General features: G+C 45.8%; 1 protein-coding gene across 1 annotated transcript; it reads right to left on the bottom strand.

Annotated features, from left to right (window-relative positions):
- Window positions 1–33,320: 33,320 nt before the first annotated feature.
- Window positions 33,321–45,841, bottom strand: LOC141074947 (uncharacterized). The gene is made up of 5 exons (XM_073562279.1): window positions 45,684–45,841; window positions 45,195–45,395; window positions 39,284–39,582; window positions 38,754–39,205; window positions 33,321–33,443 (listed from the first exon to the last, which is right to left on the bottom strand). Exons 1-5 carry the CDS (start codon window positions 45,839–45,841, stop codon window positions 33,321–33,323), a joined length of 1,233 nt encoding a protein of 410 aa, XP_073418380.1.
- Window positions 45,842–72,089: the final 26,248 nt, after the last annotated feature.

Here is a 72,089-nt window from a genome sequence, read left to right as displayed (position 1 = left end):
CGACGCCAGCAGCGTGATCAGGTCATGTGATCACGCTGCTGACGTAACTCGCCGGTGCCCAGGACACTTGTGGTAAGTGTGCTCCACTCTGGAGCTGAAGAAACCACCGAAGATTAAGGGGGGATACATAAAGTGTGGGGGAATTTGGAGTGGGGATAGGGGGTACTTAATGTGTGGGGGAATTTGGAGTGGGGATGGGGGTACTTAATGTGTGTGGGGATTTAGAGTAAGGATGGGGGTTATTTAACGTGTGGTGGCATTTGGAGTGGGGATGGGGGGTACTTAATGTGTGGGGGCATTTGGAATGGGGATGGGGAGTACTTAATGTGTGGGGGAATTTGGAGTGGGGTGGGGGGTACTTAATGTGTGTCGGCATTTGGAGTGGGGATGGGGGTACTTAATGTGTGGGGGGATTTAGAGTAAGGATGGGGGGTTATTTAATGTGTGGTGGCATTTGGAGTGGGGATGTGGGGTACTTAATGTGTGGGGGCATTTGGAGTGGGGATGGGGGTACTTAATGTGTGGGGGGATTTAGAGTAAGGATGGGGGGTTATTTAATGTGTGGTGGCATTTGGAGTGGGGATGGGGGGTACTTAATGTGTGGGGGCATTTGGAATGGGGATGGGGTTATTTAAATTGTGGGGTGGATTTAGAGTGGGGATGGGGTTATTTAATGTGTGGGGGGAATTGGCATGGGGATGGGGGTACTTAATGTGTGGGGGGATTTGGAGTGGGAATGGGGGGTTATTTAATGTGTTGGGGGATTTGGCATGAGGTTGGGGGATTTAAGATGTGTAGGGGGATTTGGAGTGGGGATGGGAGGATTTAATGTGTGTGGGGGATTTGGAGTAGGGATGGGGGGATTTAATGTGTGTGGGGTGATTTGGAGTGGGGATGGGGTGATTTGGAGTGGGAATGGGGGGATTAATGTGTGTGGGGAGATTTGAAGACACAAAATGAAGAGTATGTATGTATGTGGAAACAGTATAGGGATGGGTGCAGACACAGTATGGTGAGTGGGGGGATTGGTGCAGACAGTATGGGGAACGAAAGGGTAAATGTATGTGGACACAGTATGAGTAGCGATGGGAAAAATGTATGTGGACACAGTATGAGGAGTGAGGGTGATGGGATGTGTGCAGACACAGTATGGGGAGTCATGGGTATGTGTGAGCAGATAGTATAGAGAGTGAGGAGGTAAATATATGAGGAGACAGTAAGGTGAACAGCGGGATGTTAGAGGAGACAGTATGAGGAGGGAGGGGAATAATGTGAGGCAACAGTATATTGCAGATATTTTTATTTAGGAGCTGTTATGGGTTGGCTGAACGTACCAAATAATATAATGACAGTAGGGGTGTTCGCAGCCTGTAGTCCACCGTGCAGATGTGGTAAACTGCTACTTAGTAATGGCGGATGTATATAGCGGTATACAAAGGTCATACGCGGGTTAACGTCATACGAGGGTTAACATCACCCGGTGTGAACAGGAGCAGTCTCTGTTATGTCACAGAGCCGCAGTACCACGAAACTTAAATGCCGGAGTTTGTTAGCACTCACAGAGCTCGGCAAGGGGGCGCTCAGAATGTGGTCACGGAACTCTGCCCCAAGGACACGGGGTCATAGACCCTCTAGACCTTCTGAGCATGTGGCGTCATACCTGCGGACACCACTATAGATTCTGACCTTGTAGAAGTGTCGAGCATGTGCACCGTGGCGTGTAGAGCCAGTGGTGGACACTGATTCAAGTCTCTGACTTAGCCTCTACCTACACCTAGACCTGGGCGCTTGACAGGCTAGGCTGCACAACACATGCAACACATGCATACCAAGGGTAGGGGTTTCCAATGAGTCATTCACCAGAGGCATTCATACATGCATACAACACTCACTCCACATGGTCTATTCTCTGTCTATACTAGCGCATGGTCCTTCTGGGACCTTCCTGACCTTCCTGATGGTCCAATCCGAGCAGGAGAAGGACCTGAGCATGTGACCTCTGATATCCAATGAGAGATCGTCCCACGGGCATGCTCAGTGGACCGAAAGGAGGACAGTCCCTGGAGTAGCTCGCTGCTGACCAGCCTGCATTCCTTGTGACTGCAGACTTCTGAATTCTCACAGTGCTCACTAAACGCTGTTAGGTTTCTCTTGTGCTGGTAATTTACATACATGCAGTCACATGCTGACTAGACATGTGTGGCCTCACTATATGAAAATGAATGGAGCGAGGCCGGGCATGTCTAGTCAGAATGTGGCCAGAAGTATATAAATCACATGCTTGTGCTGACATGACCGTGTACTCTTGCCACCGGTATGGGAGAATCCTAAAAGTGTGCAGTGCATTCGTTGTGAGAATTCAGAAGCCTGCAATGTCAGGATTCAGCGCTGCAGGTTCCAGTAGTCATCACACGGACACTTCACTCATATGCGATTTTCATACTTATGGTCCTCTGACAACAAGCTTCTCTTCCTGCTTCTTTCAGTTTGCAAATTGCATGTGTGCTTTGGGGGGGGGGTTGCCGAACCAAATTCTTGCCCCGGGTGCAAGAAAGCCTAGATACATCTCTCTCTACTCTCAAGATCACATCTCACCACCTGTGCACTTGACCTGATCCCATCCCACGTCATCCCAAACCTCACTACAGTCTGTTTTCATCCCAACCCTAACCCATCTCTGCAACCTATCAGTAACAACTGGTGTTTTCTCCTCATGGTTAAAACATCCCTCAATCACACTCATCCTCAAAAATCCCTCACACCCATTCCCTATTACTACAGACCCTCTCACCCTCTCATCTCTTGGCATCACAGACTTAGCTCTATCTTGAATCTCACCATACCTAACAGATTGGACATTCAGCGTCTCCCACTCCACACCACCAAACTCACCTCTCCCCTTATCTGTTGGAGTCCTGCAAGGTTCAGTCTTAGGGCCCATGCTCTTCTCCATTTACACCTTCAGCCTAGGACAGCTCATAGAAGTCTTTCAGTATCATCTCCATGCTGATAACACACAGATCTACCTCACGGAACCAGATATCACTTCCCTACTAACCAGAATCCCACAATGTATGTCCGCTATTTCTTCCTTCTTCTCAGTTAGATTTCTAAAACTTAATTTGGTCAAAACAGAATTCATCATCTTTCCCCATCTCACACGACAACCCCCAATGGACCTATTCATTAAAGTAAATGGCTGCTCACTCCCCCCAGTCCCACAAGCTTGCTGCCTTGGGGTAATCCTTGACTCTCTCCTTCAACCCACATATGCAAGCCCTTTCCACTTTCTGCTGACTTCAACTGAAAAATATTTCATGGATCCGTGCATTCCTCAACCAAGAATCTACAAAAACCCTAATCCATGTACTCATCATCTCCCGCCTTAACTACTGCAATATCCTGCTCTGTGGCCTACCCTCTAACACTCTCGCACCCCTCCAATCTATTCTAAATTCTGCTGCCCGACAAATACACCTGTCCCCCCGTTATTTCCCAACCTCTCCCCTCTGTCAATCCCTGCACTGGCACCCCATTTCCCAGAGACTCAAGTTGAAAACCCTAACCATGACATATAAAGCCATCCACAACCTGTGTCCTCCATACATCTGTGATCTAGTCTCCCGGAACTTACAGCACACAACCTTCGATCCTCACACGAGCTCTTTCTCTGCTCCCTTCTTATCTCCTCTTCTCACAAGCATCCCCCCTACTCTGAAACTCTCTGCCCCAACATATTAGACTCTTGCCTACCATAAAAACCTTCAAAAGGAACCTGAAGACCTACCTCTTCCGACCATCCTAGAACCTGCAGTAACCACTAGACCACTGCACAACCAGCTCTACCCTTACCTACTATAGCCTCACCCATCCCTTGCAGGTTGTGAGCCCTCACGGGCAGGGTATTCTCTCCTTCTGTTCCAGTCATGACTTGTATTGTTTTAGGTTACTGTACTTGTTTTTTATTGCTTATACCCTTCCTCGCATGTAAAGTGCCATGGAATAAATGGCACTATAAAATTAAATAATAATAAATAATACTTAATGTGCTCCGTTCTGCTGCTGCTGACTCAGTCGTCAATATCATTGACCCATCTTAATTTCCAAAATGACCACTGTAGACGATTGCAGAGTGCTGTGGAAAGTCTCCTCTTTCCACTGGCATGGGATTGATCAGTTCTGATGATAATGGTGCTGTATTCATTTCACTGCAGATAACAAAAAGTGGAGGCATGGTTTATACTTTGCTTCTGCAGTGGGCATTTTGGAGATAAAGACAGGGCACAGATTGAGATATGTTTAAGTCCCTGCTGCTGCATGTCTCACGGTTTTTCGACAGCCACAAGACATGCAGGGATTGCCTATTTGTTAGGCATGTGTTGCACCACTGCAATGCTGAAATAAAACAAATTTGAGTGGTGCATTAATATTACGCTCATTGCCTAATACGGATTTGTTAGATATATATTTAGATTTAGCATGCAACTTTATTTGTTAATTATAGTTATACAGTGGGGAAAAAAAGTATTTAGTCTGCCACCAATTGTGCAAGTTCTCCCACTTAAAAAGATGAGAGAGGCCTGTAATTGACATCATAGGTAGACCACAAGTATGAGAGTCAAAATGAGAAAGCAAATTCAGAAAATCACCTTGTCTGATTTGGCAACATTTATTTTTCAAATTATGGTGGAAAATAAGTACTTGGTCATTAACAAAAGTTCATCTCAATATTTTGTTATATATCCTTTGTTGGCAATGATAGAGGTCAAACGTTTTCTGTAAGGGTATGTTCCCACGGTCAGTAAACGTTGTGGGTTTGATGCTGCATACATGCGCAGCGTCAAACGCGCAGTGGCCAGATGTTACATCATAGTGGATGGGATTTCATGAAATCCCATCTCCACTATGTGTTCAGAGATGACTCTGGCTTCCCTGCATAAACGGACATGGGGGGCATCTTTCCAGACCGCAGCATGTCTATTTAAAGTATGTTGCGGAGACGCTCAGTCTCCACAGCGTAAATTACCCATAGAGTATCATTAAATGCGGTAATACAGCATTATTTTCATAGTCACATGCGTATTAAGTGCGGGAATGCAGCTTACTATGCATGTGAACTTATTTTTTATAATGACTTACCTTGTGACACAGCTAGAAGTTCGTGTCCACTGCATTTCTCACGATGAGCTGAGCTGACCGTGAGAACTGCAGTGCAGGTGACCGCCGGAGACCGAGTTATCTCTGGTAGTCATTTGCAAGCTCTGCTGTGTCTGAATGTCAGGCTGGATGGTGGCATAATGCCACCTTTCAGCCAAAGGCGTCCAGGTGTAGCAGAGCTGGACTCGTTGTGGGACAGGATGTATATCTTCTCAGCGGACAGGTATAGTATGCTGTTGCTTTTTTAATTTATTTCTCTTAGAGGAGATCGAGGGCTTCAGTGGAATTAGGCAATGCACTAAGTATGGTTTATTTGAGAATATTAAAGGAGTCTGTGTGATTATTTCAATTAAAGGACTATTATTTTGGCTGTGTCTGTATTTACCATATACTGTAACTATAGAATTAGTAATGGATAGGTGTCTTATAGACGCTTCTCCATTACTAATCTGTGGGCTTGATGTCACCGGACAACACAAAGGTGACAACAACTCCACAAATATTACCCCACTTGCCACCGCTACAGGGCAAGTGGGAAGAGCTGAGTAAAGTGCCACAATAGGTGCATCTTTGGATGTGCCAATTGTGGGGAGGCTGCGGGCTGCTATTTTTAGGCTGGTGAGGGCCAAAATCCATGGACCTCGCCAGCCTGAGAATACCAGGCCACAGCTGTCTGCTTTTTCCTTGGCTGGTTAGCAAAAATAGGGGAACCCCACGCAATTTTTTTTTTTTTGCAGAGATCCCACTATTTTTGCCAACCATCCAAGGCAAGCAGACTGCAGTGGCATGGTATGATTAGGCTGGTAAGGTTCATGGATATTGGATCCTTACCAGCCTGAAATACCAGTCCCAGTAACATAGTAACATAGTAACATAGTTATTAAGGTTGAAGGGAGACTTTAAGTCCATCTAGTTCAACCCATATCCTATCCTAACTTGCCCTAACATGTTGATCCAGAGGAAGGCAAAAAAAACCCATGTGGCAAGCAGTAAGCTTCACATTGGGGAAAAAAATTCCTTCCCAACTCCACATACGGCAATCAGACTAGCTCCCTGGATCAACGCAATGTTAAGGAAACTAGTGTATATACCCTGTAATATTATACTTTTCAAGAAAGGCATCCAGTCCCTTCTTAAATTTTAGTAGGGAATCACTCATTACAACATCATATGGCAGGGAGTTCCATAGTCTCACTGCTCTTACAGTAAAGAATCCGTGTCTGTGAGTATGCTTAAACCTTCTTTCCTCCAGACGTAGAGGATGCCCCCTAGTCCCCGTCACAGGTCTAAGAGTAAAAAGATCATTAGAAAGCTCTTGGTATTGTCCCCGCATATATTTATACATTGTAATAAGTCTGCTTTACTCTGGCTGGTTAACAAATATGGGGGGGGGCACACGCCATTTTTTAAAACTATTATTTATTTATTAAAAAGGAGGGGACCTCCACTTTCTGTGTCATGTACTTCCGGCTGTGTCACAAGATTCACCATTATGTAAATTAGTACACATGCATAGTAAGCTGCGTTCCTGCACTTAATACACATGTGGATAGGAAGGTAATGCAGTTTTACCGCATCTAATGAAAGTGTATTGGTAATTTATGCAGCGGAGACTGAGCATCTCCGCTAAATAAACTGACATGCTGCGGTCTGGAAAGACGCGCCGCATGTCCGTCTAAGCGGGTGAGCCCTGGGCATCGGTGCACGCATAGTAGGAATGGAAATTCTTGAAATTCCATCCACTATTCTGTAAAAGCAGGATGCTGCAGGTTGGACATTGCGGATGTAGGCAGCATCAAACCCGCAGCATTGACTGACCGTGGGAACATACCCCAATATATCTGCAAACAGGAAATCACTTTTTTCTTCCCAGAAGCAAACTTTCAGTTTTATTTCAAGTGACAAAAACAATGCATGCAATAAAAAAAGCATCAAAAAAACATGCGGAAAAAATGCATAAAAAATGTAGGTGACCTGCCAGTGACCTCAGATGCAGATTTGGTGCAGATTTCACCTGCGTCAAATCCTAAACATATACTGAGCCATTCCTGACCGTGGGAACATACCCTTAGTCTTCGCAAGGTTTTCACACACTGTTGGTGGTTTGTTGGCCCACTCCTCCATGCATATCTCCCCTAGAGCAGTGATGTTTTGGGCCTGTCTCTGGGCAACACAGATTTTCAAATCCCTCCAAAGGTTTTCTATGGGTTTGAGATCTGGAGACTGGCTAGGCCACTCCAGGACATTTATATGCTTCTTACGAGGCCACTCCTTTGTTGCCCTGGTGTTGTGCTTGGAATAATTACCATCCTGAAAGACCCATCCATGTTTCATCTTCAATGCCCTTGCTGATGGAAGGAGGTTTGCACTCAAAATCTCATGATTCATTCTTTCAGGTACACAAATCAATCATCCTGGTTCCTTTGCAGAGAAAGAGCCCCAAAGCATGATGTTGCCACCCCCATGCTTCACAGTAGGTATGGTGTTTTTTGGATGCAACTCAGCATTCTGTTTCCTCCAAACATGACGAGTTTTGTTTCTACCAAACATTTCTACTTTGGTTTAATCAGACCATGTGACATTCTCCCAATACTCTTCTGGATAATCCAAATGCTCTCTAGCAAACTTCAGGTGGGCCCGGACATGTACTGGCTTAAGAGGGGGGACAGTGTGTTACTGATAGTAGCCTTTGTTATGGTGGTCCTAGCTCTATGCAGGTCATTTACTAGGTCCCCCTGTGGTTCTGGGATTTTTGCTCACAGTTCTTATGATCATTTTGACCCCATTGGGTATTATTGCTCCCACAGTTGATTTAATCACACCAAGCTGCTTGACTATTGCAGATTCAGTCTTCCCAGCCTGGTGCAGGGCTACAATTTTGTGTCTGTTGTCCTTTGACAGCTCTTTGGTCTTCATCAAAGTGGAGTTTGGAGTTGGCTGTTTGAGGTTGTGGACAGGTGTCTTTTATACTGATAACAGGTTCAAACAGGTGCCATTACTACAGATAATGAGTGGGGGACAGAGGAGCCTCTTAAAGAAGACGTTACAGGTCTGTGAGAGCCAGAAATATTGCATGTTTTTAGGTGACCAAATACTTCTTTTCCACCATAATTTAAAACATAAATCTTCAAAAACAGACAAGGTGATTTTCTGAATTTGTTTTCTTATTTTGACTCTCATAGTTGTTGTCTACCTATAATGCACCTTTGGCTTCTGACCTTCCAAACTGGTTTAGGATTGCAGAAATCTTCCTCTCTCTGGATTTGGATTTCCAAATAATATGTTACATTTTCAAGGTCCTTAGTCTCAAAGTGCTGGTTGAGAATTTCACCTCGCTTTGCAATTTCCTTTTCGTTATGGTAGCTCAGTAAGCTCCCATGTCTGAAGTTGGGACTCAATCTCTTCATTAGAAGCATTTATCCACTTCTGGTTCTCGTGAACAGGCAGTTTTTGCATCTCTTGCCATACCTGTGGCTCTGGTTCAGGAAGTATTCTGACCATATAAAAAAGGGGTCTAGCTGGCATACTTTTGTTTGGCCTTTCCGATCTCTCTACTGGAGGTTGACTTGGTTCTTCTGTGTCTTCCTTGGTGGCTTCAGAGTTTATCCACACTTCAGTGTTTTCCTTTTCGGCATCTGGGTTTGGTGATTGAGATTCTTGTTCTTGCTTCTTATGTTGAATAACGGGTGTGACTTCATGGAATTTGAGCGATACAGAGCTTTCATCAATCACTACATCTCTGCTGATTGTTACTGTGTTGGTCTCTGCGTGCAGGATTCTGTATCCCTTTTGAGTTTCGCTATAGTCCACCAGGACTCCTTGCTTTGCATGTGATTCCCACTTGGAACATTTTTCTTTGGGAACATATGCAAACATTTTGCTTCCAAATATCCTGAGGTGAATCAGGTTAGGTTTCTTGCAGTTCCATAGCTCATATGGAGTTTTATTTGTGGCTTTACCTGGCACTCTGTTTTGAAAATAGCAAGCTATCATGATGGCTTCTCCCCAATACGTTGTAGGTAGATTCGCATCAAACAACATACTTCTTCCACTTTCACAGAGAGTACGATTCTTTCTCTCTGCAATGCCATTTTGTTCTGGGTTGTATGGAATGGTAGTCTGGAACACGATTCCATCCTTTTTCAAAATGGTTTTCACCTTACCACTTGTATATTTGGTTCCATTATCTGCATGAAGTGCTTTTGCATTCTTCCAAATTTGTTAAACACTACAGCAATAGAGTTGAGCGACTTTTGGTTTTTTTAGGGTCGCGTTTCGTTTCGTGAAACCCGACTTTTCCAAAAGTCGGGTCGAGCAAGATCGTCCGATTATAGGGAAAAGTCGGGGTCGTCCCGAAACACGAAACCCAATGTAAGTCAATGGGGAATAAAAGTCGGCAGTGAGAGGAGGACAGGAAACACACCTACAGTGCCCATTTGAATGCCAAAAGCATCAATTCTTCTTACTTAAGCTTGTCAACCTTAATTAACTTCATAATACAAGTTACGCACTGAAAAATGGGGGTTATTTGGCTAAAATTGTGGGGGGGGAGGGCTGGCTCCAGGTTTTCATGTGCCCTGGGCGAAAGAGCGCCCCTTTAACACATACCACAACTCATCTTGCTCCGAAACGGCAGATAAATAGCGGTATAGTACAATGAAAAATACCTCACTTTTTACAACTCATGACGAGGCCCATCTATTTCTCCATACAGAATCATTGGTCCCATATAATGTTTGAAACAGTATATGATGAGCTCCACATAATGCTACAGTATATGTTGGTCCCCATGGATGAAGCTCCACTGTCTTATGGGCCCAAATAATGCTCCAAACATAATGGGCCCCATTTCTAATGCTCTAGTGTATAATGGGCCCTGTAAATGCTGCTCCAGTGTCTGATGTCCACCTTTGGAATGTTCCAGTGTATGGTGGGCCCCATCTATCATTCTCCAGAGTATAGTGCTCCCCAAAAATTGCTGTCCCAACATTGAAAACAATCAAATAAGTCTCCTCGCTAGGGAATCCCTGTACTTGTCTGGACAGGTGCTGTAGCTTGCTTAACAGCTCGCCAGCTGTTCTCACGCCCAGTATGGATTGCACGTGATTGCACAAAGGTTAGAATGGGTACCATATCCCTGGATAACATGTATGGATAGCGTACACATTCAAAATATATGTCTCAGGAGGCAGGCTCAGACGGTGTCAGGCCCAGTATGGATTGCACGTGATTGCACAAAGGTTAGAAAGGGTACCGTATCCCTGGATAACATGTATGGATAGCATACACATTCAAAATATATGTCTCAGGAGGCAGGCTCAGACGGTGTCAGGCCCAGTATGGATTGCACGTGATTGCACAAAGGTTAGAAAGGGTACCGTATCCCCGGATAACATGTATGGATAGCGTACACATTCAAAATATATGTCTCAGGAGGCAGGCTCAGACGGTGTCAGGCCCAGTATGGATTGCACGTGATTGCACAAAGGTTAGAAAGGGTACCGTATCCCCGGATAACATGTATGGATAGCGTACACATTCAAAATATATGTCTCAGGAGGCAGGCTCAGACGGTGTTAGGCCCAGTATGGATTGCACGTGATTGCACAAAGGTTAGAAAGGGTACCGTATCCCCGGATAACATGTATGGATAGCGTACACATTCAAAATATATGTCTCAGGAGGCAGGCTCAGACGGTGTTAGGCCCAGTATGGATTGCACGTGATTGCACAAAGGTTAGAAAGGGTACCGTATCCCTGGATAACATGTATGGATAGCGTACACATTCAAAATATATGTCTCAGGAGGCAGGCTCAGACGGTGTCAGGCCCAGTATGGATTGCACGTGATTGCACAAAGGTTAGAAAGGGTACCGTATCCCCGGATAACATGTATGGATAGCGTACACATTCAAAATATATGTCTCAGGAGGCAGGCTCAGACGGTGTTAGGCCCAGTATGGATTGCACGTGATTGCACAAAGGTTAGAAAGGGTACCGTATCCCCGGATAACATGTATGGATAGCGTACACATTCAAAATATATGTCTCAGGAGGCAGGCTCAGACGGTGTCAGGCCCAGTATGGATTGCACGTGATTGCACAAAGGTTAGAAAGGGTACCGTATCCCTGGATAACATGTATGGATAGCGTACACATTCAAAATATATGTCTCAGGAGGCAGGCTCAGACGGTGTCAGGCACAGTATGGATTGCACGTGATTGCACAAAGGTTAGAAAGGGTACCGTATCCCCGGATAACATGTATGGATAGCGTACACATTCAAAATATATGTCTCAGGAGGCAGGCTCAGACGGTGTTAGGCCCAGTATGGATTGCACGTGATTGCACAAAGGTTAGAAAGGGTACCGTATCCCCGGATAACATGTATGGATAGTGTACACCAGGGGTCCTCAAACTTTTTAAACAGGGGGCCAGATTACGGTCCCTCGGACCGTTGGAGGGCCAGAATATAGTTTAAAAAAATTATGAATAAATTCCTGTGCACACTGCACATATCTTATTTAGAAGTAATAAAACAAAAATAGGAACAAATACAATATTAAAAATGAAATTAAATCATCAAACTTACCGATTTTTTGGGTTCTTCGAATATCCTACACTTCAAGTCAATTTTTTCTCTTTCTTGATATCATTGTTTCCTAGGGATTCAAAATTGCTATTAGTAAAATACCAACATATATACAGCGCTACAAAAACAATATACCAGCAATAAAACTGCCCACACAGAGACATACAGACTGCACTGCCCATCAATGCAGCCTGATCAGTGCCCATAAATGCAGCCTGATCAGTACCCAACAATGCAGCCTGATTAGTGCCCATCAATGCAGCCTGATCAGTGCCCATCAATGCAGCCTGATCAGTGCCTATCAATGCAGCCTCACCAGTGCCCATATTGGTGGAACTCCACTTTTACCTCAGGCTCAGACTGGTGTGGTGCAAGAATCCCCAATAGGCAGCATTGGTCCCTAAAAGGCAGGTAAATGTCCCCAATAGGCAGCATAAGTCCCCAATAGGCAGGTAGATGTCCCCAATAGGCAGCACAGGTCCCCAAAAGGCAGGTAAATGTCCCCAATAGGCAGCACAGGTCTCCATTAGGCAGGCAAATGTCCCCATTAGGCAGCACAGGTCCCCAATAGGCAGGTAAATGTCCCCAATAGGCAGGCAAATGTCCCCATTAGGCAGGTAAATGTCCCCAATAGGCAGCACAGGTCCCCAAAAGGCAGGTAAATGTCCCCACTAGGCAGCACAGGTCCCCAAAGGGCAGGTAAATGTCCCCAATAGGCAGCACAGGTCTCCATTAGGCAGGCAAATGTCCCCATTAGGCAGCACAGGTCCCCAATAGGCAGGTAAATGTCCCCAATAGGCAGGCAAATGTCCCCATTAGGCAGGTAAATGTCCCCATTAGGCAGGTAAATGTCCCCAATAGGCAGCTAAATGTCCCCATTAGGCTGCTAAATGTCCCCATTAGGCAGCACAGGTCCCCATTAGGCAGGTAGATGTCCCCGTTAGGCAGATAAATGTCACCAATAGGCAGGTAAATGTCCCCATTAGGCAGCACAGGTCCCCATTAGGCAGCACAGGTCCCCAATAGGCAGGTAAATGTCCCCAAAAGGCAGCACAGGTCCCCAATAGGCAGGTAAATGTCCCCAATAGGTAGCACAGGTCCCCAATAGGCAGGTAAATGTCCCCAATAGGTAGCACAGGTCCCCACTAGGCAGAAAAATGTCCCCAATAGGTAGCACAGGTCCCCACTAGGCAGAACAATGTCCCCACTAGGCAGAAAAATGTCCCCAATAGGTAGCACAGGTCCCCACTAGGCAGAACAATGTCCCCACCAGGCAGAAAAATGTCCCCAATAGGTAGCACAGGTCCCCACTAGGCAGAACAATGTCCCCACCAGGCAGAAAAATGTCCCCAATAGGTAGCACAGGTCCCCACTAGGCAGAACAATGTCCCCACCAGGCAGAAAAATGTCCCCAATAGGTAGCACAGGTCCCCACTAGGCAGAACAATGTCCCCACCAGGCAGAAAAATGTCCCCAATAGGTAGCACAGGTCCCCACTAGGCAGAACAATGTCCCCACCAGGCAGAAAAATGTCCCCAATAGGTAGCACAGGTCCCCACTAGGCAGAACAATGTCCCCACTAGGCAGGAAAATATCCCCAATAGGACCCGGCATTAAAAAAAAAAAAAAAAAGTACTCACCTATGTCCCCGCGCTGCTCTGAAGAGGCACCCGCTCGTCTCCGTCTTCTTCCGGCACAGGCCCAGGCGGCGTGACGTCATCAGACCGCGCAGGCGGCGTGATGACAATCACGTCGTCTCTGTGCACTGTGCTGCGGGAGGGCTGAGCAACGCCTTTCCTCGGCGCCTCGTCCCACCCGCAATTACACGGCCCGCCGGCACTGAACTGCAGTGTAGTTCAAGAGCTCAAAGTCGGCCTGGCGGGGGGCCGGATAAAAGTCTTTGGAGGGCCGCATGCGGCCCGCGGGCCGTAGTTTGAGGACCCCTGGTGTACACATTCAAAATATATGTCTCAGGAGGCAGGCTCAGACGGTGTTAGGCCCAGTATGGATTGCACGTGATTGCACAAAGGTTAGAAAGGGTACCGTATCCCCGGATAACATGTATGGATAGCGTACACATTCAAAATATATGTCTCAGGAGGCAGGCTCAGACGGTGTCAGGCACAGTATGGATTTGACGGCCCAGATTACACAGCGGAGGAGCAGGGAGAGGTAAAGATTGCAAATGCTGGGGCCCTGCCCAAGCAAGGGGGGCCCACTCGTGGGCGTCGGTACTGGCACTGGGTCCCTCATAGTACAGCGGTGTGTCTGACGGCGGGTGTGCACCACCGCCGTCAGAGACACTTGATTGCACTATGAGGGACCCTGTGCCAGTGCCCGCGCCCAAGAGTCGGCCTACCCACCTGTCCAGGGCAACGGCACTCGCACGGTGTCGTGGGGTAGGTGGTGACCCCGGCCATGGGGGGGGAGGCAGCACAGTTAGGGAGTTTTAGAAAGTGGCATATGTTGATGTTGGACATTCAGCTGATGCAAAAGGCGAAATAGGTGAAGTACCAGGAAGAGGTGGACCAAAGCAAGCCATTTTTCTGTCACCCTATGTGTCATCAGGGGAAGGTGGGACAAAATCCTTGGAAACCCATGCGTGGTTCATTTTAATAAAGGTTAGATCATCCACATTTTGGGTTGACAGACGGGTCCTTTTTTCTGTCAGGATTGATCCAGCTGCACTGAAGACTCTTTCCGATAGCACACTTGCAGCTGGGCAAGCGAGCTCCTGTAAGGCATATTGGGCCAATTCAGGCCAGGTGTCCAGTTTAGCGGCCCAATAGTCAAAGGGGAATGACCTGTGTGGGAGAACATCGATATGGGAGGAAAAGTAGTTTGTAACCATAGTTGACAACTGCTGTCTCCTGTCACTTTCCATCGATGCAGTATTACCAGTTGTGTGAGCGGTATTTGAAAAATCAGTCCACAACATTGTCATGAAACCCCTGTCTGCAACGCCACTTCTGCTGTGTGCACCACGAACACCTCTGCCAAGCTGCCCCCGGCCCGTACGGCTCGTGTGAGAACCATCACCGCTGCTGTGTGCTGGGAATGCCTCAAGCAACCGATTTACCAGAGTTGCTTGTTTATTAGCCAATATTAGGTCAAGGTTCTCCTGTGGCATGATGTTTTGTAATTTGCCTTTATAGCGTGGATCCAGGATGCTGGCCAACCAGTAGTCGTCATCGTTCATCATTTTGGCAATGCGGGGGTCCCTTTTTAGGATCCGCAAGGCATAATCTGACATGTGGGCCAAAGTTCCCGGTGTCAATGATGCACTGCGAGTGCTGGGTGGAGGAGCACTTTCTGGCAAATCCACATCCCTCCAGTCACGCACAAACCCTGTACCAGACCTTGCCACGCCAACATTTTCACTTGCCCCACGAGATGCATCCTCCTCCCCTAAGTAATCATCCCCATCATCCTCCTCCTCCTCCTCTTCTTCCACCACCTCGTCCAGGAGAGGTCCCTGAGCAGACAATGGCTGAATGTCATCAAGGATTCCCTCCTCCTCTTCCTCCTCATCAACATTGGCTGCAGACGCCTGCTCCTTAAGGTGCGTCAAAGTTTGCATGAGCAGACGCATAAGTGGGATGCTCATGCTTAGGATGGCGTCGTCTGCGCTTACCAGCCGTGTGCATTCCTCAAAACACTGAAGGACTTTACAAAGGTCTTTCAGCTTCGACCACTGCACGCCTGTCAACTCCATGTCTGCTCTCAAAGTGCCTGGCCGTGTATCCTCCCACAAATGCATTATGGCCTGCCTCTGCTCGCACAGCCGCTCCACCATGTGCAGGGTGGAGTTCCACCTTGTTGCAATGTCGATAATGAGGCGGTGGTTGGGAAGGTGGAGCAATCGCTGCAGCTTCTGCATACGAATGGAGTGTACAGGCGACCGGCGGATGTGCGCGCACAGTCTTCGCACCTTCTGGAGCAGGGCTGTTAACTCCGGATAATTTTTGAGGAAGCACTGCACCACCAGGTTCAAGGTGTGAGCCAAGCAAGGTATGTGGCTGAGTTTTGAAAGGGCTATGGCTGCCACAAAATTACGGCCGTTATCACTAACTACCTTGCCTGCCTCAAGATGTACACTGCCCAGCCATGACTCAGTTTGTCGCTTCAAGTACTCGGCCAGCACCTCGGCGGTGTGTCTGTCGCCCAAACACATCATCTGCAACACAGCCTGCTGACGCTTTCCACTAGCTGCTCGATAGGGGGACACATCGTGTGCAACAGTGGCAGCTGCAGATGGAGTGCTCGTACGACTGCGCTCTGTGGACGAGCTTTCGCTTCTGGAGGAGGAGGAGGGTCGAACGCCTACAGCCAACTGTTTCCTATACCGTGGGCTAGGCAGCACTGTCCCACCACCGCTGTCAGTTGCACATGTGGCACTTGAGGTTTGGTGTTGTGTCCACGCTTGCAAGTGCATGCTGGTTAAATGTCTAAGCATGCAACTGGTATTCAAATTTTTCAGATTTTTCCCTCGGCTAACGGTCTTTGCGCACTTCTTACAGATAACCTTGGCCTGATCATGAGGATTTTGTTCAAAAAAGTGCCACACTGCACTCTTCCTACTTTGGCAGACATTTTGCGGCCTAGCACGCTGTGATCTTTTGACCCTCTGGACAAGCTGTCCAGCAACTCTTTTGATGTTTGGAACCTGTCTTTGGAGTGCTCCGGGCCTGCCAGATAACAGCTGTTGCGATGTCGATGTCTGCTGTGGATGCTCCTCATCTGAGCTATTGGAAGCAGCACCCTCTTCCCCCAATGGATGCCAATCTGGGTCAACAACTGGGTCATCCATCACCTCCTCTTCTATGTCATGTGCACCTTTCTCTGTGTCACCATGTATGGTGGTATAGTGTGCGGAAAGGGGCACCTGAGTCTCATCAGGGTCAAAATCTGGCTCTGTACACTGCGAGGACAATGTAGTGCTCTGAGTGAATGTACCAGCAGAATCATCCATCAGCGGCTGTGCATCAGTGTACTCCATGTCAGATTCATCTTGGCCTGGGTAATTCACCATTTCACTTGATAATCCAGGCATGGTATGTGAAAACAGCTCCATGGAGTAATCAGTAGTATGGCCTGCGTCATCCTTCAATCTTGGTTGGGGTGAAGGACACAAGGAAAGGTGTGGTTCATGAACATGAGCCTCCAATGACGACTCAGTGCTTTTACTTTTTACAACTGAAGAAGAGGAGGCGATAGAGCTGGAGGCTGAGTCAGCAATGTAAGAGAAAACTTTTTCCTGATGCTCTGCCTTTAAAAGCGGTTTGCCAACTCCTAGAAAACTAAGCGTTCGAGGCCTTATGTAGCCAGACGATGACGCAGGGTCAGCACCTCCTGCATTCGGTCCTATTTTGCTCTTGCCACTACCATCAGATCCACCACCAACACCATCATTACCAGCTGCCAACCCCCGCCCAATTCCACGGCCTCTTCCACCAGCCTTCCTCATTTTTGGTAGAAATGTAGACAAAATCCAAAAAACTATATAGTAATGTAAAACAAGGTACAAGGTGTCTATAGGACAGGGGAGATTTAGAATTTCTGCACACACTTGTGGACAGTGGACACTTTTGGATTGTGTGAGGCCCACTGATATCTGAGCGCTATGTGACACGCTCGATGGCACAGCTGCCTGTGACCAAAGTGACGAGAGGATAATGGAGATTTTGAATCTCTGCGCACACTTTTGGACACTGGACACTTGTGGATTGTGTGAGGCCCACTGATATCTGAGCGCTATGTGACACGCTCGATGGCACAGCTGCCTGTGACCAAAGTGACGAGAGGATAATGGAGATTTTGAATCTCTGCGCACACTTTTGGACACTGGACACTTGTGGATTGTGTGAGGCCCACTGATATCTGAGCGCTATGTGACACGCTCGATGGCACAGCTGCCTGTGACCAAAGTGACGAGAGGATAATGGAGATTTTGAATCTCTGCGCACACTTTTGGACACTGGACACTTGTGGATTGTGTGAGGCCCACTGATATCTGAGCGCTATGTGACAGGCTCGATGGCACAGCTGTGACAAAAGTGACTAGAGGATAAGGGAGATTGGATTGCTTTTAAAAAAGCAGTTTGCGGAGCAGTGGGTAAACAGCAATGCCAGCGTGTCAGGAAGCCTTAAAAGGCAGCCCAACAACCAACACCACTGATACACCACAATATAGCCTCCCCTTGCACTGCACACACAGTGACTTGTGTGTTGTGCAGGCCAAATCGCTAGCAGCAGAAGCAGTTTTTTTGTCTTCTTCCCTGCCTAAGGCTCTCCCTACAGAATCAGCAGCAACCTCTCCCTATACTAAGATCGGCAGAAGTAAGATGGCGGTCGGCGTGCACGCCCTTTTATACCCCCTGTGACGCCCACCAAAGCAAGCCAATCACTTGCATGCCCTTCTGAAAGATGGTGGTGACCCGTGCCTAGGTCATCACGTTGCCCACAGTGTCCGTGGATCCTGATTGGCTGAAAAAGAGCGCAAAACAAACTTTTGAAACGCGACTTTGGCGCGTAAGTCGCCGACCTCGTGGCCGACCTCATCCTAGGGTCGGGTTTCGTTTCATGAAACCCGACTTTGCCAAAAGTCGGCGACTTTTGAATTTTTTCGACCCGTTTCGCTCAACTCTATACAGCAAGATATTGTTCAAGCTTCTGTGTAACTTCATCCTTACTGTGAAGTAGGTAAGCAACTGTATATGTGGAGTAGTCATCAATAAATGTGAGCAAATATCTCTTCTTGCTAGGAGTTTGAACACTCATTGGACCGCATACATCTGTATGTATCAGATCCAGTGGCTGTGCAGATCTAGTGGTGCTTATTTTAGGAAAGGATTTTCTGGACATTTTCCCTTTAGGACAGCTAGTGCACTTCATGATTTGACTACACTGGTTGATTTCAATACCATTTGCAAGTTGAGCTAGCTTCCTACTTCTTCTGGGTCTCTGTGCCCAACATGTATGTGCCATACAGTTCTTATGCAGATCTTGTGTAGCACTGTACACTCTTTCTTTCCGTTTTAGCTGATAAAGTTCATCTTGGATTTTTCCTTCTGCGAGTGTGACCCTTCTTTGAGATGATGCAGCTGTTATCTTTAAAAGTAACTACTTTCCCCTTTTGTGTGAGCTTTACTGACAGACAATTGTTTTCAAGGCTGGGAACACAGAGAACATCCTTTACTGGGATCTTTGTTTTGTGCTGAGGAAACTGGACAGTGGAGGTAGCTGTCTCCTACTCCTTCTGAAGTCATATAGTGACCATTAGCTAAGATGACCTTTTCTGACTTACTTTAATTAAGGTCAGTGAAGAAATCCTTGTTATTTGCCATGTGACTGCTTGCACCAGAATCTATACACCATATATACTTTGCAGACGGGTCTGTACTGGCATTAAATGCAGCTTCAACACATGTAGAATCTTCCTTTACAGCTGTTTTAACCCTTTCATGACTGTTCTGCTTTTTAAGCTGACTAAATTCTTGCTTTCCAAATTCTTCAGTCTGCTTTAAGGTGGACAGTAGGGATGAGCGAGTAGTGAAGTATTCGGACTCGCTATACTTGTACCGAGTATACCATAATACTCGGGTTTTCGGTATGATTAGCGAGTCCAATGAGAGTTAATCGAAAATGAGAGTAATTGTCTGCTGGACCCTACAAAGCAGTCTGAGGGCTGAGGAAAAGGCTAAAAAATGTGTAAGGCTATGTGCCCAGGTATGCAGAAAATTCCTGACTAAAAACCGGACTCCTTCCCAGGAAAAGCATATTTTTTTCTTGCGTTTTTGCGTGTTTTTTATGCATTTTTTTCCGGAGCATCCACATTCTTATAGTATATAGTTGGAAATGCATTTTTTTCCGCAAAATTAATGAACATGCTGCGTTTTTTACTGCAATGCATTTTTTTTTTTTGAGGAAAAAAATGCATCATGTGCACAAAAATTGCAGAATGCATTGTATGAATGGGATGTTTAATGTATGCGTTTTTAAAGTGTTTTCGCATGGAAAAAAGCTTAAAAAACGCAAATAAAATGCTTATGTGAGCACACAGCCTAAATGTTAAAAAAATGTATGATGTAAACAAATGTATATAACATGGGGGCACCTGGTCAGGGGCTGCACGTGTGGTTTTCCACCCCTGCTTCACTAGAATGTACAAACACTATTTGAAGTCCTGTGGTTTTTTGCTGGCAGAGCAGGACTTGTACGCCACTTACGCAGTGCCAGTGATATATCAGAAGTGCCGTAAGAGCGAGTGATAATGGAGGCGATCTTCTGACAGCTAAGTGTGTAAGTGGGGTAAGTAGAGCGATTTGCCATAGGGGCTGTGTGATGGTTAATGCAGGAAGAAGTATCATCATCATCATAAGGGATTCACAATAATAAAGCTTGGACTACTGTCCTTGTTGTTCCACTGCCACTGCCCAATGTGTAGGCATAGACATAGTGTCTTCAAAACATTAGCCCTAGGGGCTGTATCATGGTTGATGAAGGGAGCAATGCAGGTCTGAAGGGCCAAACAATTATGATGAAGCAGCTAGGACTACTAGCATATTAGTTGCAGTGTCCAGGCATAGCCATAGTGTCTCCAAAAATTAGCCCAAGGGGCTGTATCATAGTTGATGAAGGAAGCAAGGCAGGTCTGAAGGGCCAAGCAATTATGATGAAGCTAGGACTACTAACATAGAGGTTGCAGTGCCCAGTGTCCAGGCATAGCCATAGTGTCTCCAAAAATTAGCCCAAGGGGCATAATACCATCACAAGTGTCTCCGATGGGAAACATTGATTAACGTAACATTGAGGTACATTGAGGTACATGTGGCAGAAGCAGGATTTGAAAACATGTGTAAGAAGGAGAAAAGGGGCCTGTATGGGAAGGGATGGACGTGATCACCAATTTAAAAAAAAATAACGTTTTGGGTGACTTTAGGTTGGGATACTGTCATCTGGAGGCCTTAAATACTGTTGCAAAATCCAGTCCTTGTTAAATTTTATCAGAGTCAGCCTGTCTGCATTCTCTGTAGTCACACTAGCAGCAGGGCAGGCCAGCACCTCCAAGGCATATAAGGAGAGGTCTGGCCAACTATGCAGCTTGGATACCCAGTAATTAAAGGGTACAGAAGCGTCAGGAAGGACGCAGGTATGGTCACTTAGATAATCGTTGACCATCTTGTTCAACTTCTCCCTCCTTGACATTGCTACTGTTCCAGCTAGTCCTTGGTGATGAGCTGGTTTATTGAAGATGGCCCAGTTTGTGGACATTTTACCACCACCTCTTTTGGACCTGCTTGGCATGTCTCTCCTTATTAATGCATGCTGTTGCACAGAGCTGGTACTTCTGCTAGCAGTGGTGTCTGAGGGTGCTGTTGCCATCAAATGATCGACAACGGCATTCTTGAAGGATTCCATTGTGAAACCCCTTGGTGACTGTAACTGTAGTGAAGGAAATTTGTCCTTGTACCGTGGGTCTAGAAAGGTGGCCAACCAGTATAGGTTGCTATTGAAAATGTGGCACAGACAGTCAGATATGAAGTGTGCCATGTGTGCCAAGCTGCAAAGAGGCAAATCTTCTGTGACCTCAGAAAAAGGAACAATACCCATCCTCTCCTCACACTGACTCTCCTCCTCCACCTCCTCCTCTCCAGTCCACCCATGCTGGACAGACATGAAGCTGGGGTTGGGATTCCCCTCTGTAGCATGAGGTGTCCCCTCGGTACCACTGAAAAAGAATTCCTCTCCCTTCTCATTTTCATCATCATCTTAACCCCCAATGTTTCCTGATGATATTGGCTGGTCTGGGTAGGATCACCCATTGTGAAATCTTGCTCCATTCTCAGCTGCTGGGCACACAAAGATTCCTTTTTTTGATTCTGCAGTGATTTTTTTCAGCAGACATAGCATAGGGATGGTAAGGGCTCATCCCCATTTGCGAGAAAAAAACGGTCCGTTTTCTGGATGGAAAAAAGGACCGATTCTATGCGATTGTCATGCGAGTGTCCCTCGAGTGTAATCCGATTTCAGTGTGATTTTTCCATATGATATGCGTAAGACATCCGTATGCAATGCGATTTTAACATGAGGTTTTACATAGAGAAGTTCTCTCCATGTAAAAACTCATGTTAAAATAGCATTGTAAAAAAAAACCTGTACACATCGTTTTAAAACAAAAGAATCTTCAAAACATATATATATGTATATATATATGTGTGTGTATATGTATGTGTATATATATATATATATATATATATATATACCAGCTGAAGAGCCCGGTGTTGCCTGGGCATAGATAGTACACAACTGTGGTTAGTTATAGCAAATTATAATGATTATATTGCACATAAAAACTATGCATCTAATCCTATCCTGTGTGATACTGACTGCTGAGCCGTGTATCTAATCCTATTTGGTGCGGATCAGGCACGTGTGTCCCTGCAGCATAAGTATCACGGCAGCAAAAGTATCGTGAAAATGCAGTTATTACTACGGCAGTTAGTCTCGGCAGGAGTCAGGACCCCACACTATCTACCTGTCTCTTTAGGGTATGTCTGCTGAGTAAGCCCTTCTTATTACTTGGACTTAGCTTTTCTTAACCTATCTTATTTCTTCACCATGTTTACATATGCCCTCACAGTGTTTGCTCCTTTAACCCTCACTCTCCTTCGCTATCCCCAAACCCCAGCACCTTCTAACCAAATAATCATCTCCCCTTCCCTCTTTCCTCCCCATCTGACCTCCTCTGCTGAACTGCTCCTCAACCTCAAATCTGTCCTAATGAAACCTAAAACAAGCTGCCCACTCTCCTTCTCCCATCTGCTCTCCCTTTCTCTGCTTCTCCTCACTGCTGGCGACATATCTCCCAATCCTGGACCCCCACAGCTCATACCCCCCATTACTTCCCCTTCTTACCGCTTCCTATCTAATAAGAACTACCGCAATCTTTCCAACTTAAAACCTGTGCCATTGACACCCAACCCCCTGCTCCCTCTCTCGGGAGCACTTTGGAATGCCCGCTCCATCTGCAATAAGCTCCATGTGATTCATGACCTCTTTCTCTCTCGCAATCTTGCCTTCCTCGGCCTCACAGAAACATGGCTGACATCCTCTGACACCGCATCCCCTGCTGCGCTGTGTTACGGCGGCCTCCACTTCATCCACACTCCTCGCCCTGGCAACAGACACAGAGGAGGAGTGGGTCTTCTTCTTTCTTCCAACTTCACCTTCAACCCAATCCCACCTCTTCCCTCCCTAATCCTCCCCTCTTTTGAAGTCCACTCTGTCCACATCTACTCTCTCTCCAACCTCCAAGTGGCCGTCATATACCGACCTCCAGGCCCGACCACTGCCTTCATTGACCAATTCTCCACCTGGCGTCTTCATTTTCTTTCAACTGACACCCCCACTATCATCATAGGTGACTTCAACATCCCCATTGATACCCTTCAGTCAGCAGCCTCCAAACTCCTGTCCCTTACTTCATCCTTTAGACTTACTCAGTGGTCCTCCTCAGCCACCCACACAGACGGACACACATTAGACCTGGTCTTCATTCGTCTCTGCTCTCTTTCTAACTTCACCACCTCCCCTCTCCCTCTATCTGACCACCATCTACTCACTTTCTCATCCCTGTCCTCCTCACCTGGCACCCATGTCCAGCAACACGCGCATCCCCACAGAAACCTTGCACACCTAGTCACCCACACACTCTCTGACTCTATTCTACCACTGGCATCCATATCCTCACTCCATTACACAGACGGTGCCACTGCTTTCTACAATGCCACACTCGCATCAGCTATTGACGTGGGTGCCCTTCTCGTTCATGGCAGAATGCGACGTATCAACAGACAACCCTGGCACATCAACACCACTAAAAAGCTTCGGCAAGTGTCCAGGATTACAGAGCTGGAAGAAAACAAATTCGCAAGATGACTTCACCACATTCAAACAGGCAACACTCGATTTCAAATCTGCCCTCACCTCTGCTAAACAGGCCTACTTCACAACCCTCGTATCTTCCCTATCTTACAACCCCAAACAGTTATTCAAAACTTTTAACTCCCTCCTCCGCCCACCACTGCCTCCTCCAACCTCCCTCATCTCTGCCGAGGACTTTGCCACACACTTCAAAAACAAGATTGACCAAATAAAGTCAAGTCTTCATCACTCAACCACCACAACCCATTTGTATACCAGACCAATGCCCAAACCCCATAACCTCACTCTCCAACATCACTGAAGGGGAGCTTAATCGTCTCTTCTCCAAATCGCACCTCACAGCATGTGCACTCGACCCCATCCCATCCCACCTCCTCTCCAACCTCACCACCACACTTATCCCATCCCTAACCCACCTCTTCAACCTATCACTAACGTCCGGTACCTTCCCTTCTGCTTTCAAACATGCCACAATCACGCCTATCCTTAAAAAGCCAACCCTCGACCCAACCGCTATGTCCAGCTATCGCCCAATATCGTTGCTCCCATACGCTTCCAAACTCCTGGAACAGCACGTCCGCGCTGAACTTTCCTCCCACCTATCATCTAACTTGCTCTTTGACAATCTACCATCTGGTTTCCGCCCCCATCACGCCACTGAGACAGCCCTGACCAAAATTACTAACGACCTACTTACAGCCAAATCAAATGGACAATACTCTATACTCCTGCTTCTAGACCTGTCCTCTGCATTCGACACAGTTGACCACTGCCTCCTACTACAGATCCTCTCCTCCTTCGGCATCAAAGGCCTTGCCCTATCCTGAATCTCCTCATACCTTTCCAATCGCACATTCAGCGTCTCTCACTCCCACACCACCTCCTCACCCCATCCTTTCTCTGATGGAGTCCCCCAAGGCTCTGTTTTAGGACCCCTACTCTTCTCAATCTATACACTTGGTCTGGGGCAACTCATAAAGTCCCACGGATTCCACTACCACCTTTATGCTGATGACACTCAGATCTACCTCTCTGGTCCAGACGTCACCTCTCTGCTGTCCAGAAACCCAGAGTGTCTATCAGCCATATTCTCCTTCTTCTCCTCTCGCTTCCTCAAGCTCAATGTGGACAAATCTGAACTAATCTTCTTTCCTCCATCTCTCAGATCTTCCTTACCCGACCTAGCTATAACAATTAATGACATCACACTTTCCCCAGTACCAGAAGTCCGCTGCCTCGGAGTAACCTTTGACTCTGCCCTGTCCTTCAAAGCGCACATCCAAGCTCTTTCTACCTCCTGTCGCCTCCAGCTAAAAAATATTTCCAGAATCCGTCCTTTCCTCAACCCTCAATCTACTAAAATGCTTGTGCATGCCCTCATCATCTCCCGCCTCGACTACTGCAACATCCTTTTCTGTGGTCTCCTTGCTAACACCCTCATACCTCTCCAGTCCATCCTTAACTCTGCTGCCCAACTAATTCATCTCTCTCCTCGCTACTCCTCCGCTTCTCCCCTCTGCAAATCTCTTCACTGGCTCCCATTCCCTCAGCGTATCCAGTTCAAATTACTAATACTGACCTACAAGGCCAGCTATAACCTGTCTCCCCCTTATGTCTCTGAACTAATCTCCTGATACCTTCCCTCACGTAATCTCCGGTCCTCCCAAGACCTCCTTCTCTCCTCCACACTTATTTGCTCCTCACCCAACTGCCTCCAAGACTTCTCCCGAATAGCCCCTTTTCTCTGGAATTCTTTGCCCAACAAGTCCGACTATCAACCACATTTGGATCCTTCAGACGGAACCTGAAAACCCACCGCTTCAAGAAAGCCTACAGCCTGCAATGACCCCGCTACCTCCTTCTCTCTCACCACTACCGGTGATATCACCTCAACCAACACCGGAACTGCTGCAACCCACCAACCTACTGTCTCCTTCCCCACCATCCAGTAGCATGTAATCCTGAAAGGGCAGGGTCCTCTCTCCCCTCTGTGTCAGTCTGTCATTGTTAGTTTGTTTACTGTAAGTGATATCTGTAATTTGTATGTAACCCCTTCTCATGTACAGCACCATGGAATCAATGGTGCTATATAAATAAATAATAATAATAATATTCTGTGTGATACTGTCTGCTGAGCCGTGTATCTAATACGATATTGTCTGCTGAGCCGTGTATCTATTCCTATCCTGTGTGATACTGCCTTCTGAGCCATGTGTCTAATCCTATCCTGTGTGATACTGACTGCTGAGCTGTGTATCTAATCCTATCCTGTGTGATACTGGGCTCCCCCTGCAGTCTGTGTCAGAGGGTGGTCTGTGTTGGCACGGTAATAAATTGTGTTATTTCCAGCTTTACAGAAGAACGATAACACCATAGTAATGATAAGAATAATAGGCCTCAGTTACCACAACTGTCTACAAAGAAAACTGTTGCTGATAGCAACCAATCACAGCTCATTTTTCATCTTTTAAACAGCTCTTGGACAGTGTGGCGAGTTTTGAGTGGCGACTTTTGTGTTTCGACTTTTATGTGGCGAGTAGTGTTGAGCATTCCGATACCGCAAGTATCGGGTATCGGCCGATACTTGCTGTATCGGAATTCCGATACCGACTTCCGATATTTTTTCAATATCGGAAGTCGGCATCGGAATCGGAAGTTCAAAGTTGATTGACAGCCTGACGTCATCATGATGCGCGGTGTGTGCGCATCATGATGCGCCGTCATTTCGGGCCTTCCGGGGGTCTCTGCCGGCCTGCCGGGGGGCTGTGTGGACTGCCCGGGGTCTGTACCGGCCTGCCGGGGGGCTGTGCCAGCCTGCCGGTGGTCTGTGCACCCTGTGGGGGTCTGTACCGGCCTGCCGGGGGGCTGTGCCGGCCTGCCGGTGGTCTGTGCACCCTGTGGGGGTCTGTACCGGCCTGCCGGGGGGCTGTGCCGGCCTGCCGGGGGGCTGTGCTGATGTCCGGGGGTCTGTGCAAGCATCGTCCGATGGGACTACAAGTCCCATCTGGCGATGCCTGCTACCATGACAGTGATTGACACATTAGCCAATGATGGGACAGTAGTAGTCCCATCATCCGGCTAATGTGTTAAATGTTAAAAAAAAAAAAAAAAAAATTACTACATACATACTACATACATACTACATGCATGCTACATACATACTACATGCTACATACATACTACATGCTACATACATACTACATATATACTACATGCATGCTACATACATACTACATGCTACATACATACTACATATATACTACATGCATGCTACATACATACTACATGCTACATACATACTACATGCTACATACATACTACATATATACTACATACATACTACATACATGCTACATACATACTGCATGCTACATACATACTACATACATACTACATACATACTACATGCATGCTACATACATACTACATACATACTACATGCATGCTACATACATACTACATGCATGCTACATACATACTACATGCATGCTACATGCATGCTACATGCATGCTACATACATACTACATGCTACATACATACCACATACATACTACATACATACTACATACATACTACATGCTACATACATACTACATATATACTACATGCATGCTACATACATACTACATGCTACATACATACCACATACATACTACATACATGCTACATACATACTACATATATACTACATGCATGCTACATACATACTACATATATACTACATGCATGCTACATACATACTGCATGCTACATGCATGCTACATACATACTACATACATACTACATGCTACATACATACCACATATATACTACATACATACAATACATACATAGACATACAGTACATATAACATAGAGTAACATACTTACCAATACTTGTCACATTGTTCCCCGAAGCCATTGTCTTTTCCGGAATAAATATTAACATAACAAACCACAAAAATACTCACCCACGATCCGAAGCAGTCCACGAGTGTGTCCCACGACGATCTTGGGTAGAGAACTGCAGCATCAGATGATGCTGCCGTTCTCTACGGGCTGCAGGAGTCCAATGACGGAAGGTAGGTATCCTTCCGCACTGTATTCCTCCGCCACTTAAAAAAAAAAAAGTCCCTAGTCTCACTTTATGCCATTGCTGCGTGGGAAATTCCCACACAGCAATGGCATAAAGTGAGACTAGGGACTTTTTTTTTTTTAAGTGGCGGAGGAATACAGTGCGGAAGGATACCTACCTTCCGTCATTGGATTCCTGCAGCCCGTAGAGAATGGCAGCATCAGCTGATGCTGCCGTTCTCTACCCAAGATCGTCGTGGGACACACTCGTGGACTGCTTCGGATCGTGGGTGAGTATTTTTGTGGTTTGTTATGTTAATATTTATTCCGGAAAAGACAATGGCTTCGGGGAACAATGTGACAAGTATTGGTAAGTATGTTACTCTATGTTATATGTACTGTATGTCTATGTATGTATTGTATGAATGTATTGTATGTATGTAGTATATATGTGGTATGTATGTAGCATGTAGTATGTATGTAGTATGTATGTAGCATGCATGTAGCATGCAGTATGTATGTAGCATGCATGTAGTATATATGTAGTATGTATGTAGCATGCATGTAGTATATATGTAGTATGTATGTAGCATGTAGTATGTATGTAGCATGCATGTAGTATATATGTGTTATGTATGTAGCATGTAGCATGCATGTAGTATGTATGTAGTATGTATGTAGTATGTATGTGGTATGTATGTAGCATGCATGTAGTATGTATGTAGTATATATGTGGTATGTATGTAGCATGTAGTATGTATGTAGCATGCAGTATGTAAGTAGCATGCATGTAGTATATATGTAGTATGTATGTAGTATATATGTAGTATGTATGTTGCATGTAGTATATATGTAGTATGAATGTAGCATGTATGTAGTATGTAGTATGAATGTAGCATGCATGTAGTATGCATGTTGTATGTATGTAGCATGTATGTAGCATGTAATTTTTTTTTTTTTTTACATTCAACACATTAGCCGGATGATGGGACTACTACTGTCCCATCATTGGCTAATGTGTCAATCACTGTCATGGTAGCAGGCATCGCCCGATGGGACTTGTAGTCCCATCGGACGATGCCTGCACAGACCCCCGAAGCCTGCACAGACCACCGGCAGGCCGGCACAGCCCCCCGGAGCCTGCACAGACCACCGGCAGGCCGGCACAGCCCCCCGGCAGGCCGGCGCAGCCCCCCGGAGCCTGCACAGACCACCGGCAGGCCGGCACAGCCCCCCGGCAGGCCGGCACAGCCCACCGGAGCCTGCACAGACCACCGGCAGGCCGGCACAGCCCCCCGGCAGGCCGGCACAGACCACCGGAGCCTGCACAGACCCCCTGGCAGGCCGGCACAGCCCCCCGAAAGGCCCGTACAGACACCAGAGAGGCTGTACAAGGCAAAAACAGGGTTTTTCTTATTCCGATACCGGAAGTCCCATAGACTTGAATGGGACTTCCGGTATCGGAATCGGCGATACCGATACTTTTTTTAAAGATCGGCCGATCCATTCCGATCCAATACTTTGAAGTATCGGACGGTATCGCTCAACTCTAGTGGCGAGGTTGGTGTATGTGTGGTGAAATGTGTACTGAGGGTGGTATATGTGTTGAAGCACGTGGTAGTGTGTGGCGCATTTTGTGTGTGTGTTCATATCCCCGTGTGTGGTGAGTATCCCATGTCAGGGCCCCACCATAGCAACTGTACGGTATATGCTCTTTGGCGCCATCGCTCTCATTCTTTAAGTCCCCCTTGTTTACATCTGGCAGCTGTCAATTTGCCTCCAACACTTTTCCTTTCACTTCTTCCCCATTATGTAGATAGGGGCAAAATTGTTTGGTGAACTGGAACATGTGGGGTTAAAATTTTGCCTCACAACATAGCCTATGACACTCTCAGGGTCCAGACATGTGACTGTGCAAAATTTTGTGGCTGTAGCTACGACGGTGCAGATGCCGATACATACACTTTTTCCCCATTATATAGATCAGGGAAAAATTGTTTGGTGAATTGGAACATGCATGGTTAAAATTTTGCCTCACAACATAGCCTATGATGCTCTCGGGGTCCAGACGTGTGACTGTGCAAAATTTTGTGGCTGTAGCTACGACGGTGCAGATGCCAATACATAAACTTTTTCCTCATTATGTAGCTAGGGGCAAAATTGTTTGGTGAATTGGAACGCGCGGGGTTTAAATTTTGCCTCACAACATAGCCTATGATGCTCTTGGCGTCCAGACATGTGACTGTGCCAAATTTTGTGGATGTAGCTGCGACGGTGCGGATGCCAATCCCGGACATACATACATACACACCCACATTGAGCTTTAAGTATATATACTAGCTGTTTCCAACCAGCTAACGCTCGGCACGCTCATTGCTATCTAATTAACGCTGCTGGTGATTAAAGTAAATAATGACAACATTCAATAGCGCTTACGCAGGTGGTAAATTAAATTAAAATGAAGTTAATAACAATAATAATCATTAAAAATCTGAATAATACTAATGATACATTTTATTCACAGTGTAAAATCAAAACAAACTGGATTCAGTAAGATGTGTGTTTTTTATTCATTCCAGCATCTAAACAAATTTCATAACGAAACCTAAATTAAGTTAAAATGTCTCTGTAAACACAATTAAATGTATAGTCATTTTCGTCATTTTCAAAGATCTTTCCTTGATTTCTACCTGGTACAATTTGAACTGAAAGACCTTTACAACTTGTTACTCTAGAGAATGCAGTGTTTAATTGACTATGTGTGAATACAGGATCAGGTAGGAGAACGCCAATCTTATCGATTATTTCTCCTTGCGATTTTGTAATTGTCATGGAATGAGCCAGACGAAGTGGCAATTGTTTTCTTGTTAACTTAAACAGGATATCGCAATTGCTAGTGTCCAATGGTATTCTTGGAATGAGAACCTTTTGACCACGACGCTCCCCAGAAAAAATTCTGCAGTCGATGAGATTTGTGCCAAGAGTTTCTACAATTAATCGAGTACCATTGCACAGTCCTTTCTTTGGATTTAGATTGCGGAGTAGCGTGACACAGCAGCCTTTCTTAAGGTTCAGCATATGAGGAGGGAGGCCCATAGGAGTTAGGGAATGTACAAATTCGATGGGGTACTGAGCTCTTTCTTCTTCTGTCTCACAGGATGAAATATTGTCAACACTGAAGTATGATTTAGTCTGACCTCTAAGCATGTTCAACACTTGTTCATTGACTGTCAGCTTGTCACAGTTTTTAGGGCATAGTACTGCTCTGGAAGCAAGATCAGCAGGAGTGAGAGAGTTCAGGTCATTCCCAAATATGCTCGTCACGACGTCATGAGTCAGAATGTCTTTGCTCAGCTTCACAAAATCCACCAGATTCCCATCTTCAACTCCTGATCCAACAGTTAGCAGCCACTCACAAAATTCTACCTCATCAGGATTGACTCGCATGTTCCTGATTAATTTCAGTTCCTTGAAGGATTTCCATACTGGACTGCTCTTGACACACACCTCTACAATACTAAAGTGATTTCCATTAAGTACAACTGGAGCTTGCTGACAAAAATCTCCTCCAACAACAATCGGGATCCCACCAAAAGGTTCTTCATTGTGAAGGAGAATACGTAAGCTTCTATCAACGGCATTGAAAAGATGAACGTGAGACATTGAAATTTCATCCCATATAATGTTTAGTATCCCGAAGCTCTCGGCAGACTGAGGTTCCTTCTTTAATACTTGATACAGTTCTCTCATTCAAATGAATTGAAATTCCAAATCCGGAGTGGACTGTTTTACCGTCTGTGTAAAACAAAAAAAAATCTTCAATACAGACATCTTAAATTTACGTTTTTCAGCATTCTGTAATCGTAATTAAAATTACCAACTTGATGATGAATCCGACCATAAGTGTATCCAACCTTGGAACTGTTACTGGGATATTGGCTGGCACATGTCCCCTAATCCTGGTTTAAATATAATTATTAATACAAAATTGAATATCAGATAAAAAGCCAAAAGGTACCAAGGAGTAATGATTGATGGTTCGGGTGGAGGCTGAGGCTTACCTTGCCGAATGCTTGTGGCTGAATATCCTTAGATAAATCAAGAGCACCTAGTACTAGACTGTTATATGCAGAGGCAGACCTGTGACATAGATGAGGGTTAGAGAAGGCTTGTGCTCGCTGGTAAAGTGCAGGGAGGGGTGGCACTTACTTGGAAGCTGGTGATCGGTGGTGCAGTCAAGCATGCTAGATGGGGCAGGTGATGGCCGCTGCTGCTGGGCAGTGAAGCAGTGCGGATTGTTGCTACTTCGCTTGCTCCGGCCGTGAGCGACGCTGTGGAGGTCGGCGTACGGTGGAGGCAGGGTGTAGCATGACGTCACACTGGGAAAGGACGGTGGCTTGCTAGTGGCACAAAACCAACGCGTTTCGAGAGATGACTTCTCTCTTCATCAGGGTAGTGCCTGCCTTTGCATAGAGTGTCCTTATAAAGTATCCTGAAACCCTGCAGAGTGATCACCTGACCCACAACTGCCTGATAAGAAAACCTCATTAGGAAGGAGAGATTGTGGATTCAGGAGAATCAGAAAGGGAGGAGGGGAGGATGGCACGTTTCTGCATTTAACCCTAAAACAAGTAGTGGTTCCATGAAGCTGAATCCAAATAAATGGACATAAAGAATATGTGTATATAAAAAAGGGAATGAATGATGAGATTAAGAAATACATAAATAAAATATGCATGTGGTGTAACCTTTATTTATTAAGATAATTAAAATAAATTAAAAAATGAGAATGCAAATATATATAAAATATATATATATACTGTATATATATCAAGAATAATACTAAAAATAGGAAAAAATATAAAAATAAAAATGAAAATAAAAAGTAAAAAGTATGTGCATATTTCAAAAAGCCCCATTTTATCGGGCCCTATTTTTTGTTTATGGGCTGATCAAAAAGTCCGACATTCATATGAAATCATGTCCATACTTCTAATGTAGTTTCACTTTTAAGCCCTTTTGTTTGGCGTATATAAGGTGATTACATATCGGGGAAATGTATTGTTTTCCAAATAACCGTATCATAGAATCATTAAATACGTGATTAAGAATACTGGTGTATATAAATAGTATCCAGTATGTATAATAAAACATTCATAAAATACACGTCCAGGTGGCTAGTAAGGTCGTGTAGGGTATAGGAAGCTATGGGGTCATGAAGGATATTGATGCTGGATGACCTAAAAAACTAGTACCACGAAGTAGAGGTACTAGTTTTTAGGTCATCTTCTTTTTCTTGTCTTCCAAAACTTATTTGTCCAGACATAATGGTAGGGTATTTCACAGCATAAATACTGACGTGCTGATGGATCAGTTTGGTTTAGAACGAACCATTTAGTAAGTTTTGTGCCATCATGCTGAGCTTTTTCCACAGAAAGCTGCTCCGTTCCATCCTCAAAGTAAACTGATTGTTGGAAAGGTAGGTGTACCGGAAGTCTTTCTACAGCATGGGAACGTGCAGACATCTCAAATTTTCACAGCCACCACATTGCTTCAGGCGATGCCAAATATCATGTGTCGATGTAAGTCTTAATCTCGTCCCAGTGGTAGGTGCCGCTGTTGCTGACTTCGTTCACTTGAACAATGGCTGCATCATGTCCTTTGTACAAGTACTTGAAAATATATTTGACGGTCTGGATGGAATAGCAGATTTCCACATTTATGTGTGCGCTGTATTTCTGAGAGAGGTGGGGGTTTTATGGTACAACCCAGCGGCTGTCAACTTCCACATCCCTAATCTTGAGCTTAATGCCATCTTTTCGTCTGCGGTATACTGGATAACCATCCACATTAATATTTGTTTATTCGCTGAAGTCTTTGGGAAACTTTTTGGAGCATGTCCAGATTCCTTTTACATCTTCCATACACGGTGAATTTCTATTGTGTTCTCCACAGGGCCCATGAATCATGCAGCTGGTGACAACATCGTAAAGCTCCTTGTTAATATCCGGGTCAGGAATTTCTGCACAAACAGCATTGTCACAATTGATAGCTTCTCGAAACTTGTCTTCGTCGTCCAGAATTAAGAGCATATGGCAATGAGGAAGAGCTGAGACAATAAAAGGATGCATTAAATGTGCATTATTAATCATTCCATTCTTAACATTACTGTTACGAACATTCAGATAAATGTACGTAATACCTCTTTTTTGAAATTCAGTGACGTAGGTGTATGCCTTTACTTGTCCCATCACTCCACCTTTTTTTGCAGTCAAGTCGTTTAGTAACTCTTGTAGCTTTAACCCCTTTCTGACATCAGACGTACTATCCCGTCCATGGGACCCGGGCCCCTATGCCCATGGATGGGATAGTACGTCTAGCGCGATGAGCGGCGCCCACGTGGTGAGTGCCGCTGATCGCGGCTGGGTGTCAGCTGATTATCACAGCTGACACCCGGCACAATGTGTCAGGGGCAGTCACGGACTGCCCCCGACACGTTAACCCCTTGCACACTGCGATTAAACATGATCGCGGTGTACCGGGAGTTAAAAGGGAAGCATCGGCAGGGAGGGGGCTCCCTCCGTGCATGCCTGAGCCCCCCACAGCAGCGCAATGTGCAGCGCTGCTGCGGGGGGCTCTTTCCCTGCAGGCCCCCGAATCCAAGATGGCGACGGGGGCCTTCGGGGGCCTGCAGGGAGCTGACTTTCTCAGTGCCTGCAAAGCGCAGGCATGAGGAAGTCTGCAGCAGTGCCTGTGACAGATCGCTGATCTGTCACAGTGATCTGTGATGTGACTGATCAGCGATCTGTCACAGGACAGTGATGTCCCACCTGGGACTATGTAATAAAGTTAAAAAAAAAAGTGTTAAAATAATTTTAAAAAAATCGCCAAATAAATTAGAAAAAAAAAAAAATTCCCCCAATAAATCCATTTTTTGGAAATAAAAAAAAAAACAATAAAAGTACACATATTAGGTATCACCGCGTCCGTAACAACCTGCCCTATGAAACTGTCCCATTAATTAACCCCTTTAGCGAACCCCTTAAAAAATAAAAAACGAAGCAAAAAATAATGATTTATTATCATGTCGCCAAACAAAAAGTGCAATAACGCGCGATCAAAAAGACGCATATAAATATCCATGGTACCGCTGAAAACGTCATCTTGTCCCGCAAAAAACAAGCCACCATAAAGCATCATCAGAGAAAAAATAAAAAAGTTATAGCTCGCAGAATAAAGCGATGCAAAAATAATTATTTTTTATATAAAATAGTTTTCATTGCATAAAACCGACAAAACATAAAAAAAGACCTAAATAGGTATCGCTGTAACCGTACTGACCCGGAGAATAAAACCGCTTTATCAATTTTACCGCACGCGGAACGGTGTAAACGCACCCCCCAAAAGAAATTCATGAAACGCTGGTTTTTGTTCATTCTGCATCCCAAAAATCGGAATAAAAAGCGATAAAAAAATGTCACGTGCCCGAAAATGGTACCAATAAAAACGTCAACTCGTCCCTCAAAAAATAAGACCTCACATGACTCAGTGGGTCAAAATACGGAAAAATTATAGCTCTCAGTATGTGGTGATGCCTTTACAATAAAAGGGTCTTTTAGCGTATGACAGCTGCCAAAAATAAAAACCGCCATAAATAGTAAATCAAACCCCCCGTTATCACCCCCTTAGTTAGGGAAAAATAATAAAATTAAAAGAAAATGTATTTATTTCCATTTTCCCATTAGGGTTAGGGTTAGGGCTAGGGTTAGGGCCAGGGCTAGGGTTAGGGCTAGGGTTAGTGCTAGGGTTAGGGCTGAGATTAGGGTTAGGGGTGTGTTGGTGTTCGGGTTGGAGTTAGAATTGGTGGTTTCCACTGTTTGGGCACATCAGGTGCTCTCCAAATGCAACATGGCGTCTGATCTCAATTCCAGCCAATTCTGAGTTGAAAAAGTCAAATGGTGGTCTTTCCCTTCCAAAACAGTGTTTTACCCCCACATGTAGGGTATCAGCCTACTCAGGACAAATTGCAAAGCAACTTTTGGGGTCCTATTTCTCATGTTACCCTTAGGAAAATAAAAAATTGGGGGGAAAAATATCATTTTTGTGGAAAAAAATTATTTTTTTATTTTCACGCCCGGGCGTTAATAACTTCTGTGAAGCACTTGGGGGTTCAAAGTGCTCACCACACATCTAGATAAATTCCTTAGGGGGTCTAGTTTCCAAAATGGGGTCATTTGTGGGGGGTTTCCACTGTTTAGGTACATCAGGGGCTCTCCAAATGCACATGACACCCGCAGACCATTCCATCAAAGTCTGCATTCCAAAACGTCACTACTTACCTTCCAAGCCCCGACGTGTGCCCATACAATAGTTTTCTCCCATATATGAGGTATCGGCATACTCAGGACAAATTGGACACCAACTTTTAGGGTCCAATTTCTCCTGTTACCCTTGGGAAATTAAAAAAATTGGGGACTAATTGATCATGTTTGTGGAAAAAATACGATTTTTTTATTTTCATGCCCGGGCATTATAAACTTCTGTGAAGCCCTTGGGGGTTCAAAGTGCTCACCACACATCTAGATAAATTCCTTAGGGGGTCTAGTTTCCAAAATGGGGTCATTTGTGGGGGGTTTCCACTGTTTAGGTACATTACGGGCTCTCCAAAGGCAACATGACACCCGCAGACCATTCCATCAATGTCTGCATTCCAAAACATCACTACTTCCCTTCTGAGCCCCGACGTGTGCCCATACAGTAGTTTTCTCCCACATATGGGGTGTCAGCATACTCAGGACAAATTGGACAACAACTTTTGGGGTTCAATTTCTCCTGTTACCCTTGGGAAAATAAAGAAATTGGGGACTAATTGATCATGTTTGTGGAAAAAATGCGATTTTTTTATTTTCATGCCCGGGCATTATAAACTTCTGTGAAGCCCTTGGGGGTTCAAAGTGCTCACCACACATCTAGATAAGTTTCTTAGGAGGCCTAGTTTCCAAAACGGGGTCATTTGTGGGGGGTTTCCTCTGTTTAGGTACATTAGGGGCTCTCCAAAGGCAACATGACACCCGCAGACCATTCCATCAAAGTCTGCATTCCAAAACATCACTACTTCCCTTCCGAGACCCGATGTGTGCCAATACAGTAGTTTTCTCCCACATATGGGGTATCAGCATACTCAGAACAAATTGGACAATAACTTTTGGGGTCCAATTTCTCCTGTTACCCTTGGGAAAATAAAAAAATTTGGTGACCAAAAGATCATGTTTGTGGAGAAAATACGTATTTTCACGCCCGGGCATTATAAACTTCTGTGAAGCACTGGGAGGTTCAAAGTGCTCACCACACATCTAGATAAGTTCCTTGGGGGGTCTAGTTTCCAAAATGGTGTCATTTGTGGGGGGTTTCCACTGTTTTGGTACATCAGGGGTTTTCCAATCGCAACATGGTGTCCGATCTCAATTCCAGCCAAAAACGTTAAATGGCGCTGCTTCCCTTCTGAGCTCTGCCATGCGCCCAAATAGTGGTTTACCCCCACATTTGGGGTATCAGCGTACTCAGGACAAATTTCACAATAACTTTTAGGGTCCTGTTACCCTTGGAAAAATAAGAATTGAGGGTGAAAAGATCATTTTTGTGGAAAAAATATGATTTTTTAATTGTACGGCTGTATGTTATAAACTTCTGTGAAGCCCTTGGGGGTTCAAAGTTCTCACCACACATCTAGATAAGTTCCTTGGGGGGTCTAGTTTCCAAAATGGTGTCATTTGTGGGGAGTTTCCACTGTTTTGGTACATCAGGGGCTTTCCAATCGCGATATGGTGTCCGATCTCCATTCCAGCCAAAAACATCAAATGGCGCTGCTTCCCTTCCGAGCTCTGCCATGCGCCCAAATAGTGGTTTACCCCCACATGTGGGGTATCAGCGTACTCAGGACAAATTGCACAATAACTTTTATGGTCCTGTTACCCTTGGGAAAATAAAAATTGGGGGTGAAAACATCATTTTTGTGGAAAAAATATGATTTTTTAATTGTACCGCTGTACGTTATAAACTGTGAAGCCCTTGTGGGTTCAAAGTTCTCACCACATATCTAGATAAGTTCCTTGGGGGGTCTAGTTTCCAAAATGGGGTCACTTATGGGGGGTTTCCACTGTTTAGGTACATCAGGTGCTCTCCAAACGTGACATGGCGTCCGATCTGAATTCCAGTCAATTTTGCATTGAAAAAGTCAAACGGCGCTCCTTCCATTCTGAGCTCTGCCATGTGCTGAAACAGTGGTTCCCCCCACATATCAGGTAGCAGCATACTCAGGACAAACTGCACAATAGCTTTTCCAGTCCAGTTTCTCCTTTTACCCTTGGTAAAATAAAAAAAATTGAACCTGAAGTATTTTTTTTGTGAAAAAAAGTTAGATGTTCATTTTTTTTTTAAACATTTAAAATATTCCTGTGACGCACCTAAAGGGTTAATAAACTTTTTGAATGTGATTTTGAGCATCTTAAGGGGTGCAGTTTTTAGAATGGTGTCACTTTTGGGTATTTTCTATCATATAGACCCCTCAAAGTGGCTTCAAATGTGATGTGGTCCGTAAAAATAAAATGGTGTTGCAAAAATGAGAAATCACTGGTCAAATTTTAACCCTTATAACTTCCTAACAAAAAAAAATTTTGGTTCCAAAATTGTGCTGATGTGAAGTAAACATGTGGGAAATGTTACTTATCAAGTTTTTTGTGTGCTGTATCTCTGTCATTTAAGGGCATAAAAATTCAAAGTTGGAAAATTGCGAAATTTTCAAAATTTTCACCAAATTTCTGTTTTTTTTCCACAAATAAACGCAAGTTATTTGAATGAAATTTTATCACTATTATGAAGTACAATATGTCACGAGAAAACAATGTCAGAATCACTGGGATCCATGGAAGCGTTCCAGGGTTATGACCTCATAAAGGGACAGTGGTCAGAATTGTAAAAATTGGCCTGGTCATGAGTGTGCAAACCACCCTTGGGGGTGAAGGGGTTAAGTGGAATATGGTAGATACCAAATCTGGGCGGTCTGTTGCTGTTTCATGTTGTAAAAGGCCGGACTGAATTTCTTCCCACTTTGGGTTGCAAGTGAACGTAATAAATAAATCCGGCTTTCCAAATTTTGCTACCAAAGTCATCGCATCTTGGTAATTCTGTGTCATGGCACGTTTTCCAACGGTAAAAGAAGAGGGAAGTATGACGATGCGACCCGGTCTCAGATTTTGTTGTTCAGCCCTACTATTGATATAATCCATAAGCCTGACATATAATTCTACTCTGAGTTTCTTTTGGTTTTGTCTGTTCCAGTCCAGTCGCTGCGCTTCAACCTTTAGGTAGGCATCATTTATGTATTGTTGTGTCAGCTTGCCAGAATGTAACAGCGGGTTGAAGGATTGTCGATCCTGAAGGCGGTACGCATAAAATTCTTAAATCGACACATTTCTGTTTTTTTTTTCTTGTTCCCCTGCATCGTGAATGATGTCATCCTGTTCTTCATTGTCACCTTCCTCCATTTCATGACTTTTCCTTTTTGCAGTTCTCCCTTGCTTCCGTATTCCAGGTTGCCATCCGTGTTCACCATACGGAAAGATGAATGGATACACCATTGGATCACAGTTTGAGCCATGGTTCACAATATTCTGTAGTCCTCGCTGCCCAATGGGATGAACAGGAATGTCTCTTTTGATCGGCGGCTCTCCATCATCGGAGACAAACACAGCTGCAACTTCATTGGCTGTCGGCAAGTTGTATCGGCGAGGGTCATGTTGTCTATCCTTGGTTATCTGGGTCGCCCTCCCAGGGCTGTGGGGTACTTGGTACCGGGCCGGTGTCAGGGGGATGTGTCACAGCAGCGGTGACCCGGACCGTGGCCCTGGGCGCCCAAGTCAATGGCGGAATGTATGTGTAGTTAATGGAATGGAATAGTTCGTGATGCCACCTGTGGTGCTCGGCAAGGGAGGTGTTAAGCTGACTCTGCAGACAGATCCTCTGGGACAGATGGTAGGATGCAGCAGTGATGGTATAGCCCTCCACAGGCAGGGCTGATGTCCCAGGGCAGTGTAGTTGTAATGGTTGTGGAACGGCACAGGCAGTGTAAAAGATGGTACCCAGATGTAGCGGTGCTGAATGGGTTGGTGCAAGAATGAATGGAGGACACCGAGGCCTGCAGTTCCAAAACTTTACTCACAGTCTGCGGTACACAAGGGTGCCTGCATCCGGGCCGTGTCCTCAGCGTCAGAGACTCAGCCAACCTCCAGGCCAGATGGAAAGCTCCCCTCCAACACTCCGCCAACATGTACCTTTCCTGAACGACTCCTATATTGTGCCTTAAAGTGTGAAGATCTCCAGTACCGTGGTACTCTGGAATTCCTCCTGTCAGATGTTCCTAACAACTCTACTCGTATGGCAGACAGCTGTAGCCTCTCTCGGGGACTCCTTTCTCCGGAGTCCTGGCTCTCTATTCAATTACTGTTGTGCCCCAAGTCTTAGTTGGCAGTAGTGCATTTACAGCCAACTACTCCACCGGTGTCTGCTGCAGAACCATAAGTGTCCACACAACCTCGGGGACCGGGCCCCGGCCTTGCGCTGAGAACCTATAGGCAGGGTTCCTCTTCCAACGCACGTCTCCTCTCTGTTCTCCTACTCCTTCGTTCCGTACTGATCCTTCTCTCTCTTATGGAAACTTAGTTTGCAGTTCTACGTCTTTCTCCTTCTGTTCCTTTCCCGTGTCAGCTGGCTCAGATCACTGAGGCAGCTGCAGCACTCCTTCCTCCATCCCTTCTTCCAGGGATCCCCACTCCTCCCGAGTGGCTTCCTTCCTCACTGACCTTCTGTCAGACTGAACCCCTAATCCTACACTTTCCCACTCTTTTATATATCTCAACTCCGCCCACCTCCCAGCACATCCAGTGTTCCATGCAGGGAACCACCAGAGGTGCTCTGCTACTCTCTAAGCACTGAGCCGCAATGTGGTTGTGCAGAACTACCCTATTGTGTGGGGTGCAAGTGTTGGAGCGTGGAAAGGAGTTCCCACCTTACCTGGATGGGGCACTACATCTTAGGAGAAGGTGCAGTACCTCTGTGGCGACTGAGCCTCAGAGGCGCCACATACCCCCCGTTAAACACAGCACATCCACGGGCTGCAATACAACAAAGTTGACAGTACAGGAACATGCAAAATTTTATAATGCTGCATAAACAATTCTTATACTAATCTTCCTAGTATAGAAGGTACTTATTCTTGAACGTTACAAACAATTCTTATTTAACTATCTAAATTTCAAGTCAAAAAGTGCAATTTTTCATTCTAAGTGCCATTATCTGTGACTCACTATCACTTCAGTATTATTCAGCTTTCCTTCTCTAGTACATGTTTCTTTATCATTTTTCTCTCTTCAAGACGCAAGACGCTGACCGCAAGTACTTGGTCCGTCATCTGTCATGTTCAATTCTTTATTCTTAATTCTCTATCGAAACATTTCTCACTCTATCTAAAAGCCATTTCCTAGGTACTAACATTCTCATAAGATACATCATTATCAAAAATACTTTGCATTAAAACTTTAAACAATTATTCTTGTAAGTACTGGACACCGCTGCCAGCCGGGATTTCTTGCAGTGTCGTTTGAGGTAGACATAATCTTTGCAAAGTGTCCTTTTGTAAAATCTTGACATCATCTTTGCAAAGTGTCTTTTATGTAAAACCAAGAGAGGGCACCTAAAGAGGTGCAACTATTTACAGGTAAGAGCAACTTTGGGAAAAACAAAACCATGATATGCAAACAAAAAGGCACAACTGGTGCAAATAAACCCTCCTGGGTCTCGAGGGTTACTGTAAATTCTTAATGCTAGTCCCCTCCTGGTGTTCTGGAAGCCAATGGGGATCCACTACCAGATGTGGTATCTTCATCCTGATTTTGGTTTCTGGCTATAGGGCACTGAAGCTGTGGTAAAGGGAACCCATGATGCATCTCAATGCCCATCAACTGCTCCTCTTCAATAGGTGGTTCCACTGCTCTGGTACGAGGCCTAGCACCGAGGGATTCCACAGCTTGTCGGCGCTGATAAGCAACTATATGGGGTTTGGCTGCCAAGGGATCCCGAGGTCACTATCCCAAAGCGACTGAGACTCATCTATTCTCCGAAGATGTCGAATCGTGCGCGCCTGTTCCAGCCATACCCTTCTCAGTAGGGACCTCTTCCACCTCCCCATCTCTGACTGACTAGCGCCCCCAGCGGACTCTTCCAACTGCCCCATTTTGAGTTGCCGCAAACCCGCCTCAGACAACGTGAATTCGGAGGTCAACCCATTAGGAGGGCCGGGGTATATACCTGGTGCCTCCTGGCGGTGTGGCCTCTGCTCCAGTGCAGGCATGGTGGCAATGAGCGCTACCCGGTGAGACACAGGGACGTTGGTGGAGTCAATGGCAGCTCCGGCTCCACGGGGGTCGCTGGCGGGACCTGCGCAGCCGCGTCAGTTCCGGGCAGGGGCTTCTCTTCCTCCGCTTCAGCTCCCTGGGCTGTGTGTCATGAACTCATTTTCTACTCCACCAGTTGAGAGTTCCCCTTCCGTTCTCCCTCTGGTGGTGACAGGAGGTAGTGCGGTTGGTTTAAGTGGAAGTGATCTGCCACCTGATGAAGAAGATAACGATTGGATCATTGGAGTATCAGACTGGATATAAGACAGCCGACGCCCTATCCGGGTGCTGGTGATTCAGTCTGCTTCTCAGGTCCTGGACTTCAGCTCTCTTCCAGTCTTCTCAAGTTAAGTTTGTTTTTTGCTAATGTTCACACTTGCGCTTGTTGGTCAATTCAGTTTTTTGTGTAATCAGTCTGCCCCTGCTGGGGCTATGCTGAAATTCCACTTCTATTAATCAGTATTTTCCAATCTGCTTTTTGTCCCTTATTGGATTGGCCTCTTTTTTGCTCTGTCTCAGAATATTTCAGAGTACTGATATAGGTTTAGAAGTCTAGTGACTTCAGGGTTAATTTTGCTATCAGAAGTGTTGGACAATATTTTTGTAGTTTTTTTTGGCAGAATGCAGACCGTGTCTTTCCTTTTCTGTCCTTTTTAGTTAGCCGGGCGCCATCGTTTGCTCAGCCTATTTTCCTGCCTTTGTTTGTATTTTCATCTTGTTTCACCGTCAATACATGTGGGGGGCTGTCTTTCCTTTGTGGTCTGCTCTGGGGCAGTTAGTTTTCCTCTTTTCCTGCTTTAGGCTTATGTAGTTCTCCGGTTGTGACCAGGCATCTAGGACCAACGTAGGAACGCTCCACGACTGCTGCTAGTTGTGCGGTTAAGATCAGGGATCTGCAATCTGCATAGTTACCAACTTCTCTGGTTTTCTGAGACTTAGCTTGTCTTTTTTTCCTCCTCGGTTTCCCATTCATTACAGCTGTGTACAACTCCTCTGGTGGTAGCGGCAGAGAGGGAACAAGGCGTGCTGCTGGTGACATGGCAGCGGTCGCGGGCTCCACAGGGTATGCCGGGAAAAGGTCCGCTGCAGCAGCGTCTGGTACCGGTATCTCGGGTACCACAGGTGTAGGCCCCTCCTGGGCACGCTGCAGATTCAATGTCCAAAGTGCCTCGTGCCTCAGTCGCAGGCAGCGCGCCAGCTGGGTAATCTCATCCTACAGTTGCTGGCGGTTCATCTCCACTACGGGGTCGGAGCCTTCAGCCATGGTGCCGGGGAGATCAAACTCAACCTCTGCGCGCTCTCCAGGCCTCCTTCCCTCACTCTCCAAAATGGCGTTCTGGCGTTCTTCTTCCTTCCTCGACCCCTTTCCCGCCACTGGCTTCTTCTGCCCCTCCTTCCGGGGGCGGCATCTTCTTCCAGCGCCTCCATACCAAACCAGTATACGAACCCCTCGGGGGTGGACCATGTCACTGTCACGTAGTAATTCAGGCAGAGGAGGCCTAAGACTCTTCGCGGTCTTTTCCTAGGACCTCCTATCTCTTCACGGCCTTCTTCTCTGCGCCAGCAGCCATTTCCAATGTCCATTTTACAGTCCATCAAATCAGGTCTTCTGCACATTTTCAAAAGTATAAAGTCCAACAAATCTCAGGCACACAGAACCCGATGGCATCGGGTCTCGTCATCCTGTTCGTGACGCCAAAATTGGGTCTCCCTCCCAGGGCTGTGGGGTACTCGGTACCGGGCCGGTGTCAGGGGGATGTGTCACAGCAGCGGTGACCCGGACCGTGGCCCTGGGCGCCCAAGTCAATGGCGGAATGTATGTGTAGTTAATGGAATGGAATAGTTTGTGATGCCACCTGTGGTGCTCGGCAAGGGAGGTGTTAAGCCGACTCTGCAGACAGATCCTCTGGGACAGATGGTAGGATGCAGCAGTGACGGTATAGCCCTCCACAGGCAGGGCTGATGTCCCAGGGCAGTGTAGTTGTAATGGTTGTGGAAAGGCACAGGCAGTGTAAAAGATGGTACCCAGATGAAGCGGTGCTGAATGGGTTGGCGCCAGAATGAATGGAGGACACCGAGGCCTGCAGTTCCAAAACTTTACTCACAGTCTGCGGTACACAAGGGTGCCTGCCTCCGGGCCGTGTCCTCAGCGTCAGAGACTCAGCCAACCTCCAGGCCAGATGGAAAGCTCCCCTCCAACACTCCGCCAACATGTACCTTTCCTGAACAACTCCTATATTGCGCCTTAAAGTGTGAAGATCTCCAGTACCGTGGTACTCTGGAATTCCTCCTGTCAGATGTTCCTAACAATTCTACTCGTATGGCAGACAGCTGTAGCCTCTCTTGGGGACTCCTTTCTCCGGAGTCCTGGCTCTCTATTCAATTTCTGTTGTGCCCCAAGTCTTAGTTGGGAGTAGTGCATTTACAGCCAACTACTCCACCGGTGTCTGCTGCAGAACCATAAGTGTCCATACAACCTTGGGGACCGGGCCCCGGCCTTGCGCTGAGAACCTATAGGCAGGGTTCCTCTTCCAACCCACGTCTCCTCTCTGTTCTCCTACTCCTTCGTTCCGTACTGATCCTTCTCTCTCTTATGGAAGCTTAGGTTGCAGTTCTACGTCTTTCACCTTCAGTTCCTTTCCCATGCCAGCTGGCTCAGATCACTGAGGCAACTGCAGCACTCCTTCCTCCATCCCTTCTTCCAGGGATCCCCACTCCTCCCGAGTGGCTTCCTTCCTCACTGACCTTCTGTCAGACTGAACCCCTAATCCTACACTTTCCCACTCTTTTATATATCTCAACACCACCCACCTCCCAGCACATCCAGTGTTCCATGTAGGGAACCACCAGAGGTGCTCTGCTACTCTCTAAGCACTGAGCAGCAATGTGGTTGTGCAGAACTACCCTGTTGTGTGGGGTGCGAATGTTGGAGCGTGGAAAGGAGTTCCCACCTTACCTGGATGGTGGGGCACCACACCTTAGGAGAAGGTGCAGTACCTCTGGTCGTAGCCACGCTGATCAATTAAATCCTTCATCATCTTGAAAGCCTGAGCAAATGGGTTGATATCTCTGAGTAAACAGTCAATAGTATTCATTATGTCCCTCTTGCATCCTTCATTTTGCTCGTTATTTAATCGTTGAATGTTTGCATACTCAGGATCCAATATGTAGAGTTGTGAATATGAAGGAGTATCAGATCTAAAGAAAGCACAAATATATTTTTAATTATTAAAAAAGAGTAGTAATGAATTAAAAGCGTACATTTAATTGTATTCAGGTCTTTTACCTTAGAGAAGTTGATGTACAGTGGTACACTTGTCCATGAATGACTAAAACGGGTGGGCCACCGGAAAATTTCATTGACTGAAATCCAAAAGATGCAAAGGCAAAAGCACTGTTGTACTTTCTGATGTTCTTTCTAAAATGTTTTGCCTCGTTCGTATCTTCAGTTAACCATGCTTGAAACTGCTGAGGATATTCATTTACTTCACGTAATTGTATAGTACCACTTCCGCAGCACAACGCAAACTTTGCACTGTGTAATTTTTCTTTCCAAAAGTGAGATGCACTGCAATCACTACACGTAACATCTCGCTTTCCCACGTGGTGTTCACTGGGTATATTCTCTGGATTTCTTGCTGCATACCTCGAAGGTGGTGGCAGTTTACGTCGACGGGCATTGTTGTTTTCAACTTCCGCAGGTGTCAAATTCCTTCTTCATTGATGCTGGTTATATATATCAGCTTCTCTTCTTTCTGTCACTCGGTTGATATAAACCTTGTGATATCTCTCTCTGTCCTTATCAGTCTGCTCAGGTGTTCATTGTTGATAACTAGTGTTGAGCATTCCGATACCGCAAGTATCGGGTATCGGCCGATACTTGCTGTATCGGAATTCCGATACCGGCTTCCGATATTTTTTTAATATCGGAAGTCGGCATCTGAATCGGAAGTTCAAAGTTGATTGACAGCCGAAATGACGTCATCATGATGCGCGTTGTGTGCGCATCATGATGCGCTGTCATTTCGGGCCTTCCGGGGGTCTCTGCCGACCTGCCGGGGGGCTGTGTGGACTGCCCGGGGTCTGTACCGGCCTGCCGGGGGGCTGTGCCGGCCTGCCGGTGGTCTGTGCACCCTGTGGGGGTCTGTACCGGCCTGCCGGGGGGCTGTGCCGGCCTGCCGGTGGTCTGTGCACCCTGTGGGGGTCTGTACCGGCCTGCCGGGGGGCTGTGCTGCTGTCCGGGGGTCTGTGCAAGCATCGTCCGATGGGACTACAAGTCCCATCGGGCGATGCCTGCTACCATGACAGTGATTGACACATTAGCCAATGATGGGACAGTAGTAGTCCCATCGGACGATGCCTGCACAGCCCCCCGGCAGGCCGGCACAGCCCCCCGGAGCCTGCACAGACCACCGGCAGGCCGGCACAGCCCCCCGGCAGGCCGGCACAGCCCACCGGAGCCTGCACAGACCACCGGCAGGCCGTCACAGCCCCCCGGCAGGCCGGCACAGACCACCGGAGCCTGCACAGACCCCCTGGCAGGCCGGCACAGCCCCCCGAAAGGCCCGTACAGACCCCAGAGAGGCTGTACAAGGCAAAAATAGGGTTTTTCTTATTCCGATACCGGAAGTCCCATAGACTTGAATGGGACTTCCGGTATCGGAATCGGCGATACCGATATTTTTTTTTAAGATCGGCCGATCCATTCCGATCCGATACTTTGAAGTATCGGACGGTATCGCTCAACTCTATTGATAACCAATCCTACAATTTTGTTGCTGTCGATCAGCTACTGCATCGTTGTCCGGATTTTCCTGCGGCCTGTGAGATAGACCTGGCGACTCTTCTTGGCTCATTTTGTTTGGGATTGCCACTTGTAGCTTAATTCTCTATAGACAATTTTTCTTTTATCATTGTAATAACCACATGGTCTAATAATTATAATCCACAAAATATTTTAAATTGGCACTATAATATTCACACGTAGCTATAACACACTCCAAGCTGCACTATTCAATGAGTGTGTATCCTGCATTGAAAACACAGGAATCTAACTAAGGCAATTCCCAATGTTGCCATTGGGAACATGTCCCCCTGGAGGAAGCATTGACAGCGAAACGCACGTCGGGGTTTAGGATCTTTTTAGCGGGCCAGTTGACATCTATTTAACAAGAGCTGGGAACAGGTAATATGTATACATGAGACATCTAAAGCGTCACTTGCATATTTGATTGGTAGCCGTTTTAGGTAGCCAAGTGTGTACCGTGATGCTACACCGGGATGGGATATCGGGACGGTTGGACTCAAAGAGTCAGGTGACTCTGGTAGGAACTCCTCTCACTCTCTGTCTGACCGAGAAAATGGTCCAGGTTCGCTGTGCACATGGGGTCACAGTGAACTATGCAGTAGACAGAGTAATGTTTAAGGAGTTTGGAGGCAGTAAGTGCCAAGGTGGCAGTATACCACCAAACTTAGTTTATGCCTTGGAGTGCGGCCGGGATTTGGTCAGGTTTGATGACCTATGTCAGGTAGATAGAGACGTGTCTACTGTAGGGCTAGCAGACACTGAGACGCTGATGCCTCCTAACGTGGTCAGGCCAGACGTAGGGGCGACCAGAGAAAGAATGACGTCGGACGAACTTACAGACCGGATGTCACCTGAAGGGTACAACGGTGTGAGTGAGAAGGGTGCGAGAAACAAAAAGAGTGGAGCTGACACACGGATAGAGAGTGTCTTGGGGGTTTACCGTATGGTGTGGTGTGACTGTGATGTGTCATTGCCAGTAGTCACCCCTAGGACAGAATCTAGTGCTGTGCTGACTAAAACTCGTGACAGGACGGATGCTAACCTGGTCGAGAAGATAACGGGAGTAGAGACACAGTCAGTGGGTAACTGGGGGGTTCACTCGACGGACGGGACTAACCCAGGGGTACCTTTTGACGATATGATTAAAGAAGTAGTAGTGCAACACATACTGGCCAAAAGAGAACTACAGCAGGAGATACAGTTAATAAAAGAAAAAGTGAAGGAATAGCTCGAACAAGAAAGTGTGATGAGACAAACGGCCGAGCACAGAGTGAAGGACCTTGAGAAAGAAGTTGTTAAGCTCTGAGGTCACCTGTCAACGTGGCACAGCGTAAACAACACCTTAAAAGAGGATGTGGTAGGGCTTGAGAAAAAAGTCTTGGAGCTCAGTGGTCACCTGTCAATGTGGCAAAATGTGAACAAGACCCTTAGGGAAGAAATGGAAGAACTCAGAGGAGTAGTTAAAAGTCTTCTGTGGGAGAAATTGGACGAACACTTACCGCGGGGGAGCGTAAGTGTTAACAGGACAGAACGGCCAGTAGCCCTCGTGGCAAAGGGTCATGAAGTGATCAAATCGTGTGAAGTTGAGGAGTTAAGAGCGGAAGAAGACAGTCACCCGGTCGGGTCAATGGCAGTGAGGGAAGTGTCCGTGCTAAAACTAGTGCCTTCGGTCCAGGAAGAGAGCAAGACCACAACCTTCCAGTTGGTGATTGACATACCAGAAGACATGCAAGAAGTCTGTGCGGAGGAAGGTGTGCATGAGGCTTTCAAAGAAGCGGTCAAAGCGTGTAAGGTGTGCTGGGCTCCTGAGACTCGGCAATTGGTGATAGTATCGGACAGAGAAGATACATCTACCCGAGTAGCTGTCCTAAAGGAGATGCATCTACAATGTCTCTACACTAAACAAAGTGTCAGGCAGAGTAATGTGAACGCTGCTCGACGCCTAGAGTTAGCAAGGGAGGCTATGGATCAGCTGGGTTTGCGGAAAGAGGTGGTGCCGGTACCCAAAGCTCTGATTGGGAGAATCATTGGAAGATCCGGGAAAGTAATGCAAGACCTTGTAAATGTCTCCGGTGTGGTGAGAGTGAGGATCCCTCCTGATGATGAAGGCCAAGTATCTAGTGAGGTGGGTAGGATTCCCATCCTGGTGGTTGGCTCCGTGGAGAGCCTGAGAGACTTTCAGATGCTCTTGGAGTATCGAGTGAGGTACCTGCAAGAGATCGAGCAGTTGAGGCAGGACCGCCGGCGAATTAATAAAGAAGTACGGAATACCAGGTGGCGGCTGCCTGCAACCCAACCAGATGTAAGAACTCGAACAGTTCCGCCAAGAAGTGACAGGGCAGATGGCCGAAGAATGTCAGCAAGTGGTAGTTCGACTGGCAGGATGACGTTGAGAGACCGTAGTTCCTGTGAGACCCTGAATGAATCAGACTCAGGCCAGACAGTAGGCCTGATTAGGACTGATGACCGTACCAACCGGGGGAGCTGGTCGGGGAACAGAATAAACAGAGAGAAGAAGGTGGTGACTGGACCGTGTCTGATGACGCACTGTAACTGGGGGGTCAAAGAGCAGGACTGATATTCTGACCGCTGGGGGCGGGGGAGGCCTAACATAGAGAGGAGGCCGTATGGCAGGTGGAAAAGGTTCTCTCGACCTGTAGGGCAAGGTGTGGTGAGTGCCCGGTCTCGAGAGCCTGATGTAATGTTGTGTGTTCGACCCCACAAGTTTGAACAGAGGGGCGAGGTACAGTATGTGGTGTAGTAACCACTATGTCCGCTAGGGGGCGCTGTGTGGAGGTTCCAAGGGAGAGGATGAGTGGCAGAATCCTGAAGGATTGTTGTGTATCTCAAAGGGGGTGGCTTTGAGATGGAGACTTAGTTATGCGTATTGATCAGCAATGGTATTGCTGAGGTGGTATTTCAAGGTATAAGGGAGAAGTCTCTAGGTAACTTGGGAGTTGGGCGGGCCAGTTACCTACAAACCCACCCAGGGGTGTGTCTGTAAATGCCTGTAGTAAAAGACTATGTGAGAGTGTGAAGGACCTGTGATGAGGTCATAGTCACGTGACCCGGTGGGTGTGGCTATAGACCATATAATGTGGCCAGGGTAGGTCACAAGGGGTGAATGCTGGGTCCTGGTTGGTCCAGTGTGGAAGGTCCTGCAGAGATGGAGCTTCCTCCCAGACAGCACGTGTGTAGTGGCTGGGAGCAATGGCGATGTGTGCCTGAAAGTTCCCTGGAGGGAACGAACGTGTGCGGAATGCTGCAGCCGCATGAGGAACCCTGACGTGGGTGAGATAATTGTGAGGCTAAGTGAGCCTGCGTACTGGACATTGATAATAAGAGTGAAGCATTATAATGGACGCTATGCTGGTAATTCTATTAAGTGAACTTTCTGTTGCTGCTGTGGTTTATGAGGTGTGAATAAACCGCAAGGACTGTATGATTTGATGGAAAATCCGTGCTGGAACTGGTTTTTGTTCGCTGCAAGCGAGAATCCCCTAAGTAAATGACAGCGCTACCTCACAGCGGCTAGACAGTAAAATCACATTGACAGCTCAAAAAAGAATAGATAGAATACATAGATATATACATGTCAGTGACACACACATATATATATCTGTGTAGTCTATGTGTATATATCTATTCTATTCTAACATATCAGTGTGATTGTACAGTAGCCGTATATGAATTGGCGGCTTTTTTCAAAGGACACCGGTGTGTATAATTCGGACAGCACTTGCATGGTCCGAGTGCTGTCAGATTTTTTATCGCACCCATTGACTTGCATAGACGATTTTCACCCGAAAATCGCAGCAAATCACAGCATGCTGCAATTTTTTTCTCAGTTCGATTTCAGCTGAGAAAAAAATCGCAAATGAGATGTCACCCGTTGAAAAACATTGGTCAGAGTGCAATCCGATTTTTAATCGGATTGCACTCATCCGATTTTCGCACCAGTGAGTGTGAGCCCTTATGCTGATAATAGCCTGATCACCGCTCACAAGCTTGTTGCAGTACTCAAAGTTATCAAGCACCTGACAAATATAAGCGATCCACACCCACTCGACAGTTGTTATGTGTCTTGGCTGAGTCTCAGTGTGACGGGCATGTTTAAGCTGGTATTCAGCAAGTGCCCTCTGCTGCTCACTTACCCTTGCCAACATATGATATGCTGAGTTCCACTGTGTTTGCAGGTCGCAAATGAGTCTGTGGTTTGGCAAATTAAATTGGTTTTGAAGCGCTGCAAGACCGGCAACAGAGGTTGAGGAATGGCGGAAATGGGCGCAAATATGGCACACCTTCTCAAGTAGGTATGGCAAGTCAAGGTATGTTTTTATAAATTTCTGCACCACTAGGTTCAGCATGTGAGCCATGCATGGCACGTGTACCAGCTTTCCGAGCTTTAAAGCCACCACCAGATTACCCCCATTGTCGCAGACAACCAGAACAGGTTGGAGTTGCAGTGGCGAAAGCCACTGTTCGGTCTGTTGTTTTAGTCCTTGCCACAGCTCTGCTGCAGTGTGTGGTGTTTCAGCTAAGCAGATCAGCTTCAGCAGAGCGTGTTGCCGCTTTGCCGATGCGGTGCTGCACAGCTCCCAACCTGGGAGTGATGTGGAGGGTAATTCAGCATAGGATGACGAGGCGGAGGAGGAAGAGGCGAGACTGGATGTATAAGATGAGGCGGAAACCCTGATTGAGGTTGGGCCAGCTATTTGTGGCATGGGTAGGATATGTGATGGTCCAGTTTGAGACTTTCTCCCACCCTCCACCAGGTTGAGCCAGTGTGCCATGACAGAGATGTATCATCCCTGACCACAAGTACTTGTCGACGTGTCAGTAGTAAGGTGGTCCTTCCCAGTTACGGCGTTGGTGAGAGCACGCTTTAAATTGTTTAAGACGTGCTGGTGTAACATGGGGACGGCACAGCGGGAAAAATAGTGCCGGCTGGGAACAGAGTATTGTGGGGCAGCCACAGCCAAAAGATCACAGAAAGACTGTGTCCCCACAAGCCTAAACAGCAACATCTCCACGGCTAGCAACTTGGCAATTTGCGCGTTCAGTATTTGTGCTTGTGGGTGCGTGGCTTGGTATTTACGCCTCCTTTCATACATCTGGGGCACAGACAATTGGATGCTTTCCTGGGACAAACAAGTGGATGAGCTTGTTGTGGTCTGTGTCTGTGCAACCGCAGCTTGTGAGCAAGAGGTATGATGATCACCTGCTTCCTGCCCAGCAGATTGGAAAGGACGTATCACAGGCGACATGGCAGTAGTTTGACCCAAAGTCGCAGACACTGATTTGGCACCCTGTTGTTCAGCCCACCGACTAGGGTGCTTGGCTACCATGTGTTTCCACATACTGGTGGTGCTTTGGTTGCCTTTGCCCTGGTCTCTGCTGTGCTTTTTATGGCAGTTGCTACAGATGACAACATTTGGTTCAGAAGGACTATCGGAAAAAAATTTCCAGACAGCGGCTGATCGCACCCTTGCCTTGACTGGGGCACAGAGGGATTGCTCTTGGCAACAGTTGACACACTTCACACTCTGCTCAAACCAGTAGCCCTTGGTGCTTTTGTTGATGCTATGTATCCACCTTCTTCCTCTGTGCTGCTGTGCTGGCTATGCATGCCAATGGTCCAGGACAGATCGGTGGTCTCATCATCGACCACCTCGTCGTCCATGTCATCCTCCTTCCGTGTTGATATTGGCGACTGGCCAGATGGTAACTGTGTGTCATCACCAACAGCCTCCACCTCTTAACCTGGTATATCATATGGATTAAAGTGGCTTTCTTCTGGCTGTGGGGTTTCAAATATTTGGCCATCATCAACAGACGATACCTCCTCACGTTCCTCTTCAATGTCGCGCGGTGAGAGGCCAGAGGCAACGAAAGGAAATGGATCAAAAAAATCCTCGGAGTGACCAAGGTTGGGGTCCATTGTTTCCTGTGACTCCTGACTGGGTGATGAACTAGGAACAGGTTGAGAATAGGATGACCCAGCATTCTCTGTATGGACAGTAGACTGTTTTGTCATGGACGATTGGGTGCTGCTAGAACATTTCGTTGAGGCCTTATCAGCCATCCCAGACAGTATCTGCTCTTGTTCTTCTGGCTTCCAGACCCGTGTATGTTCCAGACCGGGAAATTTCGCCAGGAACCTAGAAACATCAACCTTCTTCGGTCTCCCAGACTCTGTGCCTTGTTGGGCACCAATAACAACCCTATGTCCACATCCCTGTCCCTTCACAACAGCCTTTTTAGTAATTTTGGCTTTTTCTGCCATAGTTGCAGATGTTCAGATGCAGATATTGGGGAACAAGGAGCAGTTAGTGCTTTGTGGAAGGTAGCACTACAGCCTAGTACTGCTTTGTGTTTTACAAACAGCGTCGCAACAGCACAAAAATATTGCCCTGAGGTTTAAGGTGAGATTATGCACCCCAGTCACCACACAAGACAGCGGTGCTGCCACTAAAAAATTGCCCTGAGGTTTAAGGTGAGATTACACACCTCAGTCACCACACAAGACAGCGGTGCTGCCACTAAAAAATTGCCCTGAAGTTTAAGGCGAGATTACGCACCCCAGTCACCACACAAGACAGCGGTGTTGGCTGCATGTCAGTTGTGCAGTACCGTGCGTGCGTCCTATTCGCTGTGAACACAGCACTGCAACAGCACAAAAAACTGCCCTGCAGGGGTAAATGAGACCCCAAAAATAGCTGGGAAAACTGTCACTACTCAGTCCCTGACCTTATACTTTCAGCTCCGAAAAGAGCTTTTGGGTTTTAGAGAGAATTTCTGGATGATTTACAGAAACAAAACACAACTCTCCCTAGCAGCTGCTCACACTCTCCCTACACTAGCTGTGTTCTGCATGCAATGTGCAGAAAATGGCGGCGGCAGGGCTTAGAGAGAGCCAGGCTATGATGACTCATAGGCTACAACGCTGGGTGGCCAGCCAATCATAGTAATGCTGCCCACGACCAAGAAGGCTGCATCATTACTGTGATTGGCAAATGCTGGGTGGGAGATCTGAGTAGTGCGAGGCGAGTAGTGAAATACTCGCTATGTTCCGTATCTCGCGAGTGCTTCACTACTCGCAGAGTACCGAATACCCATGATTATGCTCGCTCATCCCTAGTGGACAGGCTTTTTACAGATAAAACATTCATGAGTTTCTCTTAGATTGCTCTTATATTTAGGGAAATCCTGTGTCTTTAATGCTGTTTCTGCTCTGGATTCATTACTGCTGCTTACATGCTGTGTTTTGCTCTTGAATTCATCCGCAAGTTTGCCTTTAACATACTCTAGCGTCAGCTCATCATCTGGCCGTACATCTAGTGCAGTCACGAGTGTGTCATAACTTTCTGGAAGACCACTTAATAGAAGTGCAGCAACATGAAAATCTTTAATTTCTTCTCCAATACCCCTGAGACGCTCCACAATCTCTAGGGTGTTTCTTATATAGTCCTGCATATTCTGTCCATCTGTCACGATCACGTGTGTCTGGACGCAGCGAGTACCGCAAGGCGAACCCATATGACACACGTGACCCTGGATACACTGCCTCCAGTGGGGTGAATTTAAATAATAGGACGTGCGGCTGGATACACCGCCTCCAACTGGCGAATTTAGAAATTACACGCATATACAAGTCTGGAAACCCCGCCTGCAGTAAGGCGAATTTGAACAATAAGGGAAACCTGGGAAACATTAACAATGGTGGGCCCTGCGATAGGGAATAGGGAAGTGGAGACCTCCTGAGCTCCCCTGAGCCAGTGTCCCTGCACTCCTAACATTCCCTATGCCGGTTCCGCACCGGGCGCGCAACAGGAACCAAAAAGCCATAGCTCGCCCTGACCTAAACCCTCACTAGGGAATTGGTCGGTGCGGAAACTAATCCCACCACTGCACTAAAACACACATGAGGAAAGATGACAAAACAGGGGAAATACCACTTAGCTTTGCTCTGTTGCGTTACGCTCCTAGCAACAGAGCCCACCACCTGCGTGCATCTTCTCCTCCACCCAGATCCATCACCATAACTGGATCCTTCACGATGCAAGGTGCAGCCTTGGAACAGAGTCCACCACCAATTGCAGAAGTCTATTAACAGAGTCCCAAAGATGAGTTCAGCTCCTGCCCAAAAAGTCAAACATGCTTGAGTCCAGCTCTCAGCAACCAAGTCCGGCATGCTGAGTGCAACTCTCTCCATAGTCGTCACTCCACCAAGCCATGCAAGCACTTCCTGCCAACACCATAAACTGTGACTCCACCACGCCATGCCAGCCCTTCTAGCAGACCACCTAGCTGCCACTCGTCCCCTCTGGCTGGGCTGCGCAGGACTCGGGTTCAGCTCCTTCATTCACCCAGGCTTCCTTGTGAATGACTAACACACAATATCACCAACAGTGATTGAACCCACCTGGCTCCCTTTTATAGAGCCTAACACCTGATTTGCAATTGCATGCACATTAACCCTAAAACTAAGGTGTGATACCACTTACCACCACCGGGCAACTTAGAATGAACGACACCACGTGTAATAATTCTAATGGCCACCGGGGGCAATCAACCCACTTTGGCACCAAGCCAAAGGAAAAAAAAAGTTCACTTTTTGCATTTAAACTGTCAGATCCACCTTGGATCATGACACCATCACTTAGCTTAGACTGATACAGCTTTCTCATGAGATAAAGCTTATTGCTGAGATTTGATCTTTCTTACACTTTCTGTAACTTATCCCACATCTCCTTTGCAGCTGCACACTTGCATATATGCACTATCTGATTATCATCAACACTGAGGGTGTGTGCACACGCTGCGGATTCTGCTGCGGATCTGCAGCGGATTTGTACAGTAGCATTCTAACCTATGGAAAAAAAACCTCTGTGCAGACGCTGCAGAATTTTCCGCGCGGATTTGCTGCGGTTTCAAAACCGCAGAAAGAATTGACATGTCAATTCTTTCTGCGGATTCCGCTGCGGTTTGCCATCTCCTCCATTGTGGAGATGAAAAACCGCAGGGCAAAACCGCAGGCTAATCCGCAGGTAAAACCGCAGGTCTTTTGACCTGCAGATTTACCTGCGGATTTTACAAAATCCGAGCTGCCAAATCTGCAGAGCATTCTGCAGCATGTGCACGTACACTGAGGGAGATTTTGCTTTGTGCTTTCTGATCCTTCTCTAGCCAATCATCTGGTAATGGATGTGGCACTTCTTCCTGAGTATATTTCCACGTACCTTCTCTTATAAGCAGCATCTTCACCTTTCCAGGACTGGTAGTTCTGGTTAGTGAGGCTTCACACTGAGATCTTGACAGGATTGCTGCTAGTGGACATCTTCTCTGTTGCTCTGTGCTGCTTTTGCTTTGGGCTTCTGTGTGCTGTGTTACTCTGGGGTTCTGTGTCACTCTGGGCCCATAACCTGTTGGCAGTGGATTATTCAGAATCATTCAGGATACTCTCCAAGCGTGTGACAACAGAGCTTCTTTATTTCATTTCATTTTTTCCTTTTTTAGCCATTATAAAAATTACAAATTTGGTGCTAAAACAACATTTTAATGGTAAAAATTTAATTATTCTTTCTTCACCACCGCCCAATTGTATAAAATTCTTTGAGGCACATGTGGTGTCAACAGGCTCACTGTACCCCTAGATGAATATATTGGTCGGTATAGTTTGTAAAATAGGCTCATTTATGGGGGGGTTCTGCTTTTCTGTCACCTCAATGGCTCTACTGATGTGACATGGCACCATTAAACCATTCCAACAAAATCTGAACTCCAATATTATGGTGCTTCTTCCCTTCTGAACTTAGCAAAGTGCCTCAAAATTAGTTTTCAACCACATATAGGGTATTGACAAACTCACGAGAAATTGAGTTATTGTTCATTTTCCTTGTTATTCTTTTTGAAAATTAAAAACTTGAAGCCAAAGCAAATTTAGTGGAAAAAATGGTAATTTTCCATTTACTCAGACCAATTATATACATTCTCACTGCATCCCTAGATGAATTCCTCAAGATGTGTAGTTTTCAAAATAGGGTCTCTTTTGGGGGTGTCTGCTGTTTTGGCATGTCAGGGGCTCTTCAAACGTGATATGGCATCCTCAATCTATTCCAGCTAAAATTTGTCCCCAGAATTCAATTGGTGCTCCTTTCATTCCGAACCCTACATTGAGTCCAAACAGTAGTTTTCCACCAGATATGGGGTATAAATGTACTCAGGAAAAAGAAAAAATTACACAATAGACTGTATGGTCCATTTTCTTCTGTTACCCTTGTGAAAATGAAAAATTTGAGGCTGAAGCAACATTTTTGTGGTAAAAAGTAAAATATTCCTTTTTGTTTCTTCTGCATTGCCTTAAATCCTGGAAAGCAACTTTTAAAATTATGTCATTTTTGGGTATTTTTGTCATATAGGCCCCTCAAAGTCTCTTCAAATGTGATGTCGTTCCTAAAAAAATTGGTTTTGTTATTTTTGTTTAAAAAATCCGAAATTACTGATAAACTTTTAACCCTTGTAACTTCCTAACAAAAAATGGTTTAAAAAATGATGCTGATGTAAAATAGACTTGTGGCAAATGTTATTTATTAACTATTTTGTGTGCTATACAGGTGTTCCTCACTAAATTAGAATATCATCAAAAAATTAATTTATTTCAGTTCTTCAATACAAAAAGTGAAACTCATATTATAACAGACTGATGTATTTCAAGTGTTTATTTCTGTTAATGTTGATGACTATGGCTTACAACCAATGAAAACATAAGTCATTTTCTCAGTAAATTAGAATAATTAACAAAAAACACCTGCAAAGGCTTCCTAAGCATTTAAAAAGGTTCCTTAAGGCCCCGTCTCACTAAGCAATCTCGGTAGCGAGATCGCTGCTGAGTCACAACTTTTGTGACGTAACAGCGATCTCACCAGCGAGATTGCTGTGTGTGACAGCGATCAGCGAGCGGCCCCCCTGCCGGTATCGCTGATCGCTGCAAGAAACCTCTGGACATTTCTTTGGTTGCTGGTCTCCCGCTGGCCAGCAGGCATCGCTGTGTGTGACAGCGGGAGACCAGAGATCAGGTGTAAAAAATAATAAAAAAAATAAAAAATATAGTTATTCTCACCTTCCGACGTCCCGTTCAGCCATCCCGCCTCTCTCCACGCTCCGGTCCCAGTGATCCTTTGCACGAATGACCGCGAGACTTTGTTATCCCGCGAGACCGTGACATCTCGCGGTCATTCATGCAAAGGATCACTGGGACCAGAGCGTGGAGAGAGGCGGGATGACTGAACGCGACGTCGGAAGGTGAGAATAACTATATTTTTTATTTTGATTCTATTTTTTACAGGATGGCCAGCGATGCCGGGCGCTCGGCATCGCTGTGCTGATCGCTGGTGAAGCTGTCTGTGTGACAGCTCACCAGCGATCACATAGCGACTTACTAGCGATCCTGACACCTTTATATCGGTGTCGGGATCGCTGGTAAGTCGCTTAGTGAGACGGGGCCTTTAGTCTGTTTCAGTAGGCTCCACAATCATGGTGAAGACGGCTGACTTGACAGATGTCCAAAGGGCAATCATTGACACACTCCACATACAGAGTTAAGTCACAAAAGGTCATTGCTAAAGAAGCTTGCTGTTCACAGTGCTGTATCCAAGCATATTAACCCCTTAACATCCATTGTCGGACATGGTCCGTCATGGCGGGTGTAAGTTCCCGTACCATAACGGACTATGCCCATCATGCATTTTAACTGTCACTGAGCTCCTTGGCAAGATCTGTGCCTTGCCACAATTCTGTCTCTGAGCTCCTTGGACAGTTCCTTTGACTTCATGATTCTCATTTGGTTTGACATGCACTGTGAGCTGTGAGGTCTTATATTAGACAAGTGTGCGCCTTTCCAAATCAAGTCCTATCAGTTTAATTAAACACAGCTGGACTCCAATGAAGGATTAGAATCATCTCAAGGAGGATCACAAGGAAATGGACAGCATGTGACTTAAATATGAGTGTCTGAGCAAAGGGTCTGAATACTTATGACCATGTGTTATTTCAGTTTTTCTTTTCTAATAAATTTTCAAAAATTTCTACATTTCTGTTTTTTTTCAGTCAAGATGTGGAGAAGAGTGTACATTAATGAGAAAAAAATTTAACCTTTTGGAATCAACCAAATGTCTGCAATGAAACAAAGAGTGAAAAATTTAAAGGGGTCTGAATACTTTCCGTACCCACTGTAGATGGCTCAGGAGGGTTGATCTTGTAGGGGTGGCGAGGGCCGACGGCTGAGGGTGGCGATTAAGGTGGTGCTGAGGAGATTCTGATGATAGTGCAGATAAGTGGGGAAGGTGTGCTGTGATGCTGATCCCACAGAACTGTGAGGTGACCCACCGCTTGGCGTCAACAGACAAGAGACAGAGACAAGGGTTGTGTCCAACAGTTCAGTTTTTATTCGCCGTTTTCTGGACGACCACCGTTCTTCGCCACAGGATTAGTCCACACTTCACTTTTTACACAGACCCGGGTACTTTCTCTTCCTTGTATTACCGTTCGTGGTGTCCTCTATGGCTCTTTCCTGCTGTGGCTGCCCTAGGTACTTTCACCACAGCGTTGCGCCCTTTAGAGTACACCATCCACCTGAGACTCACAGTCTGTCTCTGTCCGCAGCCACTGTCCTTTTGGGTCACCCCCCGTGACCGTCTCCACTGTCAGTCTCTCTCTCTGAGGGTTCTCTGCTGCCTCTCCTCACAGCAGACCCTCCTCTCTTGTGAGCTCCCCTGGATGACTGGAACTTCCAGAACCTTCCCTGACCTCTTATACTCCCAGTCCCAGTAGCTCCGCCCACTATCACCTGACAGTAACCTCTGACCAATGGCAGTTACCTTGACCCATGGCAGTTACACAGTCACCCTCCTATACTCCCCACTGACCTCCAATGGTCAAACTACCACATAACACCCTTTTCTCTGTATCTCAGCCTACACTGCGCTATCTCTCTGTCTCTCACTACAGACAGACCTGTCCGTCAGCTCAACCTCCCCACATTCCTACTGACAGATTTCCTTGAAAGCAAAATTGCACACTGAAATATTGGTGTCATCAATTTTTTTCACCAGGGTCACTTACCAGGTTAACAGAAAGGGAGATAGTTTAACCCTCTAGCAATTGATACCCTTTGATTTCCTACTTTTTTTTGATGTTTCCTTCATGGTTACCTAGCTGCTTGTCTTCTAATGTCAGGTGCCCTCGATTCGAAACTAGCAGCGCTTTGGACGCAGGACATGTTTGCTGCATCCAAAGCGCTGCCTTCTATTGAACGCAGATAAATCTACATGTGTTCATTGAACCATGCGGATTTACCGCATTCAATACATTTCTATTGATATAATTTAGAGAAATTGACATGCTGAAAGACGCGCCACATGTCCACGTCCACATGTGATTCGCAGGCGACTGTGCACGCATAGTGGACATGGGGTTTCTTGAAATCCCATCCACTATGCTGTAATCGAATGCACTAAAAGGTTGAGACAAATTTGTCTGGCAGCGCACCTTAAGTCCAAGAATTTATTCCTAAAGAATCCACTATGCTGTAACAGCTGGCGTCTGTGGGTTTGATACTGTATAAATATGCACCATCAAACCCAAAGCAATTGGATTATGGGCACATACCCTAACGCTTTACCTTTTTCTTACACTAAACAAAAGCCTTAATAGTCTGGAATATAAAGGAAACAGACAGTGCAGGACTGATTTTAATGCGATATGAATTTTAGTCAAATATACTCACAATCAATGTTTTGAAAAAAAAAAACATATTAAAGGGAACCTGTCAGCAGGATTTTGCACAGTAACCAACATAGTGTCAGGTTGGCGCTGTTATACTGATTAAAATGTTACCTTGGTTGATGAAATTCGTTTTGTGGTTGTTGTGTAATCTTTATTTTCAGTTAATAATATGCCTCTGCTTCGGGGTGGTTTGTGGGGTGGTGTTCATGTGGTACTCTGCTTAGGTATTTATACTGATGGCTTATGACAGGTCACTGATCCCTCACTGACCTGCCCCCTATTTTACATGAAAAACCAGAGAACCACAGGAGTTTAATGGGTTAAAATACAGCCTTTATTAACATGCAAGGGTTAAAATAACAGGCACAAGCATAGACAAAGATTTAATGTAAACACCAAAACCAGAAAGAGGTGATACTGTGCATGCCATAAATGCTAGCCACAAAGATGTAACCCCAATGATCAGTCTCCAAAAATAAACTCCCAATTTGAGATAAAATGGTAATGTCTCAAAAATGACATAAGGCCACTATATGACCTCATTGTCCCGCTTAGTGAAGCGATTCACCATGTGGAGGTGAAAGCACGGGGGGGAGAAACAGTGAATGGGACAGCATGAGGAGCTGCAAAGTACTTACATCAGAGCGCAGGCACCGCAGTCCGGGATACCCCGACGCGCGTTTCGCCAACTCACGTTTGGCTTTCTCGAGAAAGCCAAACGTGAGTTGGCGAAACGCGCGTCGGGGTATCCCGGACTGCGGTGCCTGCGCTCTGATGTAAGTACTTTGCCGCTCCTCATGCTGTCCCGTTCACTGTTTCTCCCCCCCGTGCTTTCACCTCCACATGGTGAATCGCTTCACTAAGCGGGACAATGAGGTCATATAGTGGCCTTATGTCATTTTTGAGACATTACCATTTTATCTCAAATTGGGAGTTTATTTTTGGAGACTGATCATTGGGGTTACATCTTTGTGGCTAGCATTTATGGCATGCGCAGTATCACCTCTTTCTGGTTTTGGTGTTTACATTAAATCTTTGTCTATGCTTGTGCCTGTTATTTTAACCCTTGCATGTTAATAAAGGATGTATTTTAACCCATTAAACTCCTGTGGTTCTCTGGTTTATCAAACTTTTCACAGTGGAGTGGCTCATGTGCACTTATAGGGCGTATATACACCCGGTGCTTATATTATAATGAATCTGGTATTTGTTTCATTAATTCCCCTATTTTACATGGTGATTATAAGATGTATTGAAAAAATAATCACATTCAGAAGGCAGGTGTCAGGGCTGCAGCATGATGGCATCTATAATGTGCATTACATTGTTTTAATTAGTCATATACCTTAATTCTGGAAAAAAAAATCTTTCTGCGCAGTAGTATCTATCAGCGATCTGATAGATGCTACTGCGCAGGTGCTATCAGTGCTATTTTGAGAGATTTTTTTCTGTTTTTTTTTTCTTTATTCCCTCTTCAATTTCAGTATTTGTTTATTGAAATTGTATTGTCTATTGAAATGTCCATGTATCACACCAGCATGTGCTCTAAACTGGATGTAAATAAGGTTTCTTCAAATATTTTGTTATATAAGCCTGATGAAGGGATGTAAGCAGTCCCGAAAGCTTGCCTTGTAACATCATTTACTACTATTTGTTAGCCATTAAAAGGTATCATACCCACAAGATTCCTATTTTGTTTCTCTCACTGAGAGCACTTTATATATACTTTTTTTCAAAATAAATGTACCGTATATACGCGTGTATATGCCGACCCATTTATAAGCCGACCCCCCCAAATTTTGCCACAAAAAACTGGGAAAACTTATTGACTCGTGTATAAGCCTAGGGGGAAAATGCAGCTGCTACTGGTAAATTTCAAAAATAAAAATAGATACCAATAAAAGTAAAATTAATTGAGACATCAGTAGGTTAAATGTTTTTGAATATCCATATTGAATCAGGAGCCCCATATAATGCTCCATACAAAAGACACCCCATATAATGCTGCACAAAGGTTAATAATGGCCCCATAAGATGCTCCATAGAATAATATGCCCCATATAACTCCATAAAGGTTATGGCCCCATAAGATGCTCCATAGATTATACCCCCATAAAATGCTCCATAGATTATGCCCCCATAAAATGCCCCATAGAATATGCCCCCATATTCTGCTCCATAGAATATGTCCCCATATGCTGCTCCATAGACTATGCCCCCATATGCTGCCCCATAGAATATGCCCCCATATGCTGCCCCATAGAATATGCCCCCATATGCTGCCCCATAGAATATGCCCCCATATGCTGCTCCATGGAATATGCCCCCATATGCTGCTCCATAGACTATGCCCCATATGCTGCTCCATAGAATATGCCCCCATATGCTGCTCCATAGATTATGCCCCCATATGCTGCCCTGTTATGAATGCGTCACCGAAGGAGGAAAAAACAAAAATACAAGCTAAGTCCAGAAAACCGGAGAGGTTGGTAGCTATCGGATTGCAGACCCCTGATCCTATCCACAACAACTAACAGTAGCCGTGGGAGGTTCCTACGATACCCTAGACCCCTCGATCACAGCCAGAGAACTAAATAGGCCTAAGGAAAGAAAGGGGAAATCTAAACTGCCCCAGAGCAGACCCCAAAGCAATAGGCAGCCCCCAACATATAATGACGGTGAAGCAAGATGAAAACACTAACACAGATAGAAAGATAGGTTGAGCAAACGATGGGGCCCAAGCTAACTAAAAAGGACAGGATAGAAAAGCTGCTGTCTGCAATCCGTAAAAAAACCCTACCAAAAAATGTCCCAACCGTCTGATAGGAAAGACAGGCCCTGAAGTCGCTAGGACTTCAAAAAGATTATATCAGCACTCAGGTAAATTCTAAAGACAGAGCAAAGAGACAAGCTGATCAGAGACAAAAATGGAACTCAGCACACCACGACCGGGGATGGCTGAACTCCAAAAAACAAGGTAAACAAAACAAAACTAATAAGTTCAATAGCAGAGCAAAAACTTATCTTTGGGAAGCAGGAATCAGACTGGTCTCCAAGAATCCAGCAGAGAAATCACCAGCGACTCAGAAGGGCGTCGGCTGCCTTATATCCAGTCAGAATTGATGCAGGGACCCAAGAATTATCCTCCTGGCCATAACCCTTCCATTTAACGAAATACTGGAGTCTCCGTCTAGCCAGGCGAGAATCCAGTATCTTCTCAACCTCATATTCCACATTACCTTCAACCAATACCGGGTCAGGAGGTGCCACCACAGGAACTACTGGCTCAACAAACCTCTTTAACAGAGACTTATGAAACACGTTATGGATCTTAAATGTAACAGGAAGAGCCAATCGAAAAGACTCTGGATTAAGAATCTCCAAAATCTTGTAAGGTCCAATAAATCTAGGTTTAAACTTTGGAGAAGCCACCTTCATAGCGATATCCTTTGATGACAACCAAACCATATCACCCACCTTAAACTGGGGACCAATGGTCCTATGCCGGTTGGAAAACCACTAGGCCTTTTCCTGGGAGAGAGACAACTTATCCACCACTTGGTCCCAGATCTGGTGCATTCTCTGCACCACAGTGTCAACACCTGGCGGGCAGAAGGCTCCACCTGCCCTGAAGAGAATCGAGGATGAAACCCAAAATTACAAAAAAAAGGTGACATCAAAGTGGCAGAACTAGCTGTATTATTTAAAGCAAATTCGGCCAAGGGCAAAAATGAATCCCAATCATCCTGATCAGCAGAAATAAAACATCTCAAATACGACTCCAAAGTCTGGTTTGTTCTCTCCGTCTGCCCATTGGTCTGAGGGTGAAACGCAGAGGAGAAGGACAACTGAATTCCCAGCTTGGAACAGAAAGTCCTCCAAAATCTAGACACAAACTGAACTCCTCTGTCATATACAATGTTCTCAGGAATCCCGTGCAAGCGAACCACCTGTTGCAAAAACAAGGGCACCAACTCTGAGGAAGATGGCAACTTAGGGAGTGGTACAAGATGGACCATCTTAGAGAATCTATCACAAATCACAAAAATAACAGGCATTCTCTGAGAGACAGGCATATCAGAGATAAAATCCATTGAAATATGGGTCCATGGCCTCCTGGGCACCGGCAAAGGCATCAACAACCCACTAGAGCGAGAACAAGGTTTAGACCGAGAATAAGTCCCACAGGACTGCACAAAATTCCTGACATCACGAGACAAGGCGGGCCAACAAAAAGACCGACTCACCAAATCTCTAGTACCAAAAATACCTGGATGACCAGCCAATGCAGAGCAATGAACTTCAGACATCACTCTCTTCCTCCACTGGTCAGGAACATACAATTTTCCAATGGGACAACGCTCAGGTTTGTCCTCCTGAAACTCTTCCAGAGCACGTCTCAAGTCGGGCGAGATGGCAGAAAGAACTACCCCCTCACCTAAGATGGTAGCAGGCTTGGTCACAACAGGAAAATCAGCAAATAAACTCCTAGAGAGGGCGTCTGCCTTGACATTCTTAGTGCCCGGAAGAAAAGAGACCACAAAATCAAAACGCGTGAAAAACAAGGCCCACCTAGCCTGTCTAGGATTCAAGCGTTTGGCCGACTCCAGGTAAATCAAATTCTTGTGGTCAGTAAGGACCACGACTTGATGTTTAGCTCCCTCCAACCAATGTCTCCACTCCTCAAATGCCCATTTCATGGCTAACAGTTCCCGATTCCCCACATCATAGTTACGTTCGGATGGGGAGAACTTTCAGGAAAAGAAAGCACAGGGATTCATTTTAGATGTTACAGGATCTTTTTGGGACAAAACAGCTCCTGCACCAATCTCAGAAGCGTCCACCTCTACCTGAAACGGGAGTGAGACATCAGGTTGCCGCAAAACCGGAGCAGAAGTGAACCTTCGCTTCAGCTCCTGAAAGGAAGAAACAGCCTCCGGAGACCAATTCAGCACATCAGCACCCTTCTTAGTCAAATCAGTCAATGGTTTGGCAATACCAGAAAAATTAGCTATAAATTTACGATAAAAATTAACAAAACCCAAAAATTTACTGGAGGGCCTTCAAAGAAGTGGGCTGAACCCAATCATAAATGGCCTGTACCTTGGCCAGGTCCATTTCAATAGTTGATGGAGACAAAATAAATCCCAAAAATGAAATCCTCTGTACACCAAAAAGGCATTTTGATCCCTTGACATACAGGGAATTCTCCCTCAAAATCTGGAACACAGTCCGAACATGTTCCACATGAGAGTCCCAATCCTTGGAAAAGATCAAAATATCATCCAGATAGATGATCAAAAATGTATCCACCAAGTCTCGGAAAATATCATTCATGAAGCACTGGAAGACAGAAGGGGCATTAGTGAGCCCAAAAGGCATCACCAGGTACTCAAAATGTCCCTCCGGAGTATTAAACGCCATCTTCCATTCATCCCCATGCTTAATGAGAATAAGATTATACGCCCCCCTGAGGTCAGGCTTTGTAAGCCAGCAAGCACCTTTAACTCTGGAGAATAGATCAGAAATCAGGGGTAACGGATACTGATATCAGCCTGATGAAGGGACATAAGCAGTCCCGAAAGCTTGCTTTGTAACAACATTCACTATTATTTGTTAGCCATTAAAAGGTATCATACCCACAAGATTCCTATTTTGTTTCTCTCACTGAGAGCACTTTATATATTTTTTTGGATACTGATATTTCACAGTAATTTTGTTGAGGGAACGATAGTCAATACAAGGCCTTAATGACCCATCTTTCTTAGCCACGAAAAAAACCCCAGCACCTAAGGGTGAAGAGGATGGTCTAAAATGACCCTTCTCCAACGACTCCTTAATATAGGATCGCATAGCCTCGTGTTCGGGTACAGATAAATTGAAAAGTCGACCCTTGGGAAATTTACACCCAGGGCTCAGCTCAATTGCACAGTCATAACTCCTATGAGGAGGCAAAGACGCAGACTCATTCTCACTAAATACATCATAATAATCAGCCAAATAGTCAGGAACATCATGTGACTGGGGAGAGGTGGAGAAAACAGGAGCATCACTAAGGGCACACCGACAACCCCAACTCACCACAGACACAGATTTCCAATCCAAAACTGGATTATGGATTTGCAACCAGGGAAATCCCAGAACAATGGTATCATGCAAATTATGCAACACCAAAAATCTGCAATTCTCTTGATGGTCTGGGGCGACCTGCATTACCACCTGGGTCCAAAACTGAGGTTTATTCTTCGCCAAAGGAGTAGCATCAATACCCCTCAAAGGGATAGGCGTCCGCAGAGGTGTCACGGGAAATCCACAGCGTTTAGCAAAATCCAAGTCCATCAGGTTCAGAGCTGCTCCCGAATCCACAAAAGCCTTAGCGGAAAATGTGGACAGGGTGCAGATCAGAGTAATTGCCAGAAGAAACTTAGGTTGAACACCACCCACAGCAAATGTGTGTGCAAAACGTTTCTCTCGTTTAGGGCAGACAGAAATAATATGCGAGGCATCACCACAGAAGAAACACAGTTTATTACGCCTTCTGAACTCCTGACGTTGCGTCCTAGACAAAACTCTATCACATTGCATAGGTTCAGACATTTATTCAACAGGTGACAACACCTCTCGTGCGGTTTTGTGTTCACGCAAACTCTGATCAACCTGAATGGCTAATGACATAGAATCGTCAAGACCAGAGGGAACAGAAAATCGCACCATAGTATCTTTTATGGTTTCTGACAAACCCTTCCGAAAGAGAGCTGCCAAGGCACCATCATTCCAGATAGTAAGGACCGCCCACTTTCAGAATTTTTGACAGTACAATTCTGCAGAATCCCGACCCTGGCTTAATGCCAACAGGGCCTTTTCAGCCTGATCAATAGCATTAGGTTCATCATACAACAACCCCAAGGCTTGAAAAAATGCGTTCACATTAGTAAGAATAGGATCATCAGGTTTCAAAGAAAACGCCCAATCCTGGGGATCGCCGCGCAGAAAAGAGATGACAATTTTAACCTGCTGCGTGGAGCTCCCAGACGAGTTAGGCTTCACGGCAAAAAATAATTTACAATTATTCTTAAAATTCAAAAATTTAGACCGATCCCCAAAAAACACATCAGGAGTAGGGATCTTTGGTTCAGCAGCATGTGAATGATGAGCAAGATAGGCGGAAATTCCCCGCACTTCAGCAGTGAGCTGCTCCACATGATCAGACAATTGTTTCACTTCCATTGAGAAAAAAAAATCCCCCTACGGCCTCAGAGACATAGAGGAAAAAATATACACAAAAAAAAAGAAAAAAATTCTGACAAACTCTTTTTTTTTTTTCTTTTTCTTCCAATTCCTTCCTGCTAATGAGTACCCTAGGATCTGCGGTATGGCTGGTGATTCTGTTATGAATGAGTCACCGGAGGAGGAAAAAACAAAAATACAAGCTAAGTCCAGAAAACCAGAGAGGTTGGTAGCTATCGGATTGCAGACCCCTGATCCTATCCACAACAACTAACAGTAGCCGTGGGGGGTTCCTATGATGCCCTAGACCCCTCGATCACAGCCGGAGAACTAAATAGGCCTAAAGAAAGAAAGGGGAAATCTAAACTGCCCCAGAGCAGACCCCAAAGCAATAGGCAGCCCCCAACATATAATGACGGTGAAGCAAGATGAAAACACTAACACAGATAGAAAGATAGGTTGAGCAAACGATGGGGCCCAAGCTAACTAAAAAGGACAGGATAGAAAAGCTGCTGTCTGCAATCCATAAAAAACCCTACCAAAAAATGTCCCAACCGTCTGATAGGAAAAACAGGCCCTGAAGTCACTAGGACTTCAAAAAGACTATATCAGCACTCAGGTAAATTCTGAAGACAGAGCAAAGAGACAAACTGATCAGAGACAAAAATGGAACTCAGCACACCCCGACTGGGGATGGCTGAACTCCAAAAAACAAGGTAAACAAAATAAAACTAATAAGTTCAATAGCAGAGCAAAAACTTATCGTTGGGAAGCAGGAATCAGACTGGTCTCCAAGAATCCAGCAGAGAAATCACTAGCGACTCAGAAGGGAGTCGGCTGCCTTATATCCAGTCAGAATTTCCTGTTACCCAGTCGTCATCTACCAGATCAGGTGTTTGGTAATCAGCCTCACTACCTTCCTTCACCAGAAGAGGGAGTTCATCAGACATCGACGGTGAAGGGGAAAATGAACTCACAACACTGCCCCATATATTATGCCCCCATATGCTGCTGCTGCAAAAAAAAAAAAAAAACATACTCACCTGTCCTGCTCAGGACCCAGCACCTGTGATATTCACCTGTCCGGGGTCCATCGCTGCTCACCACTGTCTGCGCGTCCTCTGTCAGTGACTGTTCAGCCAGCAGAGGGCACGGCGCGCACTAACCATGTCACCGCGCCCTCTGCTGGCTAAACATCACGGACACAGGAAGCAGCAGATGGTGGTGAGCAGCGTGGGAACAAGGACAGGTGAATATCGCTATACTCACCCATCCTGACACTCTCTGCAGCCCCCACGCTTCTCCTCTGTCTTCCTTCCTGCCTTCAGCGGTCACGTGATACCGCTCATTACCACTCATGAATATGTGCATATTCATGAGTTTAATGAGCGGTACCACGTGACCGCTGAAGGCAGGAAGGGAGACAGTGGAGAAGCGAGGAGGCTGCAGAGAGTGCCAGGACAGATGAGTATAATCTGTGACACCCCCCTCCCCCGCCGACCCCCAGGTATATGACTAGTGTATAAGCCGAGAGGGGGGCTTTAAGCCCCAAAAAATGGGTTCAAAATCTCTGCTTATACACAAGTATATACGGTATATGACTAAATAAAACAATTTAATGCTTGAATGTGATTTTTTTTGTCTATACATATAATATTCAGTATGTAAAATGGGGGGCAGATCACTGAGGGATCAGTGACCTGTCATAAGCCATAATGATGTATATGAGAACACAGCACCATATAAAGACCTCCCCACAGCCCTCCCCTCAGGCCACCACGAAGCACAAGAATCTCATTAACTCAAAACTGAAAATAAAGATTACACAACAACCACAAGAAGGATTTCATCAACCAAGGTATCAGTTTATTCAGTATAACGGCACCAATCTGACACTGTGTGTAGGTTACTGTGCACAATCCTGCTGACAGGTTCCCTTTAACTTGTAATGCATAAAATAAACATTCTGACTCTGGAATTTGCCTCTCTCGGGTTTCTTCCATGCCCTGTTAGACTAAAAAATGTCCTGTAGCTATTTTTAGTAAACCAATCCTCAATCTTTTCCCATAATACCAAAAGGGGAACATGGTGTAGCTGATGTTGGCGCCTGTAAATTTGCAATCAATGAATCAACATATAGAATCTTGAAGTGCGCTGGGTAATGATGACACCTCTGTGTCTTTATTTTCCAAAAGGTATCAGCTGCTGCTATTGGAAATTATTCAGGGATAGTACCCTCAGAATTTCTTCTGACATAGTCCATATCCAGCTCTGGCAAAAATTAAGAGACCACCACATCAAAACCCTGTCATGGGCAGCCCATTCTCCATACCTGAACCCCATTGAAAAACTCTGGAATGTAATCAAGAGGATGATGTATAGTCGCAAGCCATCAAACAAAAAAGAACTGCTTAAATTTTTGCGCCAGAAGCAGTGTGAAAGACTGGTGGCAAGCATGCCAAGACACATAAAATCTGTCATTAAAAATCATGGTTATTCCACAAATTATTGATTTCTGAACTCTTCCTGAGTTAAAATATTAGTATTGTTGTTTCTAAATGATTATGAACTTGTTTTCTTTGCATTATTTTTTTTTTTCATTTTGACAATTTCTCCTTTTCAGAAGAAAATACAAAATTTATTGCTTGGAAATTCTGAGACATGTTGTCAGAAGTTTGTAGACTAAAAGAACAATTTACATTTTACTCAAAAATATACCTATAAATAGAAAAATCAGACAAACTGAATATTTGGAAGTGGTCTCTTAATTTTTGCCAGAGCTGTATTTGCAAAGTATTTAGGAGAGAACGGACAATTTCTTAAACTTTGTGTCCTTGTCTAGCCATAATCCAAATCTATGGGATTTTTCGGACTATAAGAAAAAAAGATTTTTACAAGATGGGGGTCTGTCTTACTGTCCGAATTTAGGGTATCTTACCTGAGGGCTGGCAGTGGTACAGCAGGGTCACAGGACGGAATGGTCCCTTCCTCAGGATAAGAGTAGTGGGGCAATGCTGCAGTCCCGGGGTCCGGTGTCGGCGGTGCTGCGATGCTGATGTTCGGTGTGGGGAGTGTACCTTAGCAGGGTCCCTTCCTTTGGATGCTAGAAATGTGGCAACGCCACGGCCTGGTGTCCACAGGGGTTTGCGGCCATGGTGTGGCAGCGCGGTGGGCGGTACAGAGTGGACCTAGACAGGGTCCCTTCCTCAGGTGTGGTGACACCACAGCCCCGGTTCCAAGGCGAGCAGAGCCGGGTTAATCACGGGTTTCTCGGTGGCGGCGGCCACCTTCCTGAGGCCGCGCGTGCACAAATTGAGTTCTCTGCTTCTTGAGGCTTCAGACAAATGGCTGCGGGAGGCCGCACATGCGCAGATGGAGATTACGGCGGCCATTTTCCTGAAGCCGAGATCTCAATCTGGGCACTCGGCTTCAGGAAAATGGCCAAAGCAATCTCATTATGCACACACGCGGCCTCCCGCGGCCATTTTCCTGTAGCCCCGGGAAGCAGAGAACTCAATCTGCGCACATTTGGCCTCAGGAAGATGGCCGACGCCACCGAAAAACCTGTGATTAACCCGACCCTGCTCTCCGTGGACACCGGGCCGCGACGTCACCTCATCTCTGCCTCCACCCCCCTGTAAGCCTGCCTTCGCACTATAAGACGTACCCCCCATTTTCCTCACAATATTTTTGGGGAAAAAGTGCGTCTTAGTCCGAAAAATACGGTAATAGGAACCCAGAAGGTTCACTACCTGGTATGTTACGTTAGTTATGCAACATGTTTTATCACTGTAGCTTGTGGACTGACATTCAAGAATAGAAGCGCCCTGGCACATCTGCACAGTGAACAATTAGTAAGATGCTAACTCTGTGAGCACTGCATGTAATTCTGGGGTGTATGTAGATTTGCCATTATTAATTGACTTCCAATTGGTTACACAGAAGACTATCGCAGTTCGATAATAGCCTGTCTAGGAAGACTAGCCATACTTCTGATGCGCATAGAAAGATCATTAATAGTGTTTTGCTCTTTTGTCAGTGACTGGCAGGGTTTTACACTGTTCAATTATTGG

The sequence above is a fragment of the Dendrobates tinctorius genome, unplaced genomic scaffold (assembly GCF_039654945.1).
Source record: "Dendrobates tinctorius isolate UK_male_01 unplaced genomic scaffold, ASM3965494v1 ptg000015l, whole genome shotgun sequence".
In the NCBI taxonomy this organism is placed as follows: Eukaryota; Metazoa; Chordata; class Amphibia; order Anura; family Dendrobatidae; genus Dendrobates; species Dendrobates tinctorius.
Note: the sequence above shows the minus strand (reverse complement) of the source record. Positions and strands in the feature narration are given on the sequence as shown.

What these genes read in the sequence shown, in the direction of transcription:
- LOC141074947 (XM_073562279.1), bottom strand. Translation starts at nt 45,841, where the DNA reads ATGCAGCAAGAAATCCAGAGAATATACCCAGTGAACACCACGTGGGAA. An exon ending in CAGCGTGGCTACGACCAGAG is followed by an intron (nt 39,583 to 45,194) that starts GTACTGCACCTT and finishes AGTACCCCACAG; the next exon opens with CCCTGGGAGGGCGACCCAGA. An exon ending in AAGTCATGAAATGGAGGAAG is followed by an intron (nt 39,206 to 39,283) that starts GTGACAATGAAG and finishes TGTCGATTTAAG; the next exon opens with AATTTTATGCGTACCGCCTT.